Source organism: Rhea americana, unplaced genomic scaffold (assembly GCF_003343005.1).
Source record: "Rhea americana isolate MKP2758 unplaced genomic scaffold, rheAme1 scaffold_159, whole genome shotgun sequence".
NCBI lineage: Eukaryota > Metazoa > Chordata > Aves > Rheiformes > Rheidae > Rhea > Rhea americana.
In genome coordinates this window covers 1,690,764-1,762,852 of record NW_028185694.1, presented here as the reverse complement: position 1 = coordinate 1,762,852, position 72,089 = coordinate 1,690,764, and the positions used below count along the sequence as shown (strand labels likewise).

Sequence of the window (72,089 nt, the reverse complement as noted above, 5' to 3'; positions counted from 1 at the left end):
TGGTGTCACACTACAGGAAAACAACGAGGCAGGCATAAAATTGGTCCATTTTCTATTTATCGTGTAAACGCAAAAGTTCCCAGATTCTTCCTAGGTGTAAATCTCAATTCTGTGTTGATTTTCAGATCTAAATCAGAATGCTAGTGCCTTGTATTTAACAGCAAGAGCCCTGATGACTCATAGCTCACCACAAGTCTAAGACCAGAGCACACTTACATGCGAGGGCATGTATGGTGCTATCAGTTGTGCAGCTCCACCATTTGCTCTAACTGTGAGAACGGGGCAGTCATGCTTCGCTCCTGGTTATAGCCCTTCTCTGATGGAAGATATGGGCTTCCTCAGCAGTTTAGTGGTGTGCTGCACCTAGTAGCCCCATTTCCAGGTGTGAGGGTGGGGCTGTCCTGTAAATTAGAGGGTTGAGAGACTGCAGAGTCTGGAAAGACACATGGCATGAGCAAGGGTGTGACGATCGGACGATGTGGGTTAGATCTCATGAAACGCTTTTCAGTAGCCTGGGGTTGTTCCTTACAGGAACACTCCTAGGTGTAGTGTTTGTCTGCAGTGATTAAAATATTGACCAAAAGCAAGCAGAAGGTGTGACAGTGGGGCCATCAGGTGAGCCAATGGTGACATGCGAGCCAATGTTTTAAAACACTCCTTAAGCAGAATGATTTGGTGAAGATGAGGAAATGGTCTTTATCATCTGTTAAGAGATGTGTCGTAAGAGTTTAGATAAACAACTGATAATTTTCTCTGCAAGTGACTAATGCAGGGTTAAGAAATGAGAAAGAGCTTGGAAGAAAGAATTCAAATCTGATGTAATACAGGAAATTCTTATTGGTGGGTATATTTCAAAGATCTGGTATTGAAATACATCATTTTTATTCAAAGTAGGGATGTATTCAATGAGGTGCCTGGCTAAATAATTTACCTGATGTGTAGCATTCTTCTTCTAGTCCTTATTTTCACTTTTACTCAGATTCACTTTCTAATGTGGTTAGAAAACCACTATGCCTGGACTTTGCTGAATCCTCAGATGACAGCAGTCTAACAGTTCTTCCTCTCCCATTGATGCTTATCAAGAAGATTGGAGCTCTAGGCCAGATACTTCATAATTATTCTTACTTTTTTTAGTTTGGAGTGGGCTATTACAATGCGTTCAGCAGAGATCTAGATTTTAAAATCATTTAGGAACTCAGTGTAGTGTAAAATGCAAGTATTCATATCTTCAGTAGTGATAGGGGCAAAGTACATTATACTTGTGCTGCATTAGCTGCCCTGGCTCCCACACTGCTCCAGATGCAACATAGCCCATGAGGGATAAGCAAGCAAGGATAAAAGTCCTGTGGTATCATCCCAGCCTATCCTCATACCGCTCTGTTCATGTGATGCCTTGGGACCTGCAGCTGATGAAATGCTTGAACCCAAAGGCTCTTTTGACTTGGAAACGATAAGATAGACCAGGTTTGAGCAAGGCGACAAAATAATTTTTTTTTCTTGTTAGGCCCCCTCCACTTCATACAATAAAGTCTGACTACAACTTCCATGTTGCAAAATATTTTAATTGTGCTGAATGTGAGGGGGRATTTCTTCCCTGTGAGAGTGACAGAGCACTGGCACAGGTTGCCCAGAGAGGTTGTGCAGTCTCCTTCTCTGGAGATCTTCAAAGCCCGCCTGGATGCAACCCTGTTACCATGCTGTAGGTGACCCTGCTGAGCAGGGAGGTTGGACTGGATGATCTCCAGAGGTCCCTTCCAACCTTACTGATTCTAGGATTCTATGATTCTATATCCCCAAATGCTAGCTCCTACAGAGCACTGGATATATTTTGGTAGCCTTCTTATAGAAAGGAATTCTTTGGCTTAATGGGTTGAGAAGTTATGCCATTTGAGTAGGAACTCATTATTGTAGTTCCTGAGTTTCTGACAGAACCCTCTGCAGTTACATTTCTAATATGTTTTGAAATACTAATCCATTCTTTGACATTATTTACTGATGTCCCAAGCTTCAAATGACTCTAGCTACAACACTCCAGGAAAACCTAATGTTGTCAGTCAAACTTAACTATTCCAGATACTAGGATTTTTTTTTCAGTAGGGCATTTAGAAGGTAATTTTAGCACATGGTCATGTGCTGAATTTAGAAATGTCACCTTATCTTACAAGAAGGCCTTCCTTCATCTTTGTTGCTTAAAAGACACTTTGTAGTAGAGATAGCATCCTCTTATCAAAAGGTATTGGCTCTGTATCTGTGAGAGAACAGATCACCCAACCTGCATTTTGCACCCACACTACAGAAAAAAAAAATCTGTACTCCAAAGTGGGTCTTATATACACACATACATACATACTTACACACATACATACTTACACACATACATGCATACATACACACATACATGTATATATACAAATCTGATACCACTCAGGGTAAGAAATGTTTCTACTTGGTGCTACTAGAAAAGCAAAGAAGCATATGTACTATGTGCATTTAACTGTATTAAGAAGCATTGTTTCCACAGGAATTGGATTTAAGCTACTTGAGTAATTCACAGATGAGTAATTTTGTTTACAACATCTGTTGCAATCAGCATAATGAATTAATCAATGGTCAGGTGATGTCATTCAACTGACTCCGAAATTTGAGACTGAAGAACCTCTTAGGTCATCCAGTTTGTCCAGTTTGCTAGTATGAGATGGTTCCCTAAAGCTCATTTTCAGTATTTTCTTAGTCAAATTCAAAACAGCTCATGTGATAGGGCTTTCACCACTGGTTTTTGAATTTGTGAGATTTTACTGATAGGAAGGGGCTCCTGAAAATGCTGCCTCATCCTACTGTTTCAAATTTMCATAGCACAAAAGAAAAAAAGACTGGAAGAGACTCAAGAGATCATCTAGTCCCCCTCTTTGCCTAAGGCAAATTCAGCTATATTTAAAGCACTTCAGACAAATGTTTGTTTAGCCTGCTCTGAAAGATCTCAGAGTCTTCAGGCAATCTATTCTATATCTTCTTTACTCCTGATACTATAAATTTTCCTAATGCCTAAATGATCCCTGTTGCATTATCTGCCCAGTGTATCCCCATCTCCCTCCCGAGGAGACATGAATTACAGTATGTCATCTTTCCATTTTTCATACTGTTTTTTATACCAGATATTTTTCACTCGAGTAAGGGTATAAAAAACACACTGACTAACCTGTTCTCCTGCAAATACCATGTTACAGTACATGTGATCTCTGAGTCTTCTCGTATTTTACTCCATTTTCTATCAGCTATAACAAAATCTTCACCCTTTGATTCTTAAAACTGTCATATTTACCTGGGAAAAGTACAGTTTGACTTAATACTGCCACATTGCCCAAGATGGGGTTATAAAGCCTATCTTTAACTCTTAAAAAGCAAATTTTTGCTTTGTGAAACAAGTTACAATTTCCTTATGAATGTCAATCAATGTAGCCTGACAGCTGAGGAGATTAGTATTCCTCTTAAACATAAGGAGAACTGAAAATCAGTACTTATGATATGTCTGCGCTCTTGGAAAAAAGTGCAGGTAGCTTCAGAGGAGCTTGTGGCTATATCAGCATTAGTGAAAGAAACAGTGTCAGGGCCCAGCCTSTGACTTTGAAGCCACCTGGCATGATTTAGCAACCTCCATGCTATTAAGCTCTTTCAGCCTGCAAAACAGGGCTGCCACTTTCACATTGCCTTTTGGAAAAGATCTGCACTAATTCCCAAATTCTGCTGGGAGACTGTGGGAAACTACTAGCTGGCCAGAACTGCAGCCACACCAAGTGCTGTTCTACCAGCTGAACAGTACGGATGATTGCATTCCAGTGCCTAGGCCTGTGCCTTGACTCTGTTTAGTTTGGAAGTACAGGAATAGCCCTTTGTGTCCAATTTCACTGGCTTAAGCACCAGGTCATCTTTCGCCTAAGTTAGCTTTGTTCTTTAAGGTCAATAGACTGACTACAGATACTAGCATAGTTGAAGGCAAGATATGATGCATTGTATCTTCTCTAAATTAATTTTTACTCACATCATTTTCATTTCCCAGCCTACTAAATAGGAAAGCTACATTGTGGATTTATAACAGTCACCTTGAAAAAGAGGGTGCTCAAAACAAAGAATAAAATATAATTCAATAAATACTTATTTTTCCCATTACTTGCAGGACTGAATGTAAGCTCTGTGTGATTGGTTTTCAAATGCAAGAGGGATTTGAGATTAGACACTCTAAAGATCAAATACTTAACTGCAATATTAGCTGTACTTTTAAACTGCTGGCAAGGATCCTGGAGAGCTGCATAGTTGTTACCGCAGTACACAAAGAACGTTTACAAGAGCGTCTCTGGTCAGTGTTTTTCAGAGGAACTGCGTGCAAAGGCATCAGCACTATTGTACAGTTACTAACTTTATTGCAACATACTGTTGACTTCTCTGCTAATGAAACATACTGTTTTCCTGCGGCAGTTCCTATTATAGTATTCTTGATCATGGATGGGATTTATCAGGAATGTTATTTTTAAGAAATAAAGAAAGAGAGAGGGAGAGAAAGAGAGAAAGAAAGGCAAAGAGAGAAAAAAGAAAAAAATTAGACAAAGACAAAAGAAAGAACAAAAGAAAAAATACAGAAAAAGAAGGAGAAACAAAAAGGAAGGAAAAAGCAAGAAACATAAAGAAGGAAGGAAAAAGCAAGAAACATAAAGAAGGAAGGAAAAGAAAGAATAGGCAAGGAAGGAAGGAAGGAGTCAAAGGGGGAAGCGAAGGAGGGAGGACTGATCTAACCCTTCCATGAATATAGATATTTGAAAATAAATCTACTCTGCTGAACAGTGTTTTCTAGCTGAGTGGGATCCAGACTAGACTGCAAAAGTGGAGGAAGAAGGATGAATTAACAAAGAATAACCTTGATCCACGCTGCATGTCCCTGATGTTGGGAATAAGGAAAAAGGCATACTACCCACCTTCACTACCTAGTTCCAGCACAGCCAATCATTCCAGCTCATCATCAAAGTAGCTCTTCCAGACTCAGCAATGTGCATGGACGGCAGCTTGCTACCCCAAATATTTCTGCTTTTGCACAACTGATTTCTTTTGGGAAATCCTGAGATTACAGTCAAAAGTGGGTCAGGCATTTTCTGGGGAACGATCACAGTTGTGGTCCCCCAGACATCTAGCCTGTACTATATCTATCCTGTCCTTCTTAGGTAGCCAGGACATGGGTGGGCTGGCATCACTCCCTCAGAGATAGAAGTCTTCCTTGACGAGTGGCAAAGTCACATGTTGAGACCCACCTTTCAGSCTGCATAAAATGGAATGAAACTTGTCCTGGCAAAATCATGGAACACACACACTATATGCATTTTATATAAACTAGAAATCATTAAATATATGTATAATAACTTACTGTGAATTTGATTTGATATATGATACTCCAAATATTTAGTGCTATCACTGAGCAGTCACCTGATATAATACTTCAAAGACATCATCTTGGTCACCAAAGAAACAAGAGGCATCTTGAACCTAAACAGACACATACAACTGGAAAATCTAATTACATTAAATCCAGCATTTGTACACAGCGCACATCTGCATTTCAATTAATAATTTAGCCTGCAAATGTATTTCTGTTCGTGTACTCATTGGTACAGTAATACCAGCATTTTTTGTTTTGCCCCTGAGAAGAGAAAGGTTAGTCTTGTTGTTAAAGTAATGGGCCATATGGAAAGAGATCTGTTTCTAATTCTGATGTAAACTTCCTTTGTAATCCAGAGTAAGCCATTTATTCAGGGTGTATCTCAGTTTATTCATTTGGCAAATGGAATTAATAATACTTCCTGACCCATAAGGTTGTTGAGAGAGACAGTAAATTGGTGTTTGAATAACATGGTGAAATCCTTAATGGAAGGCTCTGAGTGCAAGGTGTTATTACATACAGTGAAGGGAAACGTGTCAGACCTCTACTGTCTCCTTTGGATGGTGCCACCCCAAACTTATTTTTCATGTCACCCACAAGAAATGAGGGTTACACTTCTTATTACATATTAATTTATTTCAGTGAATCTTACAACTGTAGCTTCTTTAGTCATCATTGCTTTCATTCATTCATTACTTCAAAATTCAGTGTATTCAGAAAGAGGTTGTTACAGTAGCCATTTGTCATCTTAACCTTGGTGTTCTGACTCAGAAAGTATAATCACTCAATTTAGGCTTCTGTGCTGTTTGTCAGGGGAAGCCTACCTAGAGGATAAAGTCATGGATTTGCTACAGCAGTGCAGCACCTGAATCCCAAGTTGCTCCAAAGGGGTTGCCATGTGCCCTTCTTGTCCTTCATTGTGTTGGGTACTACTGATCTTCCTATACAATAAACAAATACTGGAGATAATGAAACATGTTAAGATCATTTCCCTATGTAGAAAGCCAAGCCAGGTGGAATTACAGGTCTGCCTCTGTGCTCAAAGGGATATCCTACTTCCAAGCTCTCTCCAGCAGATGTTACAGCTCCATTAAATCCTATTGTAAAACAACCCTGAAAAYAGACGGTGGAAAGAGAGAGATCTGAGAATATCTCTCAGCACAGACAAAAAGTGAGGATGACACAAGGGCAGTATGGCTTACAAAAGACTCACAGGAGATGCATGCATTAGTGTAGCCGGATTTCAAGGACAGTATTTGAGGACTAGATACATTAACTTCTGTGTATAGTTAATTAACTGTATTATTTCCCATTATTCTTTGTTTCTTTCAGATTCCATTGATGAAAGATCCTGGTTGGATCCGAAACGTCTGGACTTGCAATCTAAATGTAGGAAGCTAATTATTCTGTTTGTTTTTTAATTCCAGTGCCCATGGCAGGCCAACCTTGATGCCTTGTGGGCCTCTCTAGGATAAGTAAGGCAGTGGTTAGCTCTTGTCCAACTTCCATACCTCAGGGCAACTTGTCCAAGCGTTGCCCTTTGGACACTGTGCTAGCGTATGTCCTCTGTGGTCTTATTATCTCTCTGTAAGGTTGGAAGCCTCTGTGAAACTTGTGGCCTCCACATGTGGCTGGTAGTAACAGGATGAGGATGGAAGCTGCAAGAAAATGTGGGACTTGACATGAGCAGTAAGAAGAGAATCTGCAAAGTTGTGTGAAACATGAGATAAGAGGCATGTCCCAAGCAAGGGAAAGTGTGCCCAAATGCTCTTGCTGCTATCCAGAAAGGAGTGCACATTTGTGAGGCTGTGGTCTTGAGACACATCCAAGAACTGGACAAAAGAAACACTCAGGAGAAATAATGAGAGGGAAAAATCCACTTCCTACCCTGGTTAGAGAACTGTCATTGCTGCAAGGTTTTTGAAGGATGGAAATGAGGCAGATCCAGGTAACAATCTGGTGATTTCCTAATGTCTCTGGACTGTATCTCTCAGCAGTAACCTAGACTCACAGTGACAGTACAGCAGAAATATTTGGAGGCAGAAATGCTTGAAATCTGCTGTAGGACCCAGGACCAAGTGATGCCACGTAGAGATATCCACCTAACTACAGTATTGGAGTCATTGTAAAGCTCTGTGTAGGTTTCACAGGAGATACATTAGGCTGGATGGAGTATCACATTGACATAGCTGTACTGCTATCTCATTTAGATCCTGCTTTGATATTTCCACACAGCCTACACTGTGCAGCGTAGGATATACTCTGTGATTTATGGAGGAAGACCCTCCTGAGCCAGGCGTCTCAGGCTGTCTCACATGTAGCTCCTCTGTTTGCTAGCTGGTTGGTAAAATCTGGCAGCTTTTTAGTTTAGGTCTGACAACTGTAGGTCAAGATTTCCATGGAGACATGCCAATTTATACAAACTGAGAATCTAACCTATATGATGAGCTTGGTATTAGTAATGTCATGTAACCTGGACAGGTGGATAAGTCAAATAGGCAGTCTAAAATAATGGCTAAGAGGATTTTTCAAGGGTTGGTTTGGGACATTCATTTCAGTAGCTGCACTCTGTAGACATACACTAAGGTACCTGGGAATTAAAAACTCCAGTAAAATTAACAGGGAAAGAGCTCTGATTTAGCAAAGGATAGMGTAACACCTGGAAATCAGRCAGGTGTACAGCAGTACTGTGGATSTGATCATTCCATGCCAAACTTGGGAAACCTTTGGATTTGCCTGCAGGTGAGATTCTGAACTTTACAACAAAATCTCCTGGGCAATAAAACTGTCACATAAATTTGTGTTGAAAGAACTGAGGTTAATGAATTCTTGAAGTAAGATCATACTTCAAGAAGTATCAATTAATGTTTTATTTGAGCWAATTTTTGAATTTATTTTTATATATCATTATTGTGCTGTTTGTCCTAGATTAGTAACAAAATGTAGTGCAGAAATAACTGAGAAGGAGTAAGAATTTTGTAAGGAGAACATTCTATATTTAAAACACACTACACAGAGGGAAGATAATGGGAAATTAGYGAACTACTAAAGATTAAAAAATCCAAAGAATATTGTAGACAAAAGATGTGTTCACACTACACTGTATCTATGTGTGCACAGAGAGGTTACCTGTTTTGTAGGCCACAATCTGAAAGTGAGAAAACAGAATCTGCCACCAGAAACAGAATTACACAGGATGAATTGCATCTGACCTTGACAAGGTAGATAGCAATAAGCATGATCCCATCCACACGCAAGCGGGATGCAACTCTCACACTGTGAATGAGCTGGGCAGTCACATAGGCTTGCAGGGGAGGGGCATCTGATATCACCAGGATGACTACACAGGGAGGCCTTTTTGTTTGTGCCCAATTTGCAGAGTGTGGGGGTGGTCACGGGGAAAAACAGGGTGTCTGAAGAGTTCAGCTCAGAAGCAGACATGTACCTTGACATGACTCTGAGCTACCTGTGGGTATGACTTTTTTTTATTCTATTAAATAGATTTCTTTTCTATATTTTCTGACCAGGCCTTTGTCCTCTTGTACTATGGCAGAGCTAGATACAAAGCCCTATCTGTTTATCTGTTCCTAGACTTGCTTTAATGAAAAAGTTTCACCTGCCTCAAACAATGAACAAGATCCTTTGTGTGATGTAAATCTATAGACTTCACTGATTTCAGCGAAATCGTGTTGCTTTATGTGAGCTTAGTATGTGGCCTGATTGTTTTCAGACTTTAAATTCACTGGGGTGGGAACTCTCTTTGTGCCTGATATGCTGAACACAATGTCGCTAATGTGCAAATAATAATAAAACATGCTTAYGTTGCTTTTGTAGGCAGAAGCTGCTAGGTTTGAGAGATTGTTCATGGYAGGTAAATTTGCAAGAGATTTTACTATAACAAATGTAGCAGGAATGGGGAAAAGTCTCTGATGAATTATCAGATTTGCATAACAGAACATGTCAAACATACAGCCTGAAGAACAATGAGTCTGTAGCCCAGAATGTGTTAGACCTAATGAACWGCATTTCACTAATTTCATTGAAGTTAATGATTTCCACGGACTTTATTCAAAATATCTGTGTGTAAGAAACACTGATGCCAAACTTACGGACCAGGGATAATTGTGGCAGTGTGGTGACTCCTGAATGCAGTCATTTTCGCAAAACAACTCTGAAATACAATTTTAAAAAGTTCTTGTATGTATATGCAAGTACTTGTAAATTATTTTAAAATTGTCAGCTGAAGTACATGAGTTGATCTCTGCCTTTTATGTAAGAGAAGAACATAGAGAATGATGAATAGAGCAGGCAGACTTGACTAAAAATTCATTTACAGTATTTTAATACTGGACCAACTAAAATTGTTTCCACTTACTTAGTTCAGCATGTAATCAGATTTCCTTATAATGCATTATTGTCTCMTGAGAGCTGCTCAAATATGTCCTACTTTTGAGCCAGACTACATATCCATAATAACCCCCTGTTATGACAGGTGTTTAATGTACCACTTGCAAAAACTTCCTGTGCATTTTAGTGGTAAAGAAATGTTTATATTTTAGACTTTTTGTTCAAATATTAACGTGAAAATACTGACATTCCTACTAGGCAAAAATTCTATTTTTTACTCAGCTTTCAGTACAATGGTAGAAATGAGAAACAGGAAACACTTTAATTCTACAGACTGCACCTCCTCCATTAAATACTACATTTTCCAAATTCAGGTTGGTTGATCTATTTTTTGCCACAGCAAATCTAAATCTAGTTTTCCCAGTAAATATTTTCAGACTGGATGGAAACGAACTGCTTTTGAACTGCATTTCTAAAATAACATTAATTAGCATATTCAGAGATTGTGGTGCTACAACACTTTTGGAGAGACTACACTCATTTCAACACCAAGAATATTTCGAGGGAAGGATTTACTATTGAATTATCAAGGACACTTCTCCCTTTCATAGAAATTTGAATATGAAGCTGAAATAAGAATAAAATGATATTTTCATCATTTTGCAAAGCCAAGCACATCTATTAACTATGTAACTACTCCAGATGCAGAAATCAAAAAAAAAAAAATGAATCAAGTACCACAGTCATGCATGTCCTCACAGAGGAAATAAGAAAGATAACGTGTAAAACTGAAATAGATTATGTTGTTCCTGCTTAAAATTTGTGACTTAGGGGCAACAGTAAGAGCTTTACCTAGGCCTTCACTCTAAATTTGGAGAGGGAATGTGCTGGACTAAACAACAGCCAGAGACCTTATTTACTGATTAATTGCTCAGAATTGATGCAAATATTTAAAGCGAATTGATTGCTGTGTGACTACATCTAAAGGATTTAGTTCTGTGCCTGAACTTGTTTCTAGGATGTCAATAAAATTTTGATCATTATCAGTAATGATGTTTTGGAAAACAAATCATCCTAGAAGCAGTAAGATTAAGTTAGTTTTGACATCAAGTAAGACTGAGAAGATTAGTTATTTATGTCAAATATATTTTTAAGCATAATTGTGTTTCCATACAACTCAAATTTTGCCTGAAGATGTTATTATCACAAGCATTCAAAAGATGATTGTACTTTAAATCCAGAACAGGCACAGTCATTGTTACAAACTGTAATCACTAAAGTCCCCAAGAATGGAATTGGAAAGGAAATGCCTCTAAGACAGGTTATCCTAAAATAACCTCACCTCTGGCTCTGAATCATCTGATACTGATTCAGAGGCTGAAGATCAGTCAGATCTATAACCTGTGCTGCCAAACAGTGCTGCCAGATTAATGCCTCCTCATAGCTCTGCAGCTGGCAATGGATGAGAAGACAGTGTGCTAAGACCTGAGGGCCAAAGGTCCTGAACAGGCTTGCATCCTAGTGAGTCTCACTGTTACAGAAAGCCTTGCGGACAGACGGCTGGGGCCCTTCAGCTGTGCAGGCTCCACACCTCCTGCACAGGTTCAGTAGGGGAAAATACAGAATTAACACTTCTCTATATTGGGCTGCACAAAAGTTAAGGATTCTTCTGCCTCAGTGAGAAATATTGGTACTTTTATTATAAAACTTACTTTAGTCCCAGTGGAGTAACAGAATTAACTTGAGGTCTCAGCACTTAATGCATAGCTTAGTATAAGAGAAGATTTTATATATTTMTGTATCTCCCTTTTATCTTTAGTTGGTTATAGTTGTTATATTTTGCTAGCTACAGGAAAGAGGGACAGGTTTGCGCAGTGATGAATTAACAATACAGTGAATCATGATGTGCTGGAAAATACTTTATAGCCTCTGAGCAATAACTTTTGAAACCTGTTAGCTAGGATAATTCAATATTGGGAGGCAGTCTGATGTAGGCATGAGATCGATAAGAAAGCAATGACATTCCCAGAAGAAAGAGCTGCTTTTCAAATGTTGTTAGATCTTTAGGATTAAAAGATCACTATTTTAGAGTTTGCAAGAGATACAGGAATAGTAAAGAAAAGATTATACCCTGAGAAGTACTGCAGATTTGTTTACATTTCTCAAAGCATGTTTTATACTATTTCCTTTCAAATGCACACCACCGATCATCTTAATTTTGATTTGCCGTGCTTTGGAAACAATATTTGGGGTAAAAAACCTTTGCTAGTCCTGCATGGAATTATCGGATTTATGAAGAGCTAGCTTTTGGTCTGGAAAGCATTTCAGTCCACAGCAGGATGCTTTCCATATAGGTGTGCATGATCTTGCATTTCTTAAATGTGCATAGATTTAAATATCAGCATGTATTTTGTCTGAGCAGAGTGTAAGTCTGTGTTTGAACATGTCTACTCAGGAATTCTGGGCTTTGGTTGAAGAAAGAACATGCTAATGACTTCACTGCTATATCTACAATGTCGTGTATTGTGATCTCTTTGACTTATCAGGACTCATTATTTTCTAAGCTTTCTAAGGTTTTAATTAGATRCCTCAAGCTTGATTATTTACAGATTTGAAGCTCAGTTACTTTCTGATGAGATTCTRCTGGTGGGTCTCAAACAGGGCTGCTATATTTAGCCTCTTTTCTGGTAATTTAAACATTCCTACGTTCTTCTGCTTTGGCCATATCTGGATCACAGGAGTCAATACATCCCTCCATTTTTAGCAGCCAAATATTTTGTAGCAGAGCAAGTTGAGTTTTGGCTGTTTTGGGCTCTTAGGATATAAAGGCAGCATTAAGGATGTCATGATTTTCCAAGGCTGCATGCAGACCTAAAGGAAAAAGAAATGCTCTTTTATGGACTTTCATCTCCAAGATATGTTATATTCTGAGAAGGAAAAAACCTCTCCAGTGGTTCACTGACTAGAGATCCCCTTTTGGGGACTGTTTCTTAGTGGGCAATGGGGGAAGAAGGCAAAACTGTTACAAAAGCAAGTACAAAAGTACTCGGTACAAAACCAGGTTATGCAATACAAGCCCTGACGGTGTTGTGAGCTAATACATGTGTTACCATCTCAGCTGTTCTGGTACATGACCAATGCCTCCTACCCGCCCCTAATTCCACCAGTAATAGCTCCTGCAAGGCTACAGTCCTGAGGTGGATCATTTGGCAAAACAAGCCTCTTTCCACTTGTCACTTCCCCACCGTGTCGATGACCTGAACTTTACAGTACTTGTGATGATGTCATAACCCCTCTGAGCATGACGTCACCGCGTCACCTCTGATCAGCRGGGCTGCGGAAGGAAGAGAAGGGTGTTGTGTCACCAGGGCATTGAGTAGCACACCGGGGGCTGAAGGAGTTGGTAGCTAGCTATACTGCCACGGAACTGGGACCATATGGCAAGTAACATCTGAAAGCTGAAGCTGGCAAAGGGCGAGGAGCTCAGACTGAGCAGACTTGACAGCTGCTACAGGCCATAAGCATCTGCTTRAATGCGACACTATCAAAACCGAGATGGTTTCATAAAGAATAACGTCACTCCTGTATTAAGAGGCTTTACTTGGGGTAAGGAGGCCATTCTTCCTTTTCTAAAGTTGTGTACTACTCAGATCTTCAAACACTGAAGACAGTGGAAACAGTCAATCCCAGGAATAGACACATAGCAAAATCAGCAGGACAGACAAAATTGGCAAAATGTTAAAAGAAAAAGGGGTCAAATGTTTTAGAAATCTGTGCAACCAAACAGCTTTTACTTACATATTTTTTAAGAAGTTCTCAAATAAGACAGGCACTAAAAAGCTGATTAAATGCCAGGATTTAAGCACTACAATAACCAGCACTATTGTAACATAAATCAAGTGAAGAACAAAAGGTATTAGACCATTCTACTTGAGGGGACAAAGAAAGGGAAATTTGACCCAGACAGAGGAATTCAGCAGATCATCAAATATACTGTATAGAAATGTTTACTGACTTGAATTAGGAGAACTATTCTTTTTTAGATGATAGGACATTTAGTTAGGTAATTACAAAATCAGAGCCTAATTGTTCTAATGTTTACAGTGAAATGAAAATAGATCAACTTTTAATATCAGTTGAGCTACTCTGGGTTTCATGGGCTAACGCKAGGATATCAGCACCAAATTCTAAAGCCATCTATGCTTATGAATTCACTAGAGTCATCTTTTCTCTTTATTGAATCATTTTTATATGAGCAGTGTTCACGCATTAAAAACTAAAATCATTCACAATCCAAGCACTGTGCGCCTGAGAATGAACTCCAGTTTTAGTTGGGAAAATGCCAGGCATTATTGATAATGAATTAAATAATTAACTTTTTGGTTTGAGTAGACATTTTGCTCACTGCAGAATACTTGCCAGAAAAATCTTGTGTCCTAGGTTAGATCAAAGGGTTTCATTTTATTTTSTGTATGACTGTGTATACTGCTCTGGAGGTAGCTATGCCTGAGTTTTGATAAACTTTTCCCTTCTTTTTATCTTTTAACCTAGTTTTACTGTCAGAAAAGTACATAACTCAACTTTKTTATTACTTGCATTTTCATGATAACTATGAACCCACACCATAGACTCCGCTGTACCAGAAATTGTACAAACACAGAGTGAACAGGTAGACTACAAGTTCTTGGGACAAGAATCAAGAATTAGATGAGTGATAATGGTTGGACACAAAGAGATCAGTGAATGAGTGCAAAGAAAAAAACTTTGATGACTGGATCTTTGGAAAGTTTGTGGACAGTTTTAGATTCAAACCTTGGGGAACAAGCCAGCATTGCCCAACACAATGCCTCCAGAAAGAAATCAGGCAAGGTGGGGAATATTACAGCAGCAAAACTGAACTAGTTCTGAACTTCATCATCATCGAGTGTTTTTTAGAAATGATACCACGGGAGACTGTTCTCTTGCAAAGACATGGCACACCTCATCACCACACAGTGAAGCGCTCTTAACCATCTAGTTTTGCAGGTAACTCCAAACTGTCCCTTAGGAATTGTGCCTGGCCGTGCTATCCTCCAAACTGTGTGTAGGCACTGCCGTGAGCCAAAACTGCAGCCAGGACTATGCTAAGACTTGGATGGCATGTCAGATTATGTACCAGTGCTTGGTACTCTAGCCAGATGTAGCTGTTGAGAGTAGTTATGAGCTAAAGCGCAGCACAGCACAGGGAATTCAGAACCCACTAGTAGAGAGATTTTTCTAGAGAAATAATCTGAGGAGCACCACCTYTCTCTGTTGTCATCCTGTAAAAAAGAATATAAAAAAGCGATGAAAATAGTGTCCTGCTGTTAAGAGAAGCTTACAATTCTGGTGCTTGCATTTGGCATTCTTCACAGCATCTTATTTGTACTATAGCTATGCCTACGCTATAAAATACAAAAACATGATGTAGCACGTGGAACCATAAAAAATGCAGTGTTATTTTGTGGTTTATTTTACGTCCAGAAGCAGATGTGTTGGACATGCTGAATAACTGAACAGAGAACTTTCTGAAGCTAAGAATCTAGTTTCCGGATTTCCTAAAGAARCAGAGGTTGGGTGTTGTTGAGACTGTGGGAAGACAGTGGTTTTGATTAAGTTGCAGTGAGTACGTTTTTATTTAAGTATAGTAAAGACAGTAGTGGAATAGTGGATATTAGTGCAGTCCTGGACTGTTACAGCTGGAGGATTTATATGGATGCCCATTTACTAAGGGCATATAATACAGGATCTTATTCTACACTAATGCAGCAAAGCAAGCACTGGTCAAAATCCACAGCCGGCACAGGCAAAACTAACTGTATTTATGTCAAGGTTGGCATTATTTACCAGTGCATCTCATAGCCCAGAATGACTGCCTGTTGACAAGAAATTAGATACAATATGCCTGGGAAACGAAACTGCAAGTATTGCCAGTGATCTCTGGGCTTTGTTGCTGATTGTTTTCTCTTTGAGGTTAGGTGAACACCCTTGGTAGCTGTACCGTAGCAGAAACTATCTTCACTGTTTTCTTTTTTTTTTTTAAACTGAGGTGAAATCTTTAGTGTAGCTTTGTTACTGTAAATACACRAGAAAAACAAACAGAAACTTGAGTTTGTGAAATTGCATCATGCCCAGCCAGCTAGCAGTTTTATTTTAGTTGTGAACTGTACAAAGATTAGCCCAATGCACACACAGAGTTAACTGCAGAAAGAAAAACTGTCAGAGAAAAGAAGCTCAAAGGGTAACAGTTGGGTAAAGAAGTAGCAACTGCATAGACTTTTAAAATATAACTAAGAAGTTAACAGAAAATGGAAGAATTAATTGCTAACTACTCAGAAATGAATGCCTCTCAGGCTTCAACTGTGTGCATGTCTTGGGCACTAGCCTATGCCCCCAAAACAGCTCTGAAAACCTGTTCTTGAAGACAGTCTGGCAGTCTCTAACTAATTTCTTTAACTATTTTTTCCTTATCCTCTTTTTTTCCTGCATATTCTGTCCTCTTTCTTCAGTGGTATTTTGTTTCCTGTCGATTTGTTTGGCACTTAACTTAGCCCTCTTCTCCTTTCTGTAAACAGGCTTGAAAAGTGTAGGTCATTCTTCTATCAGTTTATTTTTTTCCCAGACATCCACTTCCCTAGTTAGTTGTGTAAGATACCCAGAGTAAAGGTATATTACAATATGATTTTAATGGAAGGGAAGRAATGATAGGTGGAAAACTTTTATTTCATAGCCTTTAATTACAATGATAAAACATGCAACATTCACAGTGCCTAGAGCATTATGTTTTTAACTTAGGGGCTTGACTTTAATTCTTGCCTCTTTCAAAGACTGCAAGTCCTTTAGGTAGAATGATTCCCTCTCTCAGACTTTGATTTTCCAGTCCACAAATCCGAATAAAGATAGGTCCTTTGTTAAACGTTTCAAAATCTACTTAAAAGAGCTTGGGAAAAAGTAAAGGATATTTCTGCGATTATCATTTCAAGCTTGAAATTATGGTCTGGGTAAACCAACAAAAGATACTAGCCAAGGAACAGAAAAAAAAGGGGGGGAGAGAAAATGTGCAACCCACCACACTGCACTTCCATTACGGAAGTTGTTTGACCCAACTGCCCTGGTTTCCCAGCCGCTGAAATACCGAAGTGAAAACCAAGACAAAGAATTGCCGCTTTCCCATTAAGGCTTTGTTTTGTGGCACGGCTAGCGCAGCTCCCTCTGATAGTTCACCCCCGAGTAACGACGCGTGCGCTGCTTGTCAGGGGCTGCAGGGGCAGCGCCCGCACCAGCACCCGAGGGACGCTGGCCAAAGCGGCAGAGAAAGGCTCCAGCCCTTCCTCATTTGCCCCTCCCGGTTACCCTCCCTGGGGCACGTTCCCGCTCAGGCCCCTTCCCCGCCGGCCCCAGCCCCGCCCGCTCGCGGCCGGCCCGCGACGGCGCTTCTCGCCTCAGCGCGCTGCCGCGCGGCGCTGGCCCGAGCGGCAGCCGCCTCCCCATTGGCCGCCGGGATCACCTCAGCGCGCCGCCTCCCGCGCTGAGTCACGGCGGCGGCGCCGCCCGCCCCGCCACGCGCGCCCCCTCGCGCGGGGGGTGGGGGGCACCAACGGCCGCCGCGGCGGAGCCGCCTCGTGGGGTCGGGGGGGGGCTGCGGAGGGGAGCTCGTTTCATGGTTGCCCTCAGAGCCCCCTCCCAAGCGGAGGGAAGAGTTTCCACGCCAAGGGCTGTCTGCGGGGCGATGTGACGCAGCCCCAGTCACCCTCCCCGCCACCCCCCGCCGGGAGACGGCTTCCCCGGCGGCAGCCGGCCGCGCCGCCCGGTCCCGTGCCGCGGTGGGGGGTGAGGGCTGGGGGCTGGGGGCGAGCCCGCCTCGGCAGCGCCCCGGCCCGTCCCCGCCGCGCCGCCCCCTGGCCGCCTGCCCTGGTCCCTCCTCCGGGGCGGCCCCGGCCCGGCGGCGGGGTGCCTCGCCGTGCCCGCGGCGGGCGGCGCGCACAAAGGCGGCGGCGGCGGCGGCGCGGCCCGAGGCGGCTTGGGCTGCGCCTGCGGCCCCAGCAGAGGTGCGTGACGGGGCCGCGGTACCGGCGGGGGGTGCAGGGCTTGGGGAGGACGACGCCGGGCTGCTGTCCGCGGCGTGCGGCAGGCCCGTCCCGCCGGGCTGTGTCAGCTGCCCGGGGCATCTTCTCGTCCTGGTGGGGCTGCGGCCTGAGCGGCTACGCCGTGCCCACCGCGCCCGCTCCCCGAGGGAGCGCGGTTTAGGAGCGAAGACCAACAGCGGCGCTGCTGGGTCCGTCTGGGGTTCGCAGCGTTTTGTTTGCCCGTGCTGCAGGGCGAGGAGGAGGGGAAATCTGGTGCTTTCCTGGCTCGTATTCAGAGCGGGGCAGAGGCGCCGGGCAGTCGCGGGGAGGTGGCGGGGATGGGGTCTGCGCCCTGCTCCGCGCTCYCCTGCGCAGTCCGAGGCCCCTCTGCGGCCCGGCTGAACGCTAGCGATCGGATTTTGCCTCCCCTAGGCCGGTGACTGGTGATGCAAATTGCTGAGTTAGGACCACTTGCTCAGTAACGCGTTTCCCGAGGTGGGATAACGAAAGCAGTAATGCTCCAGAAATATTTAATGACATAGCAGATCCAGGCTGGCAGTAGTGGGATTTCTACGTGTAAAATTGAACTTCCAGATATTTTGGTTTTATCTCGTGAAATTCTCTCTCTTTTTTTTTGGAAAACAATTGCCAGTTGTTTTATTGATTAGCCTTATCTTTTCTAAGAGATTTTTGAATTATTTTTCAGATACTTTAAGATTTTGTAGGAAGATAATTAAGACCATTTACTTTTTTAAGATTTCCTCTAAAAGGCAATGTATTTTGTAGAGAGTGGGAAGGGGACAAAGCTATGCAATATTTTTGTTATCTCTGTCAAAAAGAGGAATGTATTTTATGATTGTGTAGTGGCCTCTACAAATAGTAGGATCTCAGTCATGATGTTATAGACTAACTTGCATATCATTTTTCCGTTCACATATATATTCATCAACCTCAATAGACCTGTTAACCTCTGATCTGGTTCACATCCTGGAATGATTTTTGGGGTGGTTTGTTTGTTTTCTTGTGTAGTTTTATCTGTCATGACTGTCCCAGGAAGCAAACGCTGGCAAATGTTTTGTTTGTCTAGCTAGAGTTTTGCTCTCGCTTATGTATCCAATTGGAATTCAGATGGATAGGTTCCTGTTACAGTAAAATGGGCCTAATYCCCAGAAAATAACCTGAGGAAAAGGTGTGGAGAAGGTGAAAGAGATAAAATGGAAAAGAACCAATACAATTATGTTGTGATTTTAGGTGTGAAGCCCTGAAAATGGTATCTAACAGTTGTAGATACTTTGTGCTTCTCCAGTAGCTGTGTTTCACGAATGCAGAGTAAAGATTACCTGATAACATCTACTTATCTGACTCAGTGTGGACTGTTTGTAAGGATGTTGGGCAAGATTTAGGCTTTGGCCCTTTTCCTATAGATAAGCGGATGTTCACATGTATATATCTAATATCTCTGGATGAACACACATATACTCAGCAATGATAAAACCCACTCCAAATATAGTAAAAGCCTACTTTAAAATCTGAAAATGCAGAAAACATAGAGTTAAAATCTAAAGAAGAAATTTATTTTCTAATCCACAGAAAGAAAGGATGCCAAGTCACACAGAAGTATCAGCATAGAGTTGAACTACTGTTGTGCTTCCACTCTAATTTATATTCCTTCTCTGACATCAGGACAGTAGCATAGGGCAGCACAGAACATGACCTGCAATATATTCTCCAGTTACTTCAGAAGTTCCAAGATTTCAAGCATCTTTTTTTTTTTTTTTTTTTTTTTTTTTTTTTTTTAAAATATTTTTTGTTTTTTTTTTTTTTTTTTTTTTACTCACTGCAAAGTCTGATCATGTTTGTATGGTATCAGTTCAAAGGAATGTCAGTCCTTGTATGCTTTCCCTCAAAGCACCTCTGTGAGAAGGGAAGTGGTGTACATCTGGGAAGCTCCTGAGGCACAGAGACCAAGGGAAGCGTGGAAGGTCTCTCAGGAGTTCCCTGGGAAAGGAGATGAGCCTTGAGATGTGATTTCATGATTGCTTGAAATGCYGAAAGAGATGTCCTTGGTCCTTCACCAACAACATTTTCTAACTGCCTCTCTTGAGTAAATACTAGCAGTTGTATTGGTAACAGTCAGATCAGCTCACTGATCCAACTGAAAACTGCTTTTTGCATGTCTGATTTTTGTGGTTTTAGTTTTCAGTTGGACCTGTGAACACTTGAAATGTGTCTGCATGAACCCAGTAGTGTTACAAGGGGATAATTTGAGATGGTTGGGAATGAATGGTTGAGAGGTTATGACACCATGAACTTAGATAGACCTAAACTGACTGTGGAAGAGTACGTTTGGACTCTTCAATGCCAGTCAGATATCCTGATCATGGTACTACAGGCCAGTCTTCTCTTCTTTGAAACATAAGACTTCATTACTAGCAAGTTTTGAGTCTTCAATTTGAATCTGATTTCAGCTGCTGTCAAGAAAATATTCTTAATGAGAACTTTGTGAGGAAATGGACCAAGTAGTGTTTCATGTATTTAAAAGATATTGATGGGAGCTACTGTTTTACCAGTGCTCAACTGAATTGTTACCTGAGAGTCATAGCCCATATCTGTGTGGTCTGTAAGTGAGTGTGTGAAAGGGTAAGGGAGTGTCAGTGATGAATGGGTTTTGAGAGGTATTGGCAACTTGAAAGAAAATAGGATTGACATTTGATCCATTTGATTTTCTAAAGAAGGCCAAGTTTTTGGCACTGGCCTTGGCTAAAGGGAATAGGAGTCAAATAACTCCTAACAGAATTAAGTAGTCCCAACCTAAAATATTTAGGTAGATATGCCTGGCAGGAAGCAAAATGCCTTTTTTTTTTTCCTGTTTTTGAGCCAGCCGATGATGCATCATTGCATTCTGATTTGGGATGCAAAATGAGTTGCACTTGTTTCCCGGTTGACCAGGAGTATTTGTCAAATCACCTGCAGGAGTGTGGTCTATCTCATACCACTGCGACTATGTTGAGGCCTGGAAAAAATGTGCTTGTAACAAGGTTTGGTCTAGAGTTTGCCATTCTATTTACCAAACAGCCAGATTCACACTACTCAACACAGTGTTCTGGAGTTCTCCCCTTACAACTTGCCAAAATCGGAGACGTGGCTGTGTATGGCTGTCTTCTAGCTTATGTGTCCAGGTTTCTTTTCCCAGGAAAATAACGTACAGGCAGAATGCTTGTCATGTCTCACTCCAATGTGCTTGGCATGCTGCAGTTCAGATATAGCCAAACTGATAGAGTTCACTGGAAACCAGTAGGACTTGGGCGGTTAAACTCCCTCTATATTTAAGCTGTAGTGCCTTGACCAAGATCATGTGGAAACGCTGTAGCAACTAGGAACATAAACCAATGTCTCCTGACGTCCTAGTGTAGTGCCTTTGTTGCTCCTCAGGAGAGAGATCAAAGGTCTGATTTTTGCTCTGGAGGTGCATGAGAAGTGACTTTGGGGTTCTGATCAGGAACTCACTCAGAGAACTGTGGTGGGGGGTTCATGGCAATGACCCTGCGCTGAACTGAACTGATCTAGGAACTAACAAAAATGTAAAGAATAAGACTTCAGAAGTTGCTAATGATTTTTAGTGTTCAGCCTGAAAAGAATTGAAAAGTTAAGAGGTTTGAGCCAGTCACACAGCATTAGTGACTTCATAAAATGTTAACCACTTAATAATAAGTAGAAGTACCTCTGTTAAAAAATATAAACCAGTAATTTTTCATGAGCTTTTGTGGTTAACAAATAATCGTTACTGTAGTTGCTGTGCAGACATGCAACATTAATCTTAATTTGAAAATACCCATCTAGGGAATTTTCATCTGAAATATTTCCTTCTCTCCCTACGTTTTTGTTATAAATCTTTCTAAAAAGTAAGCTCCAATAATGTTTTTCAAGGCAAAGAATAAGTTAATAGAAGAATGACATTAATTACTATAGAGGGAGTTGGTATTTAATAATGCAAATAAAATTGTATTTTTCTGACTCTGGGGCAATTCGTGTTCGATACATAATAAAACAGTAGCGGTAAAGTAAAGACTTTTTGAAATGCCATCAGTTACTTTCTTGYGAATTAGAAATAATTCACTTGAAGGGGCCAAAATCTAATCTCCAGGTGTAGTATGGGCTCCCTCAAGCTTTGCATCTTCAAAACAGAAGCCAGGGGCAGATTTGGATACCAAATGGATCAGTTTTATGAAATTGTTGTAGTTCCAATGTCAGCAGCAGAGCTGCAATGATTTATTTTAACAGAACACTAGCCTGTCAGATTTTGCCTCTGTTCCACAATTTCACAAGTTTTATGGGAAAACTCTTATGAAAGCCTGTTTGATTTGTGCTTATGCCTGTCATTTCATGTCATGGACCAGGGTCTCATCATGATGTCAAGTATTCAAACATAATCAAAAGCCACGTCTGTACGTATTGTTTTTCTTTGTGCTAAGCATATTTGGTTTGTGTTATGTTTACCATTGCTGCAAATCTTACCCTGGTGTCCTGAAAAACTGATATAACACAGATATAACTATACAACTCTAGAAATAGGGCTGGAAGGGACATAAATCYATGTTGATAAACTAAACAGTACCAAAATTCATTCTTTGGGGCTGAGACCAGCTAGCGCAATCTGTTCACATCTATTCTTTAAAGCTCCCTAAGCCTTAAGAAGAAGGTGATTATATTCAGAGTGGCCATGGGAATTATCCCTAGCTGAYTTTCACTTATGAGCTGTTCCTGGGAATTGCTTGGGAGAGTGCTAGTTGGCCTGTGCTAAAAATGCACCAGAAACAGAATTGGCAGTTTAAATAGACTCAGTATAGATGATCAGATTCTAACAGATGTATCTCTGATGTGATATGGTTTAATTCAGTGCTTTGGATATAGACAAAATGATCATCTCTGTAAKGATCACTTGTTCCTAAACTGTTCTCAACTCATGTCCTGCTCTTCGAATTTTCTGCATGTAAGATTTTACACACTCCAGAGGAGGTCTTTTCCAGTTTTCAGTTGCCCTTGCAGCATGGTACCTAAATCATGGCTTTTCAAAAACTGTCTGTATTTGGAGTGTGTTGAATGAGACTTTTATCTCTAATTAACTCAGATGTTTTTTGATATCTAACCAGTTATTCATTGTATTATAGAACCTAAAAAGACACTACGTTTTGCTGAAGCAAAAGAGGTCTTCAGCTCTCACAACTTCAGTATTTTATCATACCAAATATAATAAATAAGGATGACACAAGGCAGAGCTTGGATGTAAAAAGGGGCCAGGAAGAATATAATTACCAACTTTTCCAGTGGAAGTGTGACATACTACCTATATAAAAGATGATGATGATTTAACAAGGCAATTTAAACTTATTGTGGCATGCAGTGGAGAGGGGCTTCAGGAGGGACTTACAGWATTAATTGTTTGGTCAATCTAAGATATGTTAATTAATTAGATAAATATTAAGGTAACATCTAGACATTTATATTTTTACCTGTTTTTCAACCGGATGATCAGTTCTGAAAGATGATGCTTGTCTTTAACAGTAAAAGGAGCTGCAAATTTTCAGAGCCTCCTGGCAAGGGATGCCAGTTAATCTGACATAAAAAATAATCCTAGAATATACTTCTAATTTCTTAATAGATGCATAATGCAGGGCTSTTGCCAAAACAAAATATCAGCCATTTAAGAATTCTGACTGAAGCAGTACAGATCGTTCTCACTTGCTGTAAGCTTAGAACAAAAGGATTCTGAATTCTCTCCGCAGCAAAAAATACTCTATGCTGTGTCCAGTAGGGAAGCTTGCCTCTATGGTGTGAGAAGATGACTTTTACTAAATTCAGTTTAATTAACAAACAGGTATTAGAGGTTTAACTCATTATTTAAACCCRTGTTTACTGCTGAAGTTCTGCCATGTGGTCAGTAAGTGAAAGACTTCTTGGAGCAGCCAGAAAAAATGTTGCTCCAAACCACATACAGTCTCTCTGAGGTTTAAGGAACATTGGTTTCCTGGAGTACTGACATAGTATGGAACTGACTCTAGGGTCAGAGTGTAAACTTAAAAACCTTAGACTCCAAACAAGCTCTGCTTTAGTTGGAATGCCTTTTCAAACTTAGGAAGAAGGGCCCACATGCATCAGAGTTCAATTTCTGAACATTCTGAATCTCTTGCTTTGTTACTACAGTGTCTTTTCTTCCTTACAGTTGAAATATAAAAACATTTTTGTCTGGTTTCCTGAGATTTTTTTTTAACCATTTCTGCGTCTGTCAGTCTGTTTTTTAGTTCCCTAGTGATTTTATTCCACAGGCCAGGTTCGGCCCAATTTGAAAGAAGTGTCCGTTACCAGTTGGCAGTTTGAATATGGCCTTTTCTTTTAGGACGTAAGAGACTTTCACTGTATGGATGCCAGCTGTGCTGTGCCAGTTGGTCTCAAAGCTTGAGAACGATGTCTAGCCCTTTTAATTTACTAGTGTGAAAGTAATCGTAGTGTCCTATGTGAAGGCGGGCAGTATGGCTAACACTTGTGAACAAGAACAGTTGTAAAATTCTGTGTTCAGGGATTTAAGAGCTCTCCTGGTATGTTGAGAGGATACATGAATCTTCATATCTGTGATCATTTTTCATCGCCATCACAAACTATGGGGCGAGTGTACTGTCTTGGCAAGTCTTTCCCCTCCAAGGAAAAGAAAGTTGTTGCACCTACCAAGCATTAACTGGCGTGAACTACAATATGAAATTTTGAGACTAATTATAGCCTTTTTAAAATTTAATCTTAGCTCAATAAGAAATATGTTTTTTATTATACTTTAGGTTAGAAAAATCACAAGTAGAACTATTTTTCAAAACCAAAAAGATAATTTTAAAACTTTACTTGTATCTGTCACCTTTGAGGCTCATTTCTGAACTTAGTTCCATACATGTATGCTGTCTGCTTTTTAAGGAGCTCAGATAAGGACCACCAAGATAATTAGGGGCTTATAACTTAGGACTTACAAGTTATAAGGAGAGGCTGGGAGGAGAACTAGCTCTTCAATCTTAAGGGTCTTCAGCTACTGAATTGAGGGAGTGTAGCAGAAATGGAGCCAAACTCTTTCTTCCATAGAGGTGTGGTGACAGGGCAAAAGGTAATAGGCACAAGTTGCAAGAAGGGAAATTCTAGTTAGATATTAGGAAGAAAATTTTCGCTGTGAGGATGGTCAAACATTAGAACAAATTCTCAGGAAATCTGAGATCTCTATCCTTGAAGATACTCAGAACTCAGCTAGACAAGGTCCTGGGCAACCTGGTCTAAGTTGGCYCTGCTTTGAGCAGACTTTTGGCCAGATGGTTTATTCCAATCTAAGTTATTTTTAGGGTGATTAGGGTGTGTAATAGGTTTGAAGTGCAGTTTTCTATGAAACTATGGGGAGAGCATCATCACTTTTCAGATGCATTGTATCATAAAGTCCCCCAAAATTTAAATCATTCTTCCTTTAGAACATGAATTGTGTCTTGATGGTAGTGTACCCCAACAGAAGCAGAGAAGAAAACAATGCACTAGTCCATCCCAGAAGGTGATCATTAATTGATTAGAAAAATTGTGCACGAAGAAGCAAGCCTTAATTATGACATTTTCTAACTTTTCAGTGTTTGGCTGCAATGCTTTTACTGTATTCCTTTAATAGTTTTGTGTTTCTAATTATAAATCCCTGTTAAAAATTAGAGCTGTTTTTATAGTGCCTCATGGTTGCATGGTTTTGTTGTTTATGGAAGAACACAGCTGAAAAAGAGTCTGTAGTGTAGCGGATGATACTGGTTAATACATGCCGTGCAGCTTAGTGCGGTGACTGTCTCTCAGAATCTAATCTCAGTTCTGTTATCATCATCATCAAGTTTTATTATTGACTGCCCTGGGAGTATCCCTTTTACTGCTGCTGGTATCCCATTGTCCAGGTGGTGCAGTACAGCTCAGCAGAGAGCTTTGTTTATGTAAGGGATATGCTTTACACTGAGTGAACACAAAGAAATTCTCTGAAATGAGTGTATTAATATCTGCAAGAGGTGTGGAACAGTAATGAAAACAATAGGTATTGAAAGTCCTTAAAATCTAGTGTTCAGTAAAGCACCCTATTAAATACGTTCATACTTTGAGAGCACTTCAGGATTTTTTTGAATTTTAAAATGTGTCTAAGTATGCATGCTGTCCTGTGTAGGGGACTAAGTGTATTAACAGAGCCTAAACAGGAAGTGCATTAACAGAAACTAAGTATTAGAATGCTAAGTAAATCCAGGAGCAGGGGAAATAGAGCTAATCAACCAATCACTTCAACCATCAATCTCTGCCTAATTTTAAATAAACCTTCTGACACTGAAAATCTATTTTAAAAGAATAGTAGAGTTGCGTTAGGAAGCACTTCAAAGCTAGGAATTTTTGGAGTGAAGGTTGCTTGTCAAACCTTAATGCATATCTATCATACAAATGCGTTATGACAATCTTTTACCAAGAGAACTTCCTGTAAAGTAGGAGAATAGTCTTTGACTTTAATATAGTGGAAATTTAGATCTACCATTCATTTGCTTGGCCCTTAAAAGCCCTTAGAATACTATAAGAGAAGTGTTTTCAGTGTTGAGAGCACAATACTTGATAGAAGGAAAGACGTTATTTTGGAAGTAATGCTTTTCTATTCAAAGATAATTGGAAACACATTTATGAGCTGCAGAGTCTGAAAGTCTGACAATGGTTTTGAATGCAGCTAATTTTATGACCTTTTGAAACTTGTCATAATTCTCCGAGTAACAAAGTCTCTTTTGTTATTGCCTTCTAGTAGCTCTGTTCAAACATGTCAGCTGTAAATAAATTAGATGAGATATCTCAATTCTAAGTTATGTTATTAATTTGTGAAATAAGAGGATAAATGACTCCTGGAATCTAAAATGTCTTGGTCACCAGACCAAGTTTCTGGTCGAGTCTCTACAATGAGTCTCTGTGTCTGTACAATATAAAGTAGTGATCAAAAACTTGTTTGTTTTCTCTTTYTTTTCAGGTCCAAACCATGAATTACGTTGGACAGTTAGCAGGGCAAGTGTTTGTAACTGTGAAGGAGCTCTATAAGGGACTAAACCCTGCCACATTATCAGGTTGTATAGATATAATTGTTGTACGTCAGCCAGATGGAAATCTTCAGTGTTCTCCTTTCCATGTACGTTTTGGGAAAATGGGAGTTCTGCGTTCTAGGGAGAAAGTGGTAAGAAAATCAAAACTTTTGTTTTGTTTTCTCTGTGGGTCAACTCTAACAGCATGAAAATTACTGAATATTTTGCAGTATGTTAGGGTTTTCTTTAGACACTCTTTACAAAAAGCTCAGATAGAAGCAAGGTTCAGTTAAATTGGTTACTGCTGATAATTGCATTTCAAAGCATAAATTTGTAAAACATTGACTTTATTAGCAACAAAACAARCCATTAATTTTATAACATTTATTTTTAAGAAGAAAATTTTGAATGAGCTAATTTGCGATTATCCTAGATTTTGTTAGTGGCTAGGTACTAAGACCCCTTTGTTTAACATGTTTATTAATGGTTACAAAAAGGGAGTTAATAATGAAATAATATTTTCAGATAACAAATGTTTAGGTTAACTAAAGCTAGAAAAGGCAGTGAGGAACTTTAGGGAAACGTAACCAAGTTTAATGGCTTAGCAATATGTTATGAGAAGTTACCAGTGACTAATACAGGACAGATTATTTTAGGATATAATATGTAACTACACATAGTCTAGATTCTAGTGTAGCTGTAATTGTTCAGCAGAAGCACATGGGTATTATTATGGACCTTGTTCAATTCTTATCTGAATTGGAAAGGAATACCAATGTTTARGAGGAGTTAAAGTTGAAAATATTACCATGCCTGTAGTACATCCTATAGATATGTATATCCTATAATATGCATGCAGAAATACCAGAAATATGTAGAGTTGTCTTAGTCTCAAAAAAATACAGTGAAAATGGAACTGATGACAAAAATGATTAGTAGCAAAGACAGAACTCTTTATGAGAAGAAATGGAAATGGCTGAAGCTGTGTAGAGTTGAGGTAAATATGCAAAGAAATAGACATCAATTATATAAAGACTGTAAATTAAGTTTTCTTATTTATGCTTCTCAGAGTAAYAAGAGAGGTCTGTTTAATGAATTTGAAAGTCAACGTACTAAGAATTTGCATGAAGGGGTACTTTTCACACAATGCACAATTAGGTTATGAATTAAAAGAAACCAAAGATTTATGAGGTTAATGAAGCATCTAGAATTACATTTTGAAAGATAGAGGTGTGGCTGTACCTTGCTAACTGAAGGAGCACCCAGGAATGAGCTGAACCAGTTAGGAAAACATTCTGAGAATGTATAGGCTTGCGAGGAAGTGGGTAAACGAAAAAAAGAAAGGAGTTTGATACTTAGTGTTTGTTGTAAGRTATCTTCCTGTTTCCTGAGAAGTGTTTGGCTAGTGACAGGATAGCTGAACTGGAACTGTGTACCTAAAATAACTTTGTTTTCATTTAAGAATATATTTATTTTTTCAAGGTTGACATAGAAATTAATGGAGAAGCTGTAGATCTGCACATGAAACTAGGAGACAATGGAGAAGCCTTTTTTGTGCAGGAGATGGATAATGATCAGGTAAGAACCAAAAATAATTTTAGTTTGTTAAAAATATGGTGCCTACTCTTCCAATTTAGTTTTCAATTTAGGAATTTTGTTGAAAAGTATAACTTTATCAGGTTTATAATTGCAAAAGTTTCTGGACATTTTTCTTCTATGGAAATTTGATAATTAGCAATTATTATATTTTGAGTCACTGAGATTGGAAAAAAGTCATCATAAACTCTGGTTTATTTTTTAGTTAATGTGCATGCCTGTATGTGAGCAGAGATAATATGTGCATAGTTTGCATGCTCCAGAGATGTGTACAACAGTGGCTGATATGTCCACGGACCTGTTTTTTCCAGAAATTCTTAGTCAGACATACGYACTAAGCAGATTGTGAGTATAGAACTGCACATGTCCTCTAAGCATCTGTGCATACAATAATGATGGTACTCATTAAAGACATGATTTTGCAGCTATTGTTCACGTRGAATTGTAATGAAATGAGAATGCCCTTGCTGTTGAGCTGTGTGATTAAATATTGGTCAGTGTAAGTTGAGGCCACACTAATTTTGAATAGTCCACCTATAACATATCATACCAACATAAAAAACTTTTTACAGGCATTCCTTTTCAGATACCCTAATAATTTTTGTTACTGTCTAAGATGGATTGGATTTTCAAGTTCTTCTACGGAGTACCATACTATTAATTTCGGGTGAGAATTGTGCTTTTGTGCAGTTTTCATCTCTGCATTTTTGTATTTAAAAWTTTTATATGGTAGCAGTTATTTGATGACTGAAAAATGCTAGAAATACTTCTGTGTGTGTCTAGAGATGTGTATATATTATTGTCTAAGAGGATGTGCGCATGACCTAGTTATAACCAGCTAACGTACCAGAGTAGTATCTGCCATTTGACTTGCAAAGACAAATTGGATTTTACACAATTTTCAGATTATGAACTAGGATTTTGTTTCTGCTTTGTATCTAGCATCATGTGGATAGACTCAAGCCATAACCTTGCCACTACTAAAAGCTCTGAGAATCCTTTTTGGAGGGTATTTTTCYTGGCTTGTGTGAGGAGATACTGCTGTGAAAGAATTCCCATGTGCTGTGGGATCATACTGAGCCACCAGTTCTCTAGACTATATTACTTTTCTGAGGAGCAATTGACTTGCTTGTGAGCAGCTTTAGAAACACATTTATGACTTCTGAGRAGCTAATAATGTAATGTGGTTGGATTTCTTTCTCAGGAGGTAATTCCTTATCATCTCTCTACATCCCCCATTCTGTCTGAGGGAACTTCTTTAATGGAAACTCAACTGAAAAAGAACTCGATAGACAGGATAAGAAATCTGGACTCCAGTGTATGCTCAAAAGTGTCAGCCCAAGCCCATGGATCCCAGCCTGCTGTGGAGACCTCTCTGGCCTGTAGCTCTCTGAAAAAAAGGAGGAAAAAGAGGAGGAAGTCTGCCCATAAAATGGAGAGCTTAAAACGAGAAGACAATGGAGACACATCAGAAGATGAAGATATGTTTCCTATAGAGATTAGTTCAGAAGAAGAAAAAGAGCCATTGGACAGTTCAAGGTATCRCAGTGGCATAGAGATGTATTATGGAGGCCCACTGCTGGGTTAGTGTTCCATTCCACATCTTCTGACAGTAAATTCTATCAAATCAGTACATGTGTTTAGGGAACATGTTTCTCTAAGTAAAAGCTAGAAAAGGCTAGAAAGCTGTCAAGAATGTTACTAACAAAAATAAGGAAAATGACACTGAAAACAAAGCAACAATCTTTGATCACTGCTGTGATCTAGAAGGTGGGAATCAAATGACACATCTGTCTTTGTTTAGTTCAGCTTAGACTAATTCTTATCTACATTAGTTTTTTCACTAACTGGAATATATGACAACTGGGTAATGAAATACAGTTTTTAACTTTCATATTTTTCCCTATACCTAGGATTCCTGTTCCAGAAGTGTGTATTGATGAAGTATCTGAGATAAAGACTCCTACCGTTGCTACATTTTCCCAGTCTGCATCTTACCCTCATTCAGATGGAGAATGGTCACCTCTTCAAAGGTACTTCTTGTGATAGTAAATTTCTAAATAATCTTTCTCTTTGTGTTAATTTTTTATATACAAGTGCAATATGAAGTCTTCCTGAAAGTTTTGGTATCAAGCATAGTGACTGTTAGCTACTAGGTGAATGCTTTCTATATTTGAAATCAGATAATGCACAACAATTTCAGGTTAGCTTTGCCTGTAATTCAAAGAAAGCAAGCGTACAAATACAAAATTCAAACCATACAAATACAAATATCCAAATCMTGAAGAATATTTAGATCTATTAATGTTCGTGCATATTAATAAATACCGTAGAGAGGATGAACATTTCATTGGGGGCAGGTTTAGCTCAGCTGGTTAGAGCACGATGCTGCTAATGCCAAACTTGTGGGKTCAGTCCCYGTATGGGCTACGCTGAGGGTTGGACTAGATGATCTCCAGAGGTCCCTTCCAACCTTACCATTCTATGATTCTATGTAAGCTGAATCTTTGCCTTAATACATACATTGTGTAAGGACTTAAATTAATTTAGACATATAAATCTTTACTATTTTGGGTATAAACTGTTTAGRAACTTGCAAGTTTGTATTTTTGTGTAAAAATAAGATTTTATTTTTTAACGACTCAAGAATATGAGCTGCTTGTGTCCATTTCCAAAGTTCATGTACTGAATTGCAAAGACTGATATACATGAAATATTAAGTACAGGAAGAGAACACCTACGCTCACAATAATTTACCTGCTTTTTTTTTTTCTATTTGTACATTTATATGCATCTATATACCTTGATGTCAAAGCAGATAAATTTGGACCTCCTTTCTTGCTCCTGTGGAACATTAGCAAAAGGGACAATTGTTCACCTGATTGTATCGCTTTATAATTCCAATGAAGTGTGTGTGTGTGTGTGTGCGCGTGCGCGCATGTGTGTGTGACTGCCCATGAGTGCCCCTCATCTTCTGTCTATACTTTTGTGATGGGGCAGTATTTACAATACCTTATCCTAAGAATTCTAATCTCACAAGGCTGCCTCTGTATTTGGGGGAGGGAGGAAGGGACAGCAAAATGATTTCAGAGTAGGAGCTTGATTTAAATATTCAGAATTGCGTTCTGGAAGAAACTTTCTTTGCTGACTGTAGAGTCTAATGAGATTAGCTTCAGAAGTCTGGTGATAGTATGTGTGAATACCCCTTTGGTAGCTTTTTGAACTCTATATTCCATTTGTTTTTTGCAGTTATGTTTTTTTGGCAATATTTCGGATTTTGAAAATTCTAGATGGAAATTCAGAATTCATGTAGGAAATGCACAAAGAGTTTGTGTTAATAAACACTTGCAAATAATGACATCTTCTTTCTCTTTCTCCTAATGTGCTGTGCTGTCCAGTAAGCCTATAGTTTGCACAGGGCAGTCGTCTCTTCTCACTGTTCCAGCAAATGGAGGCCTATCTAACTCTTGCCCTCATCAATCTTCTCACTTTTCTCCTCCAGACAGGTAGAACAGTTGTTCTCCCTCTTTTCTGGGCTACTTGTTAATCCTTTAACACATTAACAGTATGTGAACTTTGTTGAACTTACAGCTGTGCTTATTGCTAACCCAGACACATAAGAAGAATGTGATATTCAAAACCACTTTCTCTGCTTGTTTATTTTGTGGGCACTGCCTGCAGGTAAGTTGCCCCAAGGAACCATGCATTGAATGACCACGTCTAAAATAAAATTGGGGCAATGAAAACCTCAATTAAAACTAAAGTTGATTAAGATGATTTTTTTTWAAAAAAAMTAGTGAAAACATATTCCTCTGCAGATTGAAATTTCCATACATCTTTTCAGATTTAATACATATTTCAATGGCATATGTGTCCCATGGTTTTCCTGAGGAGCATACTTTTGTATAGAGTGCAAAAGTGAAAACAAAGACCTCAGAGTCTTTGGAGACTGTGGAATTTATAGGAGAGTAAAATTTATAATGGGAGGAGTCCAGTGCCAAAAGTGAGCCTCTCTTTTCTTCTTCCCTGGGTAGGGGGAATGGAAGATTTAAGTTTTTACTGTAGTATAGGCTTCCTGTGACTGTGGATTCTCTTATACAGAGCTGAAAGTGAGTACAGACATTCTTTATGATAGCCTGAATTCAAGATGTCTCAATACTCTCTTGACAGGCAGATCTCCTGCAGCCAGACCCTTTCTCTCCAGTTAGTKGAGAGGAGTTGTAGCAGCTAAGTTAAATCATCTAGTGTAGATGTCTGAATATGACCTCTGTAGTTCTCCATTAATGCTTCAACAGTAGTCTAAATTGCTTGTTGCTTTTATCAGTGCAGAGGCCATACTAGATACCTAAGGCTGTATCTAAACTGAGAATCATAGGGGCTTCCCGGCTTTTAGGTCTGCTTCTGAAACCTAGCCATGTTACARCAGCAAGTCAGGATGAGGTCCTGGAGCGGTCAAGGTTGTTCCCCTCAGTGTTTTCTATGAGAMGGAAAGGCAGGCACACAGTTTGGCATGAAGCTGTGATGTGATCTGGATGGCTCTAGATATTTGCTTGGGAGTACACCTGTCCTGTAATCTAGATGTCCAGCTAAAGCACGGTAATAACTTGTCTGAATATAGTCCTCTGTGTCTCTGCAGTTGTTTTTCTATGTGTTAAATAAGAAACCTTATTATGGTCACTCAGAGATGGCTCAAGGCTCTCAGCTATTGCTGTGGCATGTACACGAGATAGCTGTCTTACTTTCTGACTACGGTTCCCCCATTTATTTGGCCTCAAGGCACTCAGATGGGACTTCTGAGGTCACACTGCTGCTTGCTCGAAGCTTAGCAGGAAGCGCTGCCAAGATCAGTAGGGTTTGCTGTTGCAGCGCTGCCAACCACAGGCTGAGTTCCTTACTCTGTAACCTCAGATTACATTCAGAGCAGTTATAGCTGCTGAAGTTAAGGAATACATAGGACCTGGACACAAATATTCAGCATTTGTGGGATGTGAATCAGATACATTAATCTGAGTGGCTGAACTGAACTTTCCCTTCATTCTTGTACAGTGCTTGTCTTGTGTAGTCTTGTGCAGTGCAGCTCTAGTTTGATCAGCAGTATATGCAGTAATCTGTGGAAGCTGGGACAATACCAGCTGGGCTTGTTCAGTGCCAACTTCACAGAGGAATTGTGCAAAAGTGAAACATAGTTCAGCCTAGGGCACAGAGATACTGGTTGTGCAAGAAGTAAAGAACCCAGTCTGAATCTCTGATCCAAAGCTATGTTTGCAGKATACTATTGTTGAATTACAAATCCAGTACAGTCTTGGTATTAAACTCTGACCTGTGCAAGCATAAAATTAATCTAGGATTTAATTTGGCTTTATGGAGCTAAAAAAATTTTTAGAGGCAATGTGATTGTGAGCTTTATTAGTCTCCAGTCTCATTTTATTTTYGTGGCAATAGTGTGAAGCAGATAGCAGTTAAAATAGTCTCAGTGCAGAAAAAGGAGAGACTGTATCTGGCATTACATAAAGAAGCAGAATTATCCAAACAGGAAGTATACAAACAGGACTGTAGTAGACATTTGCATCCATAAAGTAGAGAKGTTATTTTTGCTGCTGCAGAATAATTTTATTTGGAGAGAGTAGCTACTGAGTGTTCAACAACAACATATAAAGAAAAAGGAGAGGTATTTTTATGTAATGGAAGGACAAGGTGCTGCCAATCCAGTATTGATATTTGTGGCTGGCATAGAAAATTCCAACTTATGTTACACTTGTTATAAAGAATGAGAATGCTTTAGTCTCCTTTTATACAAACAAGAAAATGATTTACCTTGTTTGCACTGGTGAGTGTTTTGACCTTTAAATTAAGATGAGATAACAGTGATAATTGTGGTCTAGCTTGAGGTTGCATTAACATTTGTATGCTAAACTATAAGGAAAAATCAACAGGAAAGAACTTTGAAGATATAATATATTTTTATTTCTAAAACCTTACATTTTATTGTATATAAAATTGTCATTTAAAGAAACTGAGATTACAGACCTCTCCATGGTGTTTGTGTCAAGTTTAGTAGATAGTGTGTACTCTTAGTTGTACACTATCAAGTTGTACACTAGTGGATATTTCTGGGGTTAGATCCTCACCTTGTTCCTAACTTGGCATCCTTATACTTGAGCTGTATCACTCTGAACAACTCATCTAGACTGATGTGTGAATTGTGGAGGAGCCTTTTTCAGTGAGAGCATATGCAGAGCAGAACTCTGCCTGCATTGACATGCTCTCTATTTCCAGCACTTACATGAGTGTGTCTGAGAATGTACCTCATGGTTCTTTGTGCTAGGCAATCTGGGCTTATTCTCCATACTCTTGTGTGTAAAAGAAAGCAGTACTTTCAGGAAAAATTATGGGAAAGGCAAGGGTTTCTTTTTTATTTTATTTTTTCTTTGTCTGTGTTCTCACTGCAAAATGAATGAGCTTTAGCCCAAATTTAAGTTAATGCCTGCAATCTTTCATATCCTCTGCTTGCGTAAGTGAACATGGATTGAACATACCTCAAAACCTGGATTGGAGATTTTTCTAAATAAAAAGGAGATATTTAGAAAGTTAAGATTRTGCCTAGGTTAACTGGTACAGTGATAACATTTCTTTACAGTTAGGTTTTTTGGGGGCTTAAAGTTGCATCAGAATTATTATTGCCTGCTGAGGTTTCCTCATTGCCCAAGCTCCTAATTCCCACGGTTTCAGTGGGTTCTGGATGTATAGAAAATATTGCAAATCCTACAAACTTATCAATAAGAGATACAGAAAATGTTGAAAATCCCACTAGACATTTCTTGAATCTTTAAGCTTGAAAATGCCTTTTATTTCTTGATCCTTTCATCTGTCAAATGGTAGGTTATGTTCTAAAGACTCAAAAATATTTGAAATCCTTGGGATAAAAGTAGGATTCCACAGTGATGTCCCTTACAAGCTTACTAGTTTAATTAGATAGCTTAATTATCTTTAACTAAAAATTCTTAATATTTGTCCATATTCAAGGTATATCTAATTGCAACACAAGATAAAACAAGCAATAATGTAGATAATTTAGCAGCTAGTTTTCAGATTCCACAGATCCACAGATTTTTAAAAGTTCCATGTACTGATGTAATTATTTGCCTATGCACAGTGAATTCCTTACTAGTGAGGTCTGCAGTACTACCTTACACTGAAAGAGTGAAGTAGGTCTGGGTATTCAGTTTATCCAGAAGAAGGTAAAGAGTAAGTACAATATGAAGAATTCAGACTAAACGTTTTCAGATTAGAAGCCTTTTTCTTTTTTGCGTCAGTAAAGGTGAATCAGCCCTRAACCTTTGATCTAGAAATACCGTGGATTCTTTTCTTGCTTGTGGTTTTAAATCGTAATTTAATGAGCTTGTCAAATACATGGTATGGCTCAAACAAAAATAATGGGTTTTGTTCAKTGATTTCTGGGTGAACTCATGCGACTTGCTTTATGCAGAAAGGCAGAATGAATTTTGACCTGAAATCAATGAGACATTTATTAATAACTGACTGTTAATAAAAACTTTTTTATTAATKTAGTTATTAAGTATGTTTATATTTCTGTAGTCAATGAGACAAGCCATTAACTCGTTTTCTACTAGGAAGGGTCAAATTCTGTGTACAGCACTCCTGCTGGTTTCCATATAAACTKCTATCCAAGGGTAGAGCTGAACAAGTCAGTAGAAGGGAGCAATCAGCTGGATTCCTTAGGTTAACTTACTACCTAATYGGGACAAAATGGCTTGTTGATGCCAGTGAATCATTACTATACTTTGCATCCATTATGACAATACTGACATCTGTTCATCTACTGCTGCTGGTGCCATCTCCATTCCCCTTTTTTTATATATATATAGAAAAATAAAAATGTTCCTGAAATATTCAGTTTTACAATTTTTTTGTCACATCTCTTTCAGCTTCTCAAATCCTGCCTATGTTGTAGCAATGATCACAAAACTGTGGATGGTGTGACCTCTGAGTGCCAATTTAAGAGGATCCTAAACTGTTTAAACTGGTTTATCATGCTTTCATACTCTCAATTGGCTGATTATTATGTAGACATTCAGTTCTTTGGATTGGTGAATATCAGTTTGGAAAGTGCTTAGTGCATTATAGTTACTTCTAAAATACAGATAAGAATGCTGTATGTCATATTCTGGGCTTCTGTTTTTGTAATATTTTTGTAATAAAAATATTTCCTTTTGTTTGTTTATTTTTCTCCAGCCCAGCAGGTTCACGCCCTCCTACTCCTAAAAGTGATTCAGAATTAGTTAGTAAACCTATGGATAGGGGAGGACTGAAGAATAATCCACAGATGCACTGGGCTTGGGGAGAGCTACCCCAGGCAACAAAGGTATCCGATGTAATTTGTTTAATTACTACCAACATCAGTTGTTCTTTACTGCAGCAAATGTGCTTACTGTATTGCAGACTGCTGAAAAGGGAATCAGTCTCATTTTTACATTAAAGTGTAGTATTTTATATAAGAAAATTACATCAAGGTTAGGATCTGAGCGCTGGGGAAACTTGAAAAGACAGGAGAAACTAATATATATTGCAATGAAGAACTAAGACGAATGAAGCATTTGTGAGGGGAAGCTGATGCCAGGATGACTTAGTTCTGAAGTAGATTKCTTGAGATGACTATCAAAGAGGAGAAACTTGTAGGAACAGGAGATGAGAGGACCATGGCCTCAACAGTTAAAAATTTAGGTCTCTAACAAGTCTTGTGTAATTATGGGCATGAMTCTCCAGGACAGAGGAAGAGAGGGAGATACTGAAAATATTATGGAAGTCCTATGAAAATTTAAAGTTTTAGTTTGCTAGGGGAAAAGTTGGCACAAGGAAATATTTTTGATAAATTGAGAGGCATGTTATCAACAACTAGATGTGCTTAGTATTATTCATATTGAATATTGATTGAAATGCTTGWGAAGTTTGTAGCCCACATTCTAAGACACAGTGAGTTATCATGGTTATTTGTCTTTTTGACCATTAAACRAGAAAGCTAAAGTATCTTAATTTTCAAAAAACAGGCAGTGACTTCCTCAAAATCAGATCCTTTCAACTGTGGAGTCAGGCAACCCAGAGTAGTGGGAAATAACTTAATTCAAGTTATTTCATCCTGTATATTTGCTAATTAAATCTGTAAAATCTTTCTGTAAGATTATTTTTGCAAGTCTGCATTGTAGATAGGTTTAGTCACTAACGGTGCTCCTTAAGAGGTGTCGAAAGTCTGGTGTCCTGCAGATTCTCTTAGGACGGATGATATACGGTAGAAAATTCAAAAGTACTTGATACCTAGTCTTGTAAAAGTTACAAACTTAAATAGCCTAAAATAGTCAAAATCAGTGTTCTCTGGTAAGTCATTGAAATTTGTAGAGGGCTTTAGATGGAAATCACATGCTTAGTGTTAGCAGTGTGATTCACAAAAATTAGAATTGGCTGCTTGGGTACGTAAGCATCCAGAAGCTCCTGCAGTTCTGTATCTCTGCACGCCTAGACATGCTGCTCTCTTGGCTGAGCTGACTGGCTCGGTGCCTGTCTCCTGCCTGAAGCCATTTGGCCTTTCTGGGGGCCCAGTTAGATGGCAGGATCCATTGTGTGCCAGCAGCATTGTTGTACATGCAGTGCTGTAGCCCTGTGCAGCTGGATACATTGCAGGTCGTGTGCTGGCCAGCTCCTTTTGAGTCAAGCTTTTGAGTCGAGTGTTCATTCAGGAAAGGGGACTTAAGGCGTCCACCTGCCTCAATGTGAAAGAAATGAAGTTCCAATGACATATTGTAGCTACCGGCGCAGGGATAGTGCTGCTTTTGGCCCCTTCTGTTGAAGCTTGGCTCCTCTGCAGAACTGCAGGAGTGATAGGGACAGGAACAGAATAAAAGAACAGAAGCCTGACTTTGCAGTCCAGGGAAGTGGGCTTGGAAAGAAGACTTCTGTAATCTGTTGCCAGATCTGAGGCTGTTTATATATAAATGCACTATCAGTAGCTAGTGGCTAAAGCAGGGATGGGAATACAGGTTTCTTACCTCCTTCAGGAGAGCTCTGACCACATCTTTAGTATGTACAGGATGAACTGTCCCACATTATCCTCCTCCTCATGTATTTTAACAAGAAAATGGGAAGCCATTTTCTGTACACAGAGAACTGATTTAAGCGCAGAGGACAAGGTAGCAGTTTCAAATTGGCAAACCCAGTCTGAGATTTATGGCCTTGTGTTAGGAGATTTAGGTGTTTCATTTTTATCCCTGTCACACAGCCTGCTGTGTATTGCAAATCTTATTCCTGGATGCTTTCCCTTCTACACTCATTTTCTATATCCCTAGCCAAGCTACTCTGAGTTAATCTGATAATGCCTTAACTTGGAGTTATGCTTTGGATGTTGTTCCTGTTCTTCATAAAAGTTTGTTATGACATAAAGCTTATAGCAGCAGCTCTGAGCACAGATCCCCATGTAAGAGCACCTCATGTTCCACATTCAGAATTGTTGGCTCTAGAATTGTGCCAACAAATTGATTTAAAAGCTTAATTTGGGGTATAGATGAGCCACAGTACACCACAGCCCTACTCTCTGGGAGCATCCTGATTATGTAAGGACTCTGTATTCCACTCCTTTCTCATGTGCGCAGAGGTTACCTTCCAAAGAAGGAACCAAAGTATTGGGGCAGGAAGAGAGGAGGGCAGGGAGGGAGTAGTGATGTGTTCCCGAGAAGGGCAGGGAGAGATCTGTGGTGTGGTGTGTGTGTGTATGTGTGTATAGTGCATTTATATATAAACATGCTGGAACAAATCTTACCTGGACTCACGATGCAAGTGAACTGGGCATCCTGAAATATGTGTGCTGTGTGCAGAGTGGAGAGGTCTTTTATGCACTGTAGAGTCCACTCACCTAGCTATGGCTTTCTGCTGTAGTCAAGTACATTGAGAATCTGATCTCAGTGGATGGGCAAAGGAGTAATTATAAGAGCCTTAGCCAGTGCCTTGGGAAATGCTGAACGCTCTTAACTCAATGGAACTTCAGATGAAACAGGAATAGGTAGAACAGGTTAAACTATTCAGTGCTTTGCATTTTTTAAGAACTTTTCTTTATGCCAGTCTACTTATTTTTCCTCACAGGCCAGTTCCCTGCTCAAAACAAAGGAACCCAGCATGGTAGATGTAAATCCTTCTGAAAACACTCACTTTCGGGTCATCCAGAGTGCTCCTATAGAGGAATTTAGCACTATGTCTCCTTTACCTGCCCTTGGACAAGCAGATGCAGCAACTGCTGGTGAAACTGAGCCCTTGCCAGCTGAGACAAATAAGCCAGAGATAGAGTCTCCAATAGCAGCTGTACCACCATTGCCTGGCAATGAAGAAATAAAACAAGCTGCAGCTTGCTCAGCCCAGCCAGTTGGCAAGACAGATTCCCCTTCCAGAAGGAAAGGTAAAGCTGTTGATTCTGCACTTTATTATACACGTAGTTTTGCCTTTGGATTTCATAGTGATAAATCACCTCACTTTCATATAAATTAATCTGTGCCCTTAGGACATTTTCAGATGTGGAAAAGAATAAGTTTTTTAAAACAACCACCCAAACTTAAGCTGTGCAGCAAGCTCTTCATAAGARCCGTGTAGTAAGATAGAATGTTCTCCTTGGTCTGGGATATTAGGCAGCTCTGTGCTTTTGAACAAGGCTGTATAACTTGTTCCAAATTCATCTGATTTCACAAATTCAAAGTTTTTGTTTTTTGGTACAAGCATACTGTACATCTGCAGGGTTAACTGCTCTGACGGATTTCTGAGTTCCTCTGTCTTGCTATTATTTGTGGAACCTCCATACTCCAAAGTAGAATTGTAATATGCCTTTTGTACAAACAACAGACTTAAACCACCTTGTTTTGTATTTTTTTATATTTTTGTTTCACATGAGCAATTTCAGTTCTGTGTGGTACACGTATTGAATTTATGAGATATAACAAGTATCTCCGAAATATCTGTCTGCTTTTCTACTTGCTGATTTCTGGGATTTGTACCATACTGTTTTATTCTAAGTATTAGAATATTCACATGAAATTTATTCACTCACAGATGTTATATTTTAGAGTCCTAATGATTCTGTAATGACTTAAGCCTTATATGGTTTTGTTTGTGAATTTGTTCTTCATCAGCAAATATGATAATATGAACAAGTTTCTTAGCTATTGCCCATGTGTTCCATGTCTTTGTTATTCTGCTGACTTTATATATCCTTTTTCTTGTTGCTTTTCTGATGTTTCATGTTGGAAATTTAGACAATGATAAGTTGTGTATTTCTGAATGAATTCTAAATGAGGTTTTCACATTAGAGCAGTTACTTCTCAAGATGTACTAGCAGCAACAGGACAGAGATGACTGTGTTGGTAATAACCTAAGACTTAGGAAGGCTGGCTTCAGGTCCCTGCTCTCTTGCTCATCTCTGGTAATGCTGTATGGGCTTATGCAACACATTAGTTGTGCATACTCACCAGTGAGTTGTCTCCATAATAAGGTAGTTGTATTCTATTAATGACTATAGCTTATAGCGTGTTACTGTGCTATTTCCCTTATGGAAGGGGAGACTGAAGATGAATTTTCTGGAGATTAAATGCTCTGATGACTTTAGTGCAATTTACATAGGCATATGTAAATATTCCAGAAAGCTTTCCTTTTACTGTTTTTCTACAGTAAYCACTATTTTCTAATTCCCACCAGTTTTCTCTGGAATTGTGAGGCTTCAGCATTTTCCAAAATTAGACCTCTGCTTTCTCATTTGGTGTATTCAGAATGTTAATACTGAACATCAGTGATGAGTATTGAAACTTCTGGCCTTCATGTTTTACTTAATTGCAGTTTATGCGTTGTTACAGCTTGCCTGCTTTCTTGTTCTTCTAATAAGTAGTTAAATAATAACAGCAATTCTGACTTGTTACTCAGAAAATGTTAATTAATAGGCTTATTTGTCCCTTACAGACAAACGAAGCCGGCATCTTGGTGCTGATGGTGTCTATTTAGATGACCTCACTGACATGGATCCAGAAGTTGCTGCACTTTATTTCCCCAAAAAGTATAATTTTTTTTACTATTCAAATGACTCTCTTCTCCTTTCAGATTTAGAGCAAACTCTTCATATCAACAAGATAAAACGTTTTATTTATTTATTTATTTATTTAGTTTTCAAATTACAAGCTGAGGTGAAGAAGGGAAAAAAATAAAACTGTGAATAGGAGTGTTAGAACTCTTGGAGAGCTCTGCATTTTTGCCTAAGAAATGTGCTTGAAATCAGTTTTCCATTTTGGTTGATTAAATACTATATATTGATTGTGGATTGTTATATAATATACCATGATGTTTGTGAGTGTTATTCACATGACCTGGGAGAGCAGCTGGCCTTGGGAGGTACAGATATATGTATGTGTGTGTGTGTGTGTGTGTATGAACACATACCTATGTCCTTGCTTATTACCTTGAAGAACATAGTTTACTGTTAATAGTATTAGCATGGAATTACTTCTCTGATGCCATTCTACTGTAGGTAGTCACATATAAATATGTATACTGGAAGATCATTTTTGGATGAGATGCAGTAGTTGTTTATGAAAATATTGCACCCCAAACATAAAACTTCCAATTGGTTTTAGTCTTTGTTAGAACCTCTGTTAACACTTACAGTCTTTCCTCATCATACCCTATAGTCATTTGATAAAAGTCACTGAACATTAACTAAAGTAGTTTGTGTAATTTATTTTTCTTTCTTTCTGCTTAAACTCAACTGTTGTAATATTAGCATTTCAATAAAACAGCAAAAGATTAATAGTATGTATAGACAAAGTTTAGATTACAATTCCTTTCTCAAATGCGTTCGTATAAATCTAGAAATGAAGGAAGAACTTGAGTCTGCACATTCTAGTAATGATCTTATCAGTACACAGATTTTAAGCTAGTAAAATTATTTATATAAGCATATATATTTGTAGTATATAAATATAAACACACACACAAGCATACACATCCTTTGTTCTGAGTTTAACTCTCAGTTTATATAATTAATACAAGTCTGAGAATAAACTATTATTTTTTATTCTTTTTCCTGCATGGGAATAATTCTAGTCATATAAACTCTGCTTATAGTAGCATTACTCTATCTACTAAATTTGTACAGTTTATTGTTTTATTTTTTCTATTTCATATGAATAAATGAAGCTACAATCGTATCTGTCTAGTTGAGGCAAAGAATTAGAAGCAATCTAATTTTTGAGTGTACAGTGAGACCTATTCTACTCTTTTTAAATTTTATGGCAAAAAGAAGTTAATTTCTTTTAGGTACTATATTATTTTTCTATGTGTGCCAGATGTAAGCCCTGCTTATTGAAGGGAGAGTATTTGGGAATAAAAACATGAAGTCTGAATGCCTGATTTTTATTTTCCAGTGGGGATAATGTCCAAAGTAAGAATACAAGTGACAACGGGCCACGGTCAGCCAGTCAGTCCCCTCAGTCCTTTGGGAGCTCAGGTGTTGACAGTGGTGTCGAAAGCGTCTCAGATGGAATTAGAGATTTGCCTGCCATTGCCGTTTCCCTCTGTGGAGGTCTTACTGACAACAAAGAAATAACCAAAGGTACAGAATGACCTGAATTACCGAGATGTGCTGTCAGCCAAGTTTTAGCTTCATTGACCAAGGAAACAGTGCCCTCCTGTGGCTGTATCTAGGAATTTGTTGAGAAAATAATACCAGCTCAGAAGTGAGACATTTCCTGGAATTTCTTATACTTAAAATAGTAAACCAATATGAGATTTTGATTTTGACACACTTGAATAGTTGACGACATACTATATTTTGGGAAATTAGCTTGTTGACATTTATATTTCTTGATAGTACTAATTTTATGTTATAATAGTGTAAATGGTACTTTGCCACTTAGTATTATAGCTAGGAAGTTCACAGCTGGCAATGTCAGGGATGAAAAAGGTAGTCTGTAAATGAGAACATTAGGAGTGGGAGTTAAAATATCTAAGCTGAATTCCTTTTCTACCTTTTGTTGTTGTTTTTTTTTTTTGTATGAGTTTTTGACAAATCATTTAGCATACTCTATGCTTAATCTTCCAGCTGTGTATGTGAAGAAGAATGCATTAAGACATGCAAATTCTGTAGTAATATGGAATCATAAAACCCTGCGTGCTTGATGCTATACAGGTTGTGGTTTGGAACATAGTTATTGAAACATTTCAGAAATACTGTGATCTGACTGAGATATTTTATATTGTAGTAATTCAGTCCACTTGTAAATTATGTGTATTTTGTGGAAGGAATCACAGGTAGTGGAAAGGGTGTTTGCTCACAGACTTGTATTTTGCTGTAGTCCTTACAAATGCTCATTAAGTTTTTGGCTATGGGTTTGTGTATATGTTAAGCCCATCAGTTTCTGCTCCTTGTTTGGACAGAGGATCACTGGAAGGCACAACAAGGTACTTCCAGGCCTTACTTAAAACCTTGATTTTTTTTTTTTTTTTAATCCTTCCTCCTCCCCCCCCCCCCAAGTTCCATCCCCAAGCTTTCATTTAACTTCTATTGTAAAGAGGGAAGACACGCAGGAGCTTAAAAAGAAATGCTCAGGATCACCTGAGAGTCTCTGAACATGTTGCTTCCATATTATTGCTAATCTCAGCACATCAGTAATAAAGAACTGACCCTGAATATGAAGCCTAAGTGTCTGAGATGTGCTAAGAGGTTCAGATTGCTTCATCCCAAGCATTTACAGGTGTATGTTTTACAAATGTATTTTTTCCTCAACAGAAGAGTTCTTAGAACATGCAGTAACATATCAGCAGTTCGTGGACAATCCTGCTATCATTGATGACCCTAACCTTGTGGTTAAAATTGGAAATAAGTAAGTACATTTCAAGAGAAACATACCTTACTATTGTAACAAAAACATTTATTTGGCATTTGAGTGCATTAAGCCTATTTCACCATAACTGAGAAGTAAGTTTTGAATGTTCATATGTTCAGTGTTCATCTAGAAGGAGTCAAATCTCCAGTGAAGTCAGCCTCTTCTAATTTGCTTCTCTAAAGTGAAAATGAAGAGCAGTTTCAGATGACTTGTCACAGCTAACCAACACAATTTGAATTTCACAAAGCTAGCATTAAATTCTAGTAATGTTCACACTCAGTTGGAAGAGTAAAAATGAAATGGAATATGAAGTTGCTAAGGTTTGCCTTGAGCCAGTTCTAGTAATTAATATTTGCAGGGACATGACAATCTACTTGCAAACGTGCTGTACCTATCAGAGTGTCTCTATATGCTGAACACCTTGCTTATGTGCCTCTACAGAGACATCGTTTTTCAAGACTTGTCAAGCCTCACTCACTGAGTGTGAGACTTCTGTCCCTGAGAGCTAAGAAAATTTCATATGCTTATGTTTCTGGCAACAGTGCAGCACTATGGTGTATGCCAGATGCAGCTATTTAGAGGGTATTTTAACTCAACATCCCCTACACCTGGCATATTGTGTTACAGGCTACAGGACAGATCACAGCACTGTGCTGCAGTTAGAGGTTATGCTACCCATACTGGTATAGATCACTCATACGAGTTTGATGTGCCACATGTGTCCTTATGTGATAATTTTATCACATATGTGATGGCATGGGATGGCCTTGTCTTGTCTATCAGAGAAGGAGAACTCAAGAGGTGTGTAGCTGACCCTCTCAGTGGTCCTTCCGTGATGGTAGTATTTACTTGCCTAGTGATGTTTTGGGAAGACAAGAATACTTATTGAGGATCTCATTGTCATATTCCCTGGATGTCAAGTGAAATGTTAGGGAGCTTCAGGTTCCCTAGGCAGATGGCTGATACTACTATGTATTTGTTCTGCTGTCCGTACCCACCACAATGAAGCAATGAAAACAGCTTGTAAAAATGATAGCTCATGCTGTGATAGTGAGTTAAAGTAAGGACGGGAAGAATGAATGACAAATAAAATTTTTACTTAAGGTCTTAGCTCTTCTTGCATTTCTTGAAAAGTATTTGCCAAAAATACCTGTAAAGCTACAGTGAAGTTGCTGTTGCTGATCTAGGCTAGAGTTTGGGACTAAAGGGGCTTAGTGGCTTAACCTACCAGATAATAAATACTTGGTTGTGAATTAGGACCTTGGGATTACAGAATACAGTAACTATCTCTCCTGAATGCCTAGATACTACAACTGGGCAACAGCTGGTCCCCTTCTACTGGCGATGCAGGCGTTCCAGAAACCTTTGCCAAAGGTAAGATTGAACATGAAAGTTAGTCAAAGTAGGAGCTGTGACATTCTGCAGTTCATTAAGGCATATAATTCACTAAGGCAGGGAAAAGACTGTTTTACAGAGGAATCTGCACATCAGTAATAGCTATCCATGAGTAATCCGGACTTATAGTAAGGACTAAATAAGCAAGACTAAATTTGTTCTATGAGGAATATTTATTCACTAGGTAAAAATCATTATGAATACTTGAAGACTTGATCCTTTATCTTCTCCTTTTTTCTTTTATTAATATGGATTTTAAGCATAAATTGTGTTTACCCACATTTATGTTTGCTGTAGCTGAATACTTGATGACTGACTTCTATTTTACCTGTATACATCATATGTTATCAAATAAAAATAGAGGCCAGGAATTAACTTTAGTGAATAAACTCTAAGTACTAGATAAGAAAGGAAGCCTTTAACTTACTAGTTTTCTGTTTCTAGGCTGTTCATTTGTAAAAAATCCATATGGGTAGTGGCAGATAATTATCACTATGTGACTGCTGTATGGTGGCTTATATTAAGTGGATTGATGAACTTTGTACAATTCCATATGACCAGATGCCACATAGATGCTCAGGACAGAAATAAACATACCGCTGTATATGTTTATAAAGAAACAGATATCACCATTGGCACTAATCTATATTTCAGTTAGCTGTGGGTTTAATAAGTCTTGGAACCTGAACCTTTCTTTTGCCATTTGCAGCACTCAACTTTTGCTTTCCATACATACAGCATCTTTGGGTTTAAGTGAATTCACATGCCATCACTATTGCCATAAACTAGGATAAAAATTCCTTCAAAACCCGGAATCTCTACCACCATGTTATTTCTGTTTCTATATAGCTATATACTTAAGCATGAATAGCTGCACTTTATCGTCCCAATATAGAGTCAACTGATCACCAGATGTTTGGAAATTTTATGAACCTGGTCTGAATTTCAGGGATGTCACAGAACCTGATATGTTTTGCGTTGTACTGCAAATACTCTACTAATAATCAAAAGTGGGATTCATCCCAAATAACTCAACAGGCTACAGCAGGAGTACGGTTGTCCTACTTCGCATTTGTATTTGCTGGCTGCTTCTACAGTGATCCAGATCTTGGTAGATGTCTGATGTGCCCCCCATGATAATAAAGAGAATGCTAGATAACTGCATTTTTAATTAGACACTGAAAAGCCAAAACATCTTTCTCAGACATCTGTCTTTGGATAAACTGGAAAAGTCAGAATGTAATTTTTATCCCATTGCAGTTAAGGGAAAAGGCAGTGCCGTCAAACTATGGTTTCATCATTTCGTGACCTATTCAAATGGGGGATCAATTAAGAAAAGTCTTTTATGAATGTGAAATCCACTGTGTTCATTTTTTGGCAGCTAAATTGATTGTGTTCTAGATTCCGATAACTTTCTAGACTAAACAGTTTTAATTGAATGGACAAGTATGTATAGTTGGAACAGTATATTTGGTTGGAAAGATTACTTGGCTGAACTATACCTCTGAAACTACAATTACCCATTTCTGTTACCAGTCATCCTACTTGTTTTCTTAATTACTCATTTGTTAATTAGAATTTTAATTTGCTTCAACAATGGAACTAAGGAAATGTTAAGATACTTTATCAAAATAGGTTTTAGGAAGTGATTATAAACTGGAGTTTTTGCGGAAATTCACCAATATTCAGCAAAATACATTTAAACAGTAAGCATGGGAATATACCATTAAAAGTCATTAGGGCATCTGTCCAATGCTTGCCTTTCTGCAGCTTCCTTTTGACAGTTGAAAAACAGAAGTTGTACATCTGTTTGAGAACCTGCTTAAACTGTAGCCGTTCATTCCATTCCATTCTCAATAGCTCCATCTGCTTCTCTGCTTTTTAATATTTCTGTTAAAAAAACTTCTCAAAACTTTTTTTGCTCAGCTTTACTCCTGTATCATTTCTTGTTTTTTCTGACATACTTTAAATAGTATAGCAAAGGGGAATTTTTGAAAAACCTGAGAGAAGGATACCTAATTGGTGGAATCTCATGGGTTAAGGAGGGGTCCAGAAGAGCTGGCTAGTATTCAAACATCACTTCCTCCAAGCTCAAGAGCGATGCATCCCTATGAGTAAGAAGTGCAGCATAAGGGGCAGGCATGGGTGGGCAAGGAGCTCTTGGCCAAATTCAGACAGAAGAAGAAAATAGACAGAATGTGGAAGAGGGGAGAGGCCACCTGGGAGAATTATAGGAATGCAGCCAGAGTATGTAGAGATGCGATGAGGAGGGCTAAGGCTCAGTTGGAATCAAGTCTGGCAAAGGACATTAAGGACAACAGGAAGGGCTTCTTCAAATACATCAGCAGCAAGAGGAGGACTAGGGAAAATGTGGGCCAGCTGCTGAATGGGGCGGGGGCCATGGTGACAAGGGATACAGAGAAGGCAGAATTACTGAATGCCTTCTTTGCTTCAGTCTTCACTGCTAAGGGCAGCCCTCAGGAATCCATAGGTTGGTCAGCCTCACCTTCATCCCTGGAAAGGTGATGGAACAGCTCATTATGGATGTCCTCTCCAGGCATATGGAGGAAAAGAAGGTGATCAGGAGTAGCCAGCATGGATTCACCAAGGGGAAATCCTGCTTAACCAACCTGACAGCCTTCTCTGATGGCATGGCTGGCTGAGTAGATGAGGGGAGAGCAGTGGACGTTGTGCACCTTGACTTCAGCAAGGCTTTTGACACTGTCTCCCATAACAGTGTCCTAGAGAAGCTCAGGAAGTGTGGGTTAGACAAGTGGACAGTGAGGTGGATTGGCTGAAAGGCAGAGCGCAGAGGGTCATGATCAGAGGCGTGGAGTCTAGTTGGAGGCCTGTGGCTAGTGGTGTCCCCCAGGGCTCAGCACTGGGTCCCATCCTGTCCAACTTCTTCATCAGTGACCTGGATGAGGGGATGGAGTGCCTCCTCAGCAAGTTTGCWGATGATACCAAGCTGRGWGGAGTGGCTGACACACCTGAGGGCTGTGCTGMCATTCAGAGAGAGCTGGACAGGCTGGAGAGTTGGGCAGAGAGGAACCTGACGAGTTTCAACAAGGGCAAGTGCAGAGTCCTGCACCTCGGGAAAAATAACCCTAGGCACCAGGACAAGGTGGGGGCTGACCTTGTGGAGAGCAGCTCTGCAGAGAAGGCCCTGCGAGTGCTGGTGGATGACAGGCTGACCATGAGCCAGCAACGTGCCCTTGTGGCCAAGAARGCYAAYGGTMTCCTGGGRTGCRTTRGGAAGAGTGTTGCCAGCAGGTCGAGGGAGGTGATCCTGCCCCTCTGCTCAGCCCTGGGGAGGCCTCATCTCGAGTACTGTGTCCAGTTCTGGGCTCCCCGGGACAAGAGAGACATGGAGCTACTGGAGGCAGTCCAGCGTAGGGCTACGAAGATGATCAGAGGGCTGGAGCATCTGCCCTATGAGGAAAGGCTGTGAGAGCTGGGCCTCTTCAGCCTGGGGAAGAGAAGACTGAGGGGGGATCTTATCACTGTGTACAAGTACCTGAAGGGAGGGTGTCAAGGGGACGGGGACAAACTCTTTTCAGTTGTCCCGTGTGACAGGACAAGAGGCAATGGGCAGAAACTGAAGCACAGGAAGTTCTGCCTGAGCGTGAGGGGGAATTTCTTCCCTGTGAGAGTGACGGAGCACTGGGACAGGCACAGGTTGCCCAGAGAGGTTGTGGAGTCTCCTTGTCTGGAGATCTTCAAGGCCCACCTGGATGCAACCCTGTCTAACATGCTTTAGGTGACCCTGCTTGAGCAGGGAGTTCGGACTGAATGATCTCCAGAGGTCCCTTCCAACCTTACTGATTCTATAATTCTAAGATATTTTACTGTCTCATACATTAGCTGAACTCAACTTGCTCTTTCATAAGTGCTTAGCACATCTTGGATTCAGTTCTTTTTTAAATCACTGATCAATGCCATGATTTTATTACAGTGATTAGGTTTTCAGAGGAAAGCAATGTTAAATACTGGGAGGCTATCATCTCATAAAAACAGCTGCTAAGCAATTCTAGGGCATACCAGTTGCTGTTGCTACCTTTATGTAATATTTCTCATTTGTCCTTTGCTTGCTTTCTGAGCGAAAGTATTCAGCTTTCACTGTTACAATACATAAGGCTGCAGTCATTTTGAATGTTGAAAGAAAATTTTCTCTATTGAGATCCAGTATATATATAACCAATGAAAAGTAGCCAGGGCTAAAAAGCAGTCATAAAACTGCCAGTTGAATTCATGCCATCATACTTAACTCACACATTGGTAATTTCTTCGCTTCTCCCAAACTGATGATTAAATATGAACTTTTTCATATCATATCTTTATCATAAAATATGAACATTATTGTTAAGTGAGAGTTTATAGTTATTTTTAAATGAGAGTTACCATCTTGCGTGCTAGTTCGTAACTGTCCTGCATGAGAGCTCTTTATTAAAGTGATCTGCCTTTTATTTTTGTTTTATTTTATTTTTTTTTGATTTACACTAAGCAACTTCAACTTAAAGACTGTAGGTTCTCCATTCTAGACATCATACTAATACCTGTTTATGCTTTTTTCTTCTCTGATTTTTATCTTTTTTTCTTTTTCTTTTTAAAAATTCCATAAGTATTCATGCTTAAGTTACTTCAGGGCAGCTCTGGATACCATTAGATTTTGCTTTAGTAGAATTTATGGTCCACAGACAGTATGTTTCCTTTTATTCTATTTATCATGAGTTAAAATTGTGTGTTTGGCATTTTTTCATTTACATATATTAGGTTGTCCTTTGTTTTGGGGCGTTTTTTTTTTTTTATGTTACCATTCATTTATCACAGGCCACTGTGGAATCTATAATGAGAGATAAGATGCCCAAAAAAGGTGGAAGATGGTGGTTTTCATGGCGAGGGAGAAACAGCACTATTAAAGAGGTAAGTTTAAAGGCAGAGTTTCTTCCTGGGTGCAGTTGGAATGCTGGATACCTCCATATTCATCCCATGAGAGCTTTGCATCTGGGGTTAGCTCAATACGCACTGACTGAAGATACTAACATTAAAAGATGTATAAAGCAGGACCCAAGTCTGACTCCTGTTGACTTCAGAAAGCCTTGATTAAATCCTTATCTGAAATATTTGACTGCAATATTTTGATTCTACATTTCTGTTCACTACAGAGACTTGAGACAGTGTTATCTAATGGGTTATATCTGTGTCTGGGACCTAGAACTGAAGAGTTGTGCCACTAATTTGATGTCCGATGCCTGCCTTTCTACAGCTTTCTTTTGACAGTTGAAAAACAGACATTTATGACTAGAGTGAGCTATAAAATTCAGAAAAACCTAAGACAGAAAAATGAATATATATTAGTTTGAACATTCTTTTGAATTTCTTTTCTGGGCATTAAAAGTTTGTGGTAACAGATTAAAACCATGGGTGAACATGAAAGCACAGTGGGGGGGAAAAAGCAAAATTTTATATGAAGTATTGATCTTTTGACTAGACATATTTAAAGTTGGCTAATAAAATCTCTCCATAGTAATTTATAGTAATGGAGCATTAAAACTTGAGGGGAGAAGATGACTTCAAATACACTTTAATGGTTATGTTTCTGTAGATGAACTTTTCAGGTTTGCATGAAAAAACATTATAATTATCTGCAGGTATGAGCTTCAGAACATGAAATGTTAATTTTTACAATCTATTGAACTTTTTAGAACTTCTTTGAGTGAAATTATTTGCTTATATATTAGTTGTGACAGCTCAGTGGACAAAGGAAGGTGTTACTGTCATTCATTTTTCTCCAAATCATTCTGTTTCTAAAGTATTTCTCATGTGGGATGAAATTTATCAGACCTTAGCATCTATTCAAGGTAAAAGCAGTTTAGAGAGTTTTATTGGATTAAATATTTTAGTGATTCCTTGGAATATAATTCTAAAATTTTGTAGAATCATACTTTGCTTTTTTGAGTGAAATCTAGTTATTTGTGGTGCGTGAGCTGAGGTAGCTATGGGATTGATCCCAGAATGTCAACAGTGCTAGCCAGGTGAAATCTGATATTTCTGTACCTTTTCCATGCAAAACCGAATCTTAATTCTTCCTCTGAGTTTTATACGTGCAGCTTTTTAGTTCTTTGTACAGCCTTATTTCTTAACAAAATCACAAACTTTTTCTATGAGCAAAAAAAGAAAAATCTCGCTTGTTTTTTTGTGTATGTGGTTGATTTTACAAACTCCGTACTCACAGAATTTTCTTCTCAAATGTTTTTCCTAAACCTTTTACTCTTTGCCCAACAGAAGAGTTGCAGCATCTCATACTTGTATTTTTACAGGAAACAAAGCCAGAGCAAGGTATGAGTGGGAGTGGACTAACAGGAAAAGACTCTTCGCAGATGACAGCAAACAGGTACCCAAAATACTACTTGTACCTGAAGTGAACAGGAATTACTTTTTAAGAAGGAGAGCGAGCAACATTTGAACAAAGGAACACTGTAGCAATGAAATCTGTTCAATTTGCTATTCATTTCACCAAATAAGTTCAGATAGGAAGACTCCAGCCATAGCAAGAAACACTTGCAAGTGTTCTCTAGCATTTCCAGCTTACAGTTTGGCTGGCAGCTCTGTGACAAGTATTCCAGCCTCCAGTATTGAGCAGATATTCCAGCCCCTTGAAAACAAAGAATAATGGGAACAGTTCTCTGAAATTTTCCATATCTTTCTGAGTTCCATGAGACCATCATAAATGATCCAGGTTGTTCTATCTTCCCTGTTGCTAAAATTTCTGATTTAAGCATCTTCGTGGCCTGACATCTTAATTTTTTTCCTGCATATCCGAGAACTTCAGGGGCCTAGGACTTACCAGGGCTTTTTTACTGGCAGTAGGCAGGAAAAAGTCATGGTTTCTAATATTTCTTTCAATGAATGCAAGAGTCTTTTGCTTTATGTGCTCTAAGAGAATAAACTGTATGACCAGAATCTCCCCTGTAGGAGGGTTTAATAAGATGATCCCCAGAAGCTCTGGAGGGATGAGTTAGCCAGGGACAACTCTCTGGTCTTGCCTCTCTTGCTGCAAAGACAGCCCACATCTGTGTTGTCTATGCTTACAGCTGAAGAGGGCCAAAGGACCCAGATTCAAATATGCTTTATGCTGATGAAGTTAAGTTGTTATTGAAACAAAAAGGAAGAAGAGATGCTATTTTTACATTAGTTCTCATTCTTCCTGGAGGTAAGCAGTTGCAGTCCAGGAGAATTTGCTGGAATGAAAATTCCCTGTTTTGTAGGAGACCAGCTGTTGCCTCAGTTGCCTCTATTTTCTGAATTTGTGAGATCTACAAAATGAATCAAAAAGATTTATTTTTTTTTTAATGATGACAGATGGCATTTACGTCTGTTGTTTCTTACATGGTTGTTTAAAGATAAGCTTTGAAGTGGAGTTAGACTTAAAGCAGGCTAGATGCTGAAATCAGCATTCGTTGTTTAAATTTTAATTGACCTTTAGAAATCTAGTATTAAGAATTTATTGCTTATAAGCACAGTGAGGTGACTGAAATGCTGAGTAGCACTTTTGAGATGTGATGTTACAAAGGATTACAAAAATGGAGTTTTAAATGTTGCTAATTATGAGAAGTGGTATCTTGATGTTGAGTCAAGACTTACTAACACCAAACATAACCCAGCTGTGGTAGAAATAAGAGGCCAAATGGTGATTGTTTTAAAGATGAGATCTGTAGGATCTTAAAGGATATTTTAGCTGCCATCTGAAGTGATAGTTTTGTTTATTGTAGGAATACTTTCTGAAGAAAATATTCTTAAAATTCTGAAAAATATTTTAATATTGTATATTTAAAAAGACATAGTGTAAAGCAACTTATTTATGGCTTTTCGTTGTCACAACCTGAATAAGGTAATCCTACAAAGTATATTGGAAAAGAATAATCCAATGAATAAAAATTGTTCACTGAAAGAGAAGAAGAGGAGGGAGTTATTTTCTGTAATAAAATTACCATCACCATAGTTTTTTTTTTTTTTTTTTTTAATTAATTGCTAAATTGTATGGAAAAAAAGCCAATATAACAAAACCCCATTTTTCATCTGAGAATTGAGTGATTTTTTTTTGTAGTTATGATATCTAACAGGTATTTCTTAACATCTATGAGATTTTTTATGAGTCAACATGGCATATTAATTTACATCTGTTAAGTTAAAGTGATGAGAAATAGTGTATAGACAACTGAATGACTAGGAGAATCCAAGTATGAATAATGGGAGCATGCATGAATGAAAATTCAGCACTTCATTGATATATTTACATCCAGGTTGTGAATGACTTTTTGAGAGAGTACTTAGGAGCAAAGAATCAATGACTTATTTGGTGATTCACTGTTAATGAATTTTTAATAGCTACTGAGATGCACATACTGAGATGGCATCGCTTTCTGTGTGTGCAATGTTGCAGAATAAAAGATGAATCTTCGTCAAGTGATGAAGACCCTAGAACTGCCAAACAAAACCTTGGGTCATTACAAACCAACTCCAGTCATCTTTCATTATTGTCTGGAATCAGTTACAAAAAAACCCTTCGACTCACTTCTGACCAGCTTGTGAGTTAATTTTACCTCCTTGTCATGAAATGCTATTTCTTATACAACAAGAACCCTGCTGTTATTCAGGTTTGCAAGGCTTAATTAGCCCTTACTGCTTGAATTTAATCATGTATTTCATTAYATTTTCAAAAAATGTTTTCCTTCTCTTTTCAGTATTAAGCATGAATGTTGTACCTTGCAGTAATTGTTGGGTTTCAGAGATTAGGGGACATGGGATACCACTTAGATAAATATCAAAATAAAATTCCAAAGTCTATATTCTGTGAAGTGACTAAGTGCACTGGAACCACATCCTTGCCATGTATAATGTGCGTATTTGTGTAGATGTCAACCCACAGGTCTATATTTTTTCCTTTTCCTTCTCTGTTAGGCAGAAGGCATGTTTTACACAAACACAGTCGTCTTTTAGTAGCTTCTGAAAGAGCTGTTTGTGGATTTACTCTGAGGGCAGGCTATTAATTTCTTGGGAGCCAAATCTCTCTTTCTGTGACAGAGGTGTTTTGACTATGGGTGACAAAACTTGCTGTTCTGTGTTCAGTAGGTTCCTATTTGATTTGGGAAAATTGGCTACTTTAGAGGAATCCTTTTTGTATTCTTATCTACAGCCAATTAATTTTATAAAGGAAACACATACAAGGAATACAGCATTAGGCAACCCATCACACACTAGCTCAAGAGTTTGTAAGAAATGTGGAATTTGTTGCAAGAGACAGATGGGATTTGTTTGCTATTGTCTGTAGCAAATGGAAAGCAAGGGTTACATGAACATATTGATACTTTTCAGATTCGGAAAATTTACAGGACTTAGTTGAAGCCAAAACTACTTTTAGATTGATTTCTTGAGGAAATACTCTGAGAGATTCACAAGTTACCAGTCAGTTGTTCTGCATTCACACCACTATTAACCCACTGACTAATTGCAGTGAAATATTATGGAGGAAATGGAGACACTTACAGTATTAAACTCCTGCAACTATTGTGAAAATGAATGGGTCCACAAGTAGACACATGTTGCTAGTGTCTTGCCCAGCAAGTAACTAAGTGATGCAGGAGGCAGTGGAAGGGAAGGGCAGGGAAGTAGGTGAGTTAAGGAAACTTGGTGAGGACTAGAGGGAGATGGGTTATTATAGAAAAAAGTGCAGTACCATAGAACACAGATCCATATATAAGCACTCTTCATTGGTTTCACTGTTCATGGAACTTTTTGTAAACCATTTTTCTTTCTCTCCTCCATATCTACATATAGATGGAGGAAAAAAAAACATAGATAGTCTGTTGTCCACAGTTCATTGTTTATGTGAATTTTTCAGGATTGTTTTTTTCATATATATTACTGAAAAACAAGATTTTTTTGTTGTGTTCTGCTCTATAAAGATGCATCACATGGGGCAAACCTCTGCTACCATTTAGACAATAGCTCTGCTGAAAGCAGTAATATTCAGTATGATGAAAGCAATGATCACCTGTGCCTTTGTGTTTGTACTATGTCCATTTTGCATGCTCAGTTTGTTGATTATCTTGCTGGTAATGTCTTGCAGAAAAACTTAAAGCTGAAGAATGGCCCCAATGATGTGACCTTTAGTGTTACAACACAGTATCAAGGCACTTGCCGCTGCGAGGGTACCATTTACCTGTGGAACTGGGATGATAAAGTTATTATTTCTGACATTGATGGAACAATCACACGGTGAGTTCATGACAGGGAGAAGCTTTATCTGCAAGCACAAGTTGTCCTTTGGACTAAAGCAGAAAGAATAATTAACAGGGAATTAAGGCAAAGAATGATCTCATTCCAAGCGTGTGTGTGTTTTTTTTTTTTTTTTTTTTTTTTTTTTTTTTTTTTTTTTTTTTTTTTTTTTTGACTGGATTCTTAATTTCATAAAGACACATACAATATGGGCCTGTTACTTGTCACTACTGTTTTCTTGTATTATATTTATGGTAGTGTTGGAGGACTTTCCAGAAAATCATAAACTCTTTGCCACATTGCCTTTAAGAGACATTACTGAGCAGTCCAGTGGGAGGCATTATTATTTAGAAGATAAGGTACTAAGTTCAATGTCAGGATTACTATTTGATAGAGTATTTCAAATCAGTATTTAAGGTCAAAAAAGGTGATTCTGGAGTGATCAAAATGGTTCAGTTGTTGGATGATTATTTGCATTATGGAAAATGTTTGAAACAGAGAAACACTTTTAAAAAAAAAAGTGTAAAAATTTGCTTTTGACCTTTTAAAATGAAATGCTTGTTTCAAAATCCATTTGTTTCAAAATCAAACTTAGCTATAACTAATTTCCAAGACCAATTTTGTGTGGATTAAAATACTTGAATTAAACTGAAACTGTTTTTTTGAACTAACACAAATTAATTCCCCACCCATACACAGTTACTTCAGGAAAGCAAGGAGTGGACTACTCTTTCGTGTGCTGCTGAGCTGACTGGACAGTTGTTGGATCTCTTTATCTTATAGTACTTCTGCAAATTCATCTTAGGTGACTGCCCAATCTTTTTTCTCTTAAGATGCAAGACATTCAGGGTGTGGCTTTCTTGCTGTATATTTGCATAATGCTTAGTCAAATGAGATTTTTTTTCAGTTAATTTTTATTGTTTTTTTTGTTTATTCAGGTCAGATACTTTAGGCCATATTCTGCCTACTCTTGGCAAAGACTGGACACACCAAGGGATTGCAAAGTTGTACCATAAAGTGAGCCAGTGAGTATTTAGTAAATCATGTGTCTGTGACCCTGTGTGTGTTTATTCATTTGCACATAAAAATTAAAATTTGTAGACTTCTCTTAACCTATAAAGCTGACTATTTCATCACTATTTCATCACTTCAGTGATGTTTACACAGTGTGGACGTCTGCTCTGAGGTATCCAGAACAAAAGCTATTTTGTAGTATCAAGAGCAAATGCTCCCAGCTAATGAGTAGCGATTGTTATCCCAACCATCCCAAACAGATAGTTTAGTTCTGAGAACTCTGAGTTGAATGGGTTTTGTCACTTCAGTGAAAAGAACTAACTTCTTTGCAAACTCAGAGTTGCATTTTGCAGATTAATCATGTTGCTAATATATGTTCCCATCTCTCCTTATGGAGGATGTCATGAAATGAGTAAGGACTGTTCAGTCTAGGGGGTGATTGTGGGCAGGATTCTTCTTGCTAGATGTTACTTGTCTAGAAGTTAGTGGTCTAATCTAGGCTAGTTGCCTAGGTTGATGCAGTGGTGAGTGTAGAGAGACACAGGCATCTTCATCAGTCGTGCAAGGGCGCATGGGAAGAATCAGCTTGGGGCAAGTTCCTTCCCTTTCTGCTGAGTAGAAAGGGAGTCCAGAGAAATGGCTTGGACTTAAACTATCTAAACACTAAGCTTCTAAAGCATACTCTCACCCTTAAAGCAGCAATATCTTATTTTTGAACAGAAATGGACCCCTTTTAGATACTCATTGCTTATAGACATATATTTTTGTTTGTTGTATAAATAATGATAAACTTCCAAGACAGGCATGATGGTCTTTGTTACTGGTTGTACAGTTTCTGATATTTCCTTGTATATATTTTTGTTGTTATTCCATTATTAAATTGCAAATTTATGCAGATTCAATCTTAAAATATTTTTGTGGTGCTGGTTAATTTCTAGAGCAGGTGTTGAGTAAACATTGCTTGAAATGCAATTTAAAAGCATCAAAAATCAATGAGACACATGCTGTGAAAAGCCCATGGGCTTGTGTTACATGAAAAAATCAACTACTGAGCTATAGCTACCTAGCTCACACTGATCTGCACTAGTGTCTGTTGGTACACAGAAATAAATACTTTCTGTGCAATGGTGGGTGAAGGGATCTAGATTCATCACACTTACTTATTACTTGTATACCTGATATGAGCAGTAGAGAAAGGTAGGCACCTTCAAAAAAATGATTTGATATGCCTGAGACCTAATGGTGATTTGAAATAACTATTTTTCTCCATTGGCTATTGAGGAAATGTTCAACAACAGTAGAACAGCAGAGCTTTAGGTCAGTTAATTTCATTAGCCTGGAGAGAATCCTAGAATGACATAGTACAAGATATTCCAAAAAAACCATGAGATGCTTTCTCTGATGTATATGAGCAGGAGAAGAAACAGGCTGTACTAACGTATGTGGGGTGTTGGTGTGGGAATGCATCTATGTGAGTAAGGCTAGTGTTAAGAGTGCAGATGCATTGCTGGTTTTCCAGAGAGATTGTGCAATGTAGTCAAGCCGTTGTGTGCACTGGCAGATCGAAGGCTGAGAGTATGGTGAACAATTGGGAGGTGGGAAGGAAGTGAGAAAAATAAATTGATACCAGGATAGAGTTGGATGAAATATCCATTGTATTCTGATGTTTAGGTATTTAAATTTAAACTTCTACAAAAAGCACACCTGGTTGTTCTCCAGTTATTCAGGTTGATACTTCTGCCCTCTGCCGAGAAACTGTTTTCCTTTATTTCATTAAATTTAGCGATTCTTAAATTACCTTAAATGTTTGAAAAGCCTCTGGTACACATCACAACTCTCTTCTTAGTTAATCTAATTTGTTCTATGCACTAGGGTTTTGCTAAGATTGGTTTATTGCTTTTTGTTTGACATGAATGGTAAATTATAAATTATGGATGATGGAATCTAAATTATGCTAGAGACACTGTTCCAAGCTTTTACTCTGTATAGGTGTAAGTAATTATAAAAAAGGGCAGGACAACCTGGGAATTCACATACTGAGCAGTATTTAGTTCTGTTTTTAACCCCTACGTTATATTTCGTGAAATTGTTCATTAATCTTTTTTTAATTGCAGTTGCTATTTCTTTGCCTGCCAGCATTGTCAATTGTTGGAACTTTGTGACCATAAACACAGGGGAAAAAAGATTTGAGTCATGTTGTTATTTGAATTACTGAGTTAATTATGTAGCAGCTACATGTTATAGCAGAATTCCATGTAAATATGTAATAGTTAGATTTAATGACCATGAATACAGTCAGTACTGTATTCCTTTATTTCATTAACAATTTCTTTATAGGACTTGCAAAATAAATTGCTATTGATTACTAAATAAAAAAAATTACTAAGTTGAACTGACATCATCAGACTCTGTGGAGAGAACCAAGATACCTGAAAGAGGGTAACCTGTGACTTCTACTGAAACTTATATTTTAGCTTGAAGTCAAGAATTACTTCTAATACTATGTTTTGAAGTTCAGATTGCTCACATCTGAAGGAACATGTTGCACGTAAACTAATCTTTTTCTGCAGAGACCCAAAAAGCAAGAATACAGCACTGTTAATACAGCAAAGATTAATACACCATTGTTTGTTTTATGGCAAGTGTTTTCCTCTTACAAGATACAATTTCAGTTAATTATAAGGCGTGTGATCCCAACATATAGAGGCAGCTTGATTACCATAGTCGTGGAAAGACCAAAGATAAATGAATCCTCTTTTGGTGCAAATCAGTAACATCAGTGGGGATAGAYATATTTTGATTACCCAGGGTTCTGGCATTAATATTTTTATTTCTTTTTAATAAATCTAGGTTAAACATAAGTTTGTTTAACACTCATGATTGATTTGATTCATGTAGAAGTAAAACTCACAAAATTATTTAATATCAAAACACTTTATTTTTAAAATGATTTCTTTTTTTTTTTTCCAATTCACAGAAATGGATATAAGTTTTTGTACTGTTCAGCACGTGCTATTGGGATGGCAGACATGACCAGAGGGTACTTGCACTGGGTCAATGAACGAGGAACTGTGCTGCCTCAAGGGCCAGTGTTACTGAGTCCAAGCAGCCTATTCTCAGCTTTTCACAGGTATTGTAATGTTACTTTACGCAGAAAGAAAAGAGGTTGGTGAAGATTAAAGTCTCAGCTTTTTTCTGAGTGCTAGAAATCATTCATAATGTTTTTTTTCTTAGTATTGGAGCGAAATTTAGTTAAGAGGAAATTTGGTTAGAGAAAGACCAAAATCTAACAGACAGAGTCACATTGCTTATTTGATCTTTTGGACAGGCCTTACATCTAAGTTCACTGTTTAGCCCTAGGTATTGCTTGTTGACTTCATCACAGTGGTTTTTTTTCTTGTTAATATTTACTTGTGGTAAAAAAGTGAGCAATTAGTAGCAACTGTTGTGTCTTGACTTGTAAGGTATTCTAATTTGCATAAATATTTTTTATGGAAGAATATTACCTGGTGGGTTTTGAAGAAAGTCATGAGAAAATGAAATGAATTTCTATGCTCTTGACTACATTGTGGAAATCTGTGTTGGTGGTTTGTTCTGTAATAGGTGTTGATGTGTAATAGGTGAATCGTCATAGCACAGATCATGAATATCGTATTTTCTTCCTAATTCAGTGAAGCTTGTCAAGCAACTGCTGAAAATATTGTATGCTGTTAAAAGGTGCTGTGACAGGATTTATTTCATTAGAATTTTTTATGAAAAGTTGTTCAGATGTTCTCCTGATTGAGTAACATGCTGCAGACTGTCTTACCAGTTGTGTTCTAAGTATAAGAGACCTTGGAGTTCTCAGTTCTCAGACTGATTAAATTATAGATGCAATGAACGAGTAGCTACTGTTATATTACTTGTATGCAGAAATATATTTAAAGTGATACCCATTTTGGTATCATTTAGGCTAAAGGATATTCATCTTTCAGTATATACTATTTTAACTACTGTGATGTAGTTGATGTAGATGGAGATAGTAGATGGCATTAATGTGTTGTTATATGGTGTTATGTTGTATGTTACATAACACCAATAACATTGGTGCTATGTTGTATGTTACATAACACCAATAACATTGGTGCTAAGGAGTTTTATTTCTGATTTTCGGTAACAGCAAGAAATAGCTTGATTGTTTCCCTAGATATAATTATGGGGTTTTAAGAGCTCTGAGATCAGGTGTATGTGAACTAGGGAAAGGTTGTTTTATACCTCTTTTGCATGTTCTCAAACTTTGCTTCATATACAGAGCTGCTGTGCCAAAGGGCTGTATTATTCCTGTGAGGCTTCTTTACTGTTCACACGTTGCTTGGCGTGTGTGCCAGGGCTAGGATCCCAGGTGGGATTCTGAGCTGCTTCAGTGCTTTTATGTCGTGCTGGTGTCTTCCCATGATATGGGAAATCCAGGATCTACCACCTGTTCAGCCTGCTTGCCAAGAGAAGTGATTGTGAGAAGGCTTTTGCCTAGATACGAGAACTCCGGCATTCATTAATGAATTCTCTATTCTGAAATGAGTAATTAAAAAGGAATAGAGAATTTCTTTATTCCTTAACTTCTTCTAGTTAGCCGTGATGAATGACCCTGACCGTAGACATATCTTAACAGGCTGAGATGCTTCTAGCGCATACGGTAATTGCAGTCCTTTATTTTTTCCTTAAATAAATAAATAACAAAAGCTATATACAAAAAAAGCTAAAATAATCTGTGAATCATTCATCAGTTCTCAAGAAGCAGTTTATTTAATGACAATGTATTTCTCATAAGCTCTTATTTAGCAGCTACTCCTTGTAATCAACTGTCCTTGCTCAGTAGCCATCTTTACCTTTAGATTTCAGTAGAAGTCGTTTTGTTTCAGAGGTTTATTTACTATGTACTTTTACATAAGCTTGGGAATGTTACTTTGTTTCCAAAAGCACTTTTACTTCCAAATGAAGATTTACTGGAAGAAGGGTGTGAGACTAATAGGAAAATCCACATAAGTGAAAAATGGCGAGTAAAGAAAATAAAATGGATTATGCTGTATTTCATATGCAGTTACTTAACATTATTTTTTTTTCACCATTTCAGGGAGGTGATAGAAAAGAAGCCAGAAAAATTTAAAGTTCAGTGTTTGACAGACATCAAAAACTTGTTTTATCCTAACACTGAACCCTTTTATGCTGCTTTTGGAAACAGACCTGCCGTAAGTAATAACTAAAATGGAGTGGAAAGGTTGCTGTTATTTCATGGTTCCATTACATTAGAGCCTGGAAGTCTTAAATGGGAGTTAGACTTGCATTTTTTTTTAATTTTTTTTAGGGCTTTCTCAAAGATCTCACGATTTAGGATGCAAGGAGGCAAACAGAGAAGGAATAGGAGACAAAATATAACATCTGCATAAGTCAGCAAATACTAGTTGAAACCCTAACTATATAAAAAAAAATCCCTGTGAAAACACTGATCTCAATCTGGTTCATAGTGCTATAGTCCCAGTGAGCTACCTGTGGACGAACACACAAAATCCTTCAGATGTGTGTCAGTGGGATGTAGACTTCAAACTCTAAGTACATTTAAAAGACCTACTGAAATCAAATGATTGTGCTTTGCGGGAATAGTTACAGATTCCTTGATACAGGGATGGAAACTCAGGTCTCCCTTACCCAGATGAGGGCTATAGAATTTGGCTATAGGCTTTCCTTAATCCTATCCTGACCCCAAAAATACTTAAAGGCATCCACAAAAGGAAACAGTCTAGTGAATGCATTGAGACTGCATCTAATCTAAGCAGAGGTAGGAACCCTGATATGTGATCTTCCCTCCTTTTAAATTGTTAATTAGCATGGTCCTGGTGATGGTTTTGGCATGTATCACCACCACTCTCCCAGACAATTCCAACCTCAACAATTCTGTGGTTCTGTAAATTCTTAGCTATGATTCAAGCGTTAGCTTGACAGGTATTTTGGATATAGCCATGGTGTGTTTTTGTGGAGGGGAGGAGTATAGAGTGTTAATAATACTGACAAGACAGTATCACTTTACTTCAAAGTCAGAGAAGGTAGATATTACCACAGGTGCCTAAGGAAGGGCAGAGGTTTGTCTCTATCTCTGAATGTCTTTGAAAGTATCTAGCGCTCAGTAGTTAGGAAACTTGCTTGTTTTTTCTAGATATTCACTGTTTTGTTAGACATCTAAGTTTAAAAGTTAACTAAATTAGACAGATGTACCCAATATTAGTGCCCAGGAGCCTCACAGAACTTTTGGTATTTCCTCCATTTCATTATTGGCAAGTAATATTTCCAGTAGAAACTCATGTGTCATATGTGTAACTCGTGTCATTTGTAATGTGCAACATAGTGATGTCAGTGTGTTTATTATGGCTAGGGATCATTGACATGCAACTTGGATGAATCCACCCTGTTTTGGAAGCTAAACCAGTTTAATAGCCTGCTCATTTTCTGGCCATGCCATTGGACCTTAAAAGAAAGGTCCTTGACTCTTCTTATTTCTTAGTATTTCTTAATTTGAGAAATAGTTCTCTAGTTAATTACCTCTTGCTTTTTCTCTAGTTGGTAGAGAGAGAAATAGACTCTTCTGCAGAATGCCAGCTGTCCACCTTTCTCCACTAACTACAGAAGAATTAAAGGCTCTTAACTGAATTGCCTGCAATAGGGCTGAAATTCATTCCACATAACTGCTTTGTGCTCTGGCAGCTCAGATACGTTCAATAGCTGAAACRTTGATAGCTGGGGGAAATTACCGCCATAAATATGGACACTGGACATTATCAGCGTGAATGTGGATGCAGGAGATTGAGAGTTCTAGATGCCTAAATATTGGACGTGGGGCCTGGTGTGATATTTTGGCATTTGAAACAACAGATGTTGTGGCTACACTTAAGAGGATTTAGCATGTCTTTCAATTGGGAATTCGTTTCTACAGTTGTCATCTATTTTTGTTAAGGTTGCTGACATTTGTGAGCAGTGATAATTTTCTGCCAGCTTCATATCATAGCAAATGATATAATTTAAAAGCGGTGTATCAGTGAGGACGGGGAGAATGTCCAAATAATATATATATTTGATCTGCTATATCATACACATTAATTTCTGTGATCAAGCTACCTTCAGACATATGGTACTGAAATGACTTTGTGGTTTCATATTATAGACAGTGTCTACCTCTATCTCCAGTTTTTGAACCTCATCATTGTCATGTATGTTTCAATAAAAATTCAAAGTAAATCAGTAAGCTAATTAAATGGTTCTAAATTAATTATTTTTAACTCCCTTGATCTCTTTTTCAGTATAGTCTGCAGATGCACCACTATGTCCATGAGCATCAGGATCATGTGTTTTCAATTTTCTGTAGTATTTTTTCAGAATATACTCTGAAATTTCAGTACTCATGGACATTCCAGGCACAGATAGTGCATGGACTGCCAGGACACTGAGTTCCTGAAGTGACTGCTGTTCACTTCTGTATAGTTGTTATTTCAGTTTTCTGGAACAGTCTTTACAATAGAGATTAAAATATTTTTCATACCTTCTTTAATATTCCATCTTTCACTGCTTGAACCTTTAAAACCATATCTGATAGTTTAATTAGTAAAATGGAAACTTGCTTCTGATCAAATTCTTTTGGGGATATTTTCATCTTTGTTTTTGTCAGGCTTTTCTTCAGAACCGTACAAAAGTTGTACATTACATTCCTCAACAATTTATATTTCTTATAAGACATTCTTAGTTTTTACTTCTAACTGTACTCCATATAATACTCCCTATTGTTTTGTCTGTGTACTCTGACATGTAGTCAATCTATGGGTATGTTACTAACTCAAACTAAGAGATGTTTGCAGGAGTATTAATGTAGGCACAGTTGGAATGACCTCCTTTTGTGACCATGTTCTTACAAGCTAATCACTGTTTTAGGGGTCAGTTATGTATTAACCACTGTACAGTGTTACAAGATACTCAGTACAATACTCTCAGGAAAACAAATATTCTCTGAAAGAAAAAAGAAAGTACAATTACCTTACCACCCAAATATCATTAGCTTTTCTTTTTATCAAATGTTATTTTTGTGTCAAGGGAAATTATTGAAAAAATGAAACAAAACATGATTTCAATCAATAGATTAAATTAAAGTAGCAGATTCAAAACCTAGCCGCAAGCGTTTTCTATCAGAATTCTGTTAGGCTGAGTTCAAGTTTATAATACTCTAGGATAATTTCAGATGCACAATACTTATATAAATTTAATACCAGTACTGTGAAAGTATGTTCTTCTGTATAGTGTGTTGAAGCAAGAATAAAAGCTACCATGCAAAGGCAGAATCATGATTTTTTTTTTTTCCCCGTCCCACTTCTGTTCAGGATGTTTATTCATACAAACAGGTGGGAGTTTCTTTAAACAGAATATTTACGGTTAACCCCAAAGGAGAACTTATACAGGAGCATGCAAAGACAAACATTTCTTCGTAAGTAATCTTTTATCCCTATTATCTTGTATGCTAAATTCATTTCCTGTTATAATTTCTGATGCAATTTGCCCAAGGATGACTATGATTTTCCCTAATGAAAGTTTCTTTAGAGTATTTCGAATAAAATATAAAAAACTTAAAATCATATATCAACTTTCCACTTCTTTTCAGTTGAATTGAAGAACTTGTTTAAAAAAAGAACTTTAATATTTAGTTTAAAGATATTCCATCTACTTTAATCACGTAAAGGAATAATCTCTGTATAATTTAGTCTGTTTAAAAATGAGATAAGTAAGTTTCCTGAAGTCATTTGCATTTTCATGGCCTTTAAACATATGCTTTTCAAAATTTCCCTTTCCTGGAGCTCCAATATAGAGGAGTCAGAAAACAAAATCTGAAGATAAAACAGGGCTTCCAACAAGACACTTAGACATTGTAGCACCTAACACTGAAGGGAAACTGCTTTTAGTAAGGTTAATACTGCACTCCATGAAAGGGAAGGTATAGGTCCATAAAATATGAATACTCAATTGAGCAGGGAGCTGCTTGAGCAAATTTAGACAGAAATAGAGAAGCAAAATGTGAGGCCTGGATATTTTAGTGGCTGATCTGGGCAGAAAATGTTTCTTATTAGGCAAGTATCTTCTTTGCTTAGAATGAAATGATTTCTGATTATCTGTATTGTAAATCCTCTCTGGAAGATAGGCACTGAAATCAAGGTTCATTTCATTCATAAGGAGGATGACTTGTCCTTTTAAGAGTAGCCATGTCTTGGTGGTTGGGGGCTCATCTTGATTCAAAGTAAGAAGATTTGAAATGATCTAGAATCCTTTTTATTTATTTTTCAGTTATGTCAGACTATGCGAAGTGGTTGATCACATTTTCCCTTTGCTRAAAAGAAGCCATTCTTCAGACTTCCCTTGTTCTGATACCTTCAGTCAGTTTACCTACTGGAGAGAACCTCTACCACCTTTTGAAACTCAGGATGTACATCCAGTCTCATCTTAATTGCATCTCCAAATTCTTGGCTTCGGTTCAAAGAATGAATTGAATTGTACTGAAAGTACATCACTTGGCTTTGCAGTTGACAGTTCAGCTGGAATCTGTGATGTTGTGAGCATTGTATTCATTTGCTGTGAGCAAACTTAGAAATACTTTTTCATACTAGAAGTCACGTTTCCAGATGACAAGGGTGAGTGTTACTAGGAATGGGATTTTGATTCCTAGCTGTTCACCTAATTGCCCAGATTGTGCCATACGTTTTCATTACCTAAGGTCAAATACAAGTGTAGTGATGTTGGAGCTGCAGTTAAGCATGCCATAAGGATTTGTCGTAAAGTGATCCTGTGTCTTTTCTGCATCAGAGAAGTCTTCCTCATCTCATTAGAACCCCCTGCTAGCAAGGGAGCTGAAGGCRCTGACCATTCCTAACATCATTTGGCAACATGGGCAGAAGTTGCAATCCATGTAAAGTCAAAATTCCTTTCTCTGAAAGATCATATGATTCTTCCTCTTCACCTCTTTTCTTGACCAACAGATATTTTTGTAAGGGTTAGATAGTGGTCACATCCTCAACTATTGTAAATCAATGTAGCCATCAAAGCCAATGGAATTGTTTTGATTTATTCCAGCTTGTTATTTTCACATGATAACATTTTTCTGAGGAAAGAAATAATGCAGAATCTAAACGGAAAGCAAATGAAATTAGATGGCCAGGTTCTGCCACCATCACTCTAATTGAGAAGTACCATGCTTCAAGAGGAGCTAAGYGTGAAAGTGAAAAATTCAAGTCGGTATGTAAAGTGCCCACATAGTCAATGGTTTGACTCCAGTGGTTTTCAGTAAAGTCACACACTGAATTTCCCAAATTTGAAGACCATTGCTGAGCTAAGAGCCTCGAGGGTTTTATCAGTGGAGCAGTTTTATCTGAAACATTATTTTGGGCTAAAATGTGAACTTTGATGCTGGTGAATGATGCATCTCAGGTTTTTTTACCATGTGGGATTTTTGAGTCTTTTATTATAAAGAATGGATGTTTTCAGTGTAATTTACTATCTTATGAGAAAATGAAATCTCCTCTATCACCTTCAGTCCTATCCCTGCAAGTTTTTCCTGTTTTTTCAGACACAAGCTGTAGATACTGTTTTTGCTACTTACTTTTTGACTGCCTTAAGATTTAACCATGTGTTAGAAGCAATACTGCAGATCAGCTGAAAATGTTTTCCAAATGGTCTGCCTTTTTGCAATGTAGTACTTTAAATTAAAATGTAGACATCAAGTAACCATATGCCARATGATCCTCAAATGTGCTTGTAGCTACAGAAGTGACTTTTTTTTCCTTTTAAAATATGTAAGTCTAATGGTTCTTTGAAAGACTGAAAATAGCATTGTGSGATTTCGTGTATGTTGTATTTCAGTACAGCTAAAACAGTGGTTCCCAGGCTGTAGTTTCTGCCTGGTCGTAATCTGTGAGGCAATGGTAGGTGTTTCACAGCTACTTTGTAGTGTTTTCAGTTAAGAGTTTAATAATAAGAAGGCAATGTGGTCCAGGAGAAACTTTTTAAGATGTGATTGTGGTCTGTTACCACCCAAAGTTTTGGAAACAGCTGCTCTGTGTCCACTTGCTCTATATCAATGAATTCTTGTTTTGCAAGCCAGAAGAGTGATAGCAATGAAATTAGGATGGCAATTCTAAAATAGAGATTTTCTAATTCTTAGTGATGCAGACTTTATCTGGAATGTCAGGAGGCCAGTAATGTCAGTTCAATCCTTTGTACAGCCACAGTGGGCAGTAGTGAGCCCAGCCCCAAGTTTTCCTTTTCAAGTGAACTTTACCAGTTTGGGTGAGGTGTATCCCGCTTTGGAGAAGTTGGAATTAGCAGACAAGCTCAAAGAGGAAGAAATGTGTGTTTAACAACCCAAGCTGAATATATTCTCTTGAAAGTTTAAAGAAAATGCAAAAACCTTACCTAYAGACTGAAGACATTTAATGTGAATTCTCTGAAAGACAGTCAGAGGGGATGTCAGGTTGCCAAACTGAATAGGCTGCATCTCTAAATATAGCCACACTTCCTTTGTAGGTATTTTTTAATACCCGTCATTAATGATTGAATTAATGAGTGAACACACTAACCACATCCTATCTTAATCTATTTATGGTAAAGGCCTATTTCAGTCCATTCATTTTGCAAAATAAAACCCAAACCAACCCTTTTCCCCAAGCATTTGCTAAGAGACTGCCAGTTTTGTTATCCTTCATATAAGTTAAGGTTTGTTTTCCTAAGTTACTGCACACTGCAGCTTCTGTCAGAAGAGGTTTCTGAAAGTTCTTCAGAACTTAAGCCTATGATGTATGTATTTATGACATAATAAACAGCAAATCCAGGGTTTGTTGTCACCATTAGTATTTCAGACCAAATAGTAGTGTAAATGAGTGGCCATTTTAATTCTGTCCAATTTCTACGCGTAGTGTAGCACTGGTATAGGTTGCCTAGAGACACTGTGAAATATCCATTGTGGAGTTTTTTAAGACTTGGCTAAACAAAGCTGTGACTGACTTGATCTAGAGTTGGTGATTGTCAGCTTCAAGCATGAAGTTGGACTACATGACCTCCAGGGGTCCCTTCTGACCAACATTTCTATGATTCTGTGAAATTGAATGCCTTACTTCAGACATACTGTATATCCCTTTGTATCTGAAGGTTTATAATTATATAAACAGATATTTGTTGATACAATATTTATCAAATTTGTTCACAGGAAAGACAGGTATGAAAATCAAAGTTTTGACTTGGCCTGCTAGAAACATTGGTTTGTTGTAAGTACACTTTCAAAAAAGAGAGTAAGACATTTTGATTCGGTGGCTGAGCATTTTTATGCAGTATATTTAGATTACTTTGTTAATTTGTAAAGAACAAAAATGGAATGGTTAAATTCCTACTCTTTCTGTGAAAGAAAAAACTAAACTTTGCTTTCAATGTAATGCTGGTTTCTGTTACAGAAAGAATATTTGGCTAACGTAGTATAAATATGCAGACACATTAAATAACTGTATGTTCTATTTATACAATACACAAACTAGAATATGCAGCAGTGAGGAGTGACTAATGTTTATTTTAATGAATCTGATGACCATACCACTCCAGTTGTGTCATGTGAGGRACAGAATACCATACTTGTTGCATTAGTTACATTGAAGATAAGATGTTATTACTATAATTTTGGGAAGGGAGGGAAAGAGGAGATTGAGTATTTTTATGTATAGGTATGAATTATTATTTCAAAGTCTATTTATATGCAGTATTTACCCTATAAATGTATGTGCTATTGCAATGATGAAAATCATTTTAACACCTCATTTTGATCTGCTGAATGCAAACAGGATAGAAATATATATTGTAATAAAGGCAAACAGATTAAAAAAAAACCTTCTGACTTTCTTTCCTTTTCTCTGTGCTTTTGATACTGGCAGAATACTTCTGCAGAACTGTTGAATTGCTGTGTTGTGTGACATTTGTGGGTTCACTTTTAATTGCTTGTCCCTTATCAGGGCTATCCAGTGTAACTTCCAGCGCTTGCAAATTTTTTGCCATTCAATTGGAGTTTGATACAGAGCCCCTTCAAACAGAGGGAGTTTGGTCTGTGATGTACTTGGGCTCTGACTGTGGGGGGTATCAGGACACCACTTTGAAATTGAGAGCAATCAGACAGAAGGTGGAGCAAATTGAACCAGTCGGGGATCTTACCTGATCACAGAGGGTTTTTTAATCTTCCTATTGTCTGCTTCGTGGTGTGACCAGAGAGAAGGTAGAGATTTGCTTTGAACCTGTGTTGTCTTTCACTGTAATGAGACCATATAACTATTTTTTTTTCGCATCAGTCATTGCTGCTAATGAGAGGCAAATAACACTTCTATGAGAATACAGAGATGCCTTTTGCTCCCTCTGCTGGGTTTGCTGAACAAACTGCAGCCTGAGTGATACTACCAAGCTGGTGTTGGTTGGTGTGAAGCTGAAGATGTTTGGGGTTGATAAGGCTACAGCAACTACAGTTCTATGTTAAAAATACAAGAGCTATATTTACGCAGGCTGCAGTGACTACTTCAGTCTGCTCTATTTTCTGTATGTCTCTGGCTTGTATAAACATTTACACTAGAGCTCTGGAGGCAAGCTTAGAAATGAAGGTGCTTTATTTAATTAAAAGTCAGAGAAATGATGCTTTTGCCTCAGCAAAACAGACTTTATAAGGACATATTCATTGCTCCTGGAATGTCGTATTAACACTAAAGGTATAAAAGTCTGAGGGGAAAAACTTTCCAAGGAGCTAAGCCCTTTAAATTATTTCTTAATGCCATAGAGAAGGCAGGAATCACTCCCAGAATACTACATTAATTGCTTCCTTTAAAATAAATAGTCTTAATTCAGTGTGCATCCCAGATGCCAGTAAGTACCATGTGATAGATTACTGCAAGAGGCAGAAGACGTTTCATGCTAGTGCTTAAAAATACAACTTTTAACTCTTTTATTAATGCTCAAAAAGGAGGAGGAGGCTGGATCTGGGGGATGGAGGGGAGGGTACCATTTTTCTTTTTTTCATGAATATCCGGAGACGTGCAGTTTTGAGGAAGCGCACTCAGTGCCACAAGCTAAGGTAGTCCTAACACGTATGCTTGGAGCAAAATCTAGCCCTTCATTTTCTTTCTGCAACGTGTTTGAGTTATGCATGGAAAGAACTGGTTGTGAATGAGTACCTGAGACACGAGAAATCATCTCTAAAGAAAACCGGGCAGTGGCACAAAGGCAGTACTGTTTCTGGATGTTTTTGAGAAGAGACRTTTTCAGCCATTGGGATGTGAGGGAGAAAAATAGAGGCAGAACAAAAAATGAGCTTTGTTATAGGAGGGAACTAGAGAAGGGGAACAAAAGCACAGTAATTCGTTTCTAGCAGGATAACTGATCTGTGGCTAGAAAAGCAGCTTCTTGTTTCCATCCTCATGCTGAACCTAGGTGGTACTGAGTCAGGCACTGAGCTCTGTCTTTGGTCTCATAAACAATCTTGACTGAAATCCCGCATGTCTGCACTGAACAGAAGAGGTGAGAAGTTCATTCTGTCTTCCTTTGCCAAACAGGAGAGAGTAACATTGACCAAAAGGAAATGTATTTTTAAGTGTCCAAGTAATATTGCGAACATCAAAACAAAGTTGCACTTACAGTTAAATTTTAAGTAAATACTGGGGCGTCTTTATTTTTTTTCATGGATTTGGGAAACAATGCTGTTACCTTGAGATATATACACCTCTATAATACATGCATGTATCATTTTAATAAAGCTTGCCTCAGAAAATAAAAACATATAATTTATCAGGACATTTAAGAATTTGCATAAGTCCCCACTCACTTCACTGAAATTCATACATATTCTTAAGCACTTTGCTGAATTAAGCCAACTAAT

The 72,089-nt window shown here is 38.2% G+C and overlaps 1 protein-coding gene across 2 annotated transcripts; it reads left to right on the top strand.

The window, feature by feature from the left end:
• Window positions 1–17,717: 17,717 nt before the first annotated feature.
• LPIN1 (lipin 1) lies at window positions 17,718–70,065 on the top strand. Of its 2 annotated transcripts, XM_085299980.1 has the most exons (21): window positions 17,718–17,832; window positions 26,891–27,091; window positions 28,422–28,517; window positions 29,740–30,074; window positions 30,449–30,568; window positions 31,934–32,041; window positions 36,789–36,918; window positions 39,681–39,990; window positions 41,535–41,628; window positions 42,992–43,179; window positions 44,356–44,449; window positions 45,757–45,826; window positions 50,678–50,770; window positions 52,168–52,241; window positions 54,291–54,435; window positions 55,977–56,125; window positions 57,064–57,150; window positions 60,117–60,269; window positions 62,250–62,364; window positions 65,533–65,636; window positions 66,488–70,065. In XM_085299980.1, exons 2-21 carry the CDS (start codon window positions 26,900–26,902, stop codon window positions 66,645–66,647), a joined length of 2,817 nt encoding a protein of 938 aa, XP_085156106.1. In that variant the 5' UTR covers window positions 17,718–17,832; window positions 26,891–26,899; the 3' UTR covers window positions 66,648–70,065. The 2 variants fall into 2 exon arrangements, with proteins under 2 accessions (XP_085156106.1, XP_085156105.1); XM_085299979.1 differs by lacking the exon at window positions 31,934–32,041 and having other exon boundaries at window positions 17,792–17,832.
• Window positions 70,066–72,089: the final 2,024 nt, after the last annotated feature.